The following is a 72089-nucleotide window of genomic DNA, read 5'->3' as shown; positions in this document are numbered from 1 at the left end:
AGTAAGTCATGACATGGTTAAAGTGATCTTGGTTCGGTACTTATCTCAGGAGAAGCTTATTCTCTGAAAGAAGGAATAGACACCTTCTTTTCTTGATAATAAATTCATATACAGACTGAAGTATATCACTACCTTGCCTGTTCACTGGTTGAAAAATGAAATTGTTATCTTTGCTAATGATTGTTCAAGTTTGGTTTTATTTAAAGGAAAGATTAAAGAGCTGTTTCATGAAACAAAAATGCTTGTAAATTGAAAACTTAGATTTTGATTGAATGAATGTGATTAAATACCTTAGAGAGAAACCTGTGGAAGATGGGTGATCATTGGCCAAATATTTTGAAATTTGCCTTTCTTCCATGTCAGAGTGAAAAAGTAGCAAAACCTGCCATTTCTTGTCATGGCTTTTGCCTCAGGTCAACTGAAAAGATTTTTGTTATGGCAAAATGAGCTTTGGCAAAACTGTCAAATATAGTTTTCAAAGGAGAAATGAAATGATTGCTTGAGAACAACAACAAACCCAAATCTGGTTCATATGAAACACCGAAGTAAAATGTTTGTGCCTGGGTGGTTTTGTTGTATGTGCTGCAGGACTTGTGAATGACATGACTTCCCCTCCTTTTCCCACCCCAACATCTGGATTTTTCAAGAGTTTGTGGGTACATGTCATGCATTCTAGTTTGTGAAGCTCCACAATTGCTAGCATCACACTTCCATAATGTAATAGGCACTGGTGAAGAATGGTTGGAGAATGTATTTCACAGGTTGGGCTTCTAGGTTTTTCTTTTGACAGGGTGAGGAATAAAAATATTATCTGGCTTGTAGAAGGCAGCAACCGCAGGAGGCTGTTCACAGGGTTATTCCAGTTCCTCTGAACAGCACAAGCAATGCAAAGCAATCAATGATGGAGCTAGAAGGGGAGTATCACTGGCTGATTTAAAATACGTAAATGACATCTAAGACTCTGAAGAAGGTAAAATTTAAGCAAAAAACTCTTCAAAGTCAGCAAAATAAACCATTGTATATTTTTATTCTTCTGCTGTCTTCTACACTCATTGTATTCCCCAGAAATGGAAAAACCTTGAAAAACTAATTCAATAACTCTCTTAGCATAACTTTCTGATCAGGTAAATAAATTGCTGTGAGAGCTAGAGAAGCACAACTGACAATAAATGAGCTAATGGTTCATTTAAGACTCCTCTAACCTACACAGAGATTTAATATCAAATCTTGAAGCATGGGTGAAAATATATACAGAAAGAATGAAGAGCAGTGAGTGTCAACACCTTCTACAATATTTTTCTTTGTATTGGTCACAGCTGTGCTCTTTACTTCACAATTTTGGAGTCAACCTCTATGAAAAACATGTCAATTTTGTTTGTTTGTTTCAAGACTACAAGGCTTTTATGCTGATGTTGTTACTGTGAAACACAACAATATGCCTAAAAGGGCAACTTCTCCATCAATGTGTACCTTTGTGTATTTACAAAAAAAGTGTGCCTTATAGAATAGCAAATACATTTTAAATTGCTTTTTGAAGAATTTTGGCTTGCTTTCAATTCCTTCTTGCACTTTTTCAGTGGAATTATTTATTAATCTCTGACAGTTGCATCTGTGGGACTACATAGGTGTCACTGAGAACAGCAGTTGAAGAAAATGAACAAAGCTGTCCCGTTGAGATAAAGCTTCACAAATCAATTAGGTCTTTGTTGCCAGCAGTGACAGAGAGGGAAAGCCCCACTTGAGTACTCTTGCTTGGCAGCTATGAAACCTGTTACCTATAAATGGTGTGATGATAATTGATGATTTGCACAGTGGTACTGCCTGAAGAATCAAATAGCAAGGGGCTTGGGGAGGAGAGGTGGTTGAAAGCTGTGGCTTTTCTCCCTGAGACCATTCCTGTCACAAATTGTTATTAACTGGTCCCTGCCAGTGTGTTTTTTATTTAGATTTAATATTAAGCGAAACACCTATGCACAAGCCCCAAGAGCCAATTTGGCAGTAATTAGATTTGCAATTGCTGCCCAGCAGTGTGAAGACAAACTTACCAATAGATAAACTCTGCCAGCCAGTGCCAGTGAAAACACTGATTTAGCCCAGCGATGAAAATAGAATTCCATAGAAGCCTTTCATTTCCAAAGCTGCCCAGGAACAGGCGTTCAGCCTTTTCAGGAGCCCTGGCCGGAGGCTGGTGTTGTTTCTGGGAAGTAACCTGCATGGGATTATTTCAGGTGAGGGGAGCGTGCCCCATATTTCTGGGGCTCTCCTGGAGAGCATCCTGCAGATGAGCCTTGGTCTTCTCACTCTCAAGATCTCTACTGAGTGTCGTTACAGCTGAGGCAGTAGGTAATTGGGAGAGAAATGGCCTAGTGGGTTGTATATCCCCTGGAAGCACTCCGAGTGCCACACAGAGGTAAAAAAGGGTCTTGTATTTTGTACTATGTTGTGTGCTTCTGGTGAGTTTCCTGGCTTTGTGATATGTGTAGTTGTCAGCTTTGCTGAAGCTAAGCAACTAATCGGTATTACGTGTTCTTATTGTTGCCATCTATCAATATATGAAAAGAGATACTGCTTTCTAGGCCTGTGAACTAATTATATTTTACAGGCAACACGTTCTTTTAAAATGAGTGGGGGGTGAGTTTCTTTACATAGACTCCAAAGAGAAGTTTCTGAAATCATAGAAATGTGAATATTTAAAATTTTCCTGCTATAAAGAAAAATAAAGATTATCAGCAGGAAAAAAATATCATTGGCATTCTTAAAAATAACAATATGAGGCAATTAATTCTAGCAAAAGGATAAATAAATAATTTCAAGTTAAATATAATGTAAATTTGGACAGTTATTTTTCTGTTAATTTCCGTGAGAATTCAATGGAATCCCTAGTTTACGTGCAGGTGGGCTATATAAGTTATACATGGGTTGTTTACATGAACTGGTGTAGGGATGTGTGGATTGTTTTAAAGTATGGAAAGCTTAAAAATATATAAGCCATTTTTTACAATGTAAGACATCTTGGAGATTTTTTTTTTTAAGGTAAAGCTCTTGTACTCTGGAAGTAAATGAGGGAGCAGAGGGTGTACAGTAACTGCATGTGCTCATCACTGAAGGCAAATATGAGGTCACTGAATTACCTCAGCCCTCAATAAAGGAAACAAAGATAATCTGGGTGACCTTGTAGCTGCTGAAGGCTGGGAGTGAGTACGCACAACACTTGTGCTCATTTAGAAACAATAGGAAGGAAAGAAATTTAAAGCGCAGGTTGCCAGGGAATCATATAAGCAATCTCCTGTATAGGGCACGCCTGCATCAGTGCTGGAAAAGATAGTAGCTCTGTGCATGACAAGGGGTGAAATTTGTAACTTGGTGTGCATAATAACAGTTTCTCCTAAACCAGGAAACTGTGGTTTGCCAAGAGAAAACGTTCACAGTCACATTTGTACATTGTGCTGCGGATCAGTCAGAGCATGAGACAAATCCTGCCTTATGCTGGGCTAAGGCCATTAACAGAGTGTTTCCAACCTAGTTTGGAAAAATAGAAAATGATACATTGAGGGACTAGTGCATGCTTGTGATGCCCGTGAGAAACTATCTGCAGGACAGCCATAAAGCAGTGCTGGCTAAATTTATAAATATTAAACCTTATGTTAGTGTAATTTCAATCAGAGTTGGCACATAACCTGCACTTTTTAAAACAAACACAGTATCACCTGATCATGCAGTAAGTAAGTGTTGAGTTTCATGACTGCTATTTTAACATGCATGTATTTAAAGCTGCCCTCTTGTTTTGGGGAAAAGCAGCGCTGGTTTCAGTGCAGCGGCTATGCCCATGTTTTACTTGCAAATCCCAATGGTTTCTGAGAAAATTTGAAATAGAAAATTGCTAAAAAGCACAGGTGCAAACTAAGACTGGAATTAATGATTTGAATCAAGCTCTTATGTTCAGCAATTTAAAATTATGATTATGCCTGGTAATTGGAGCTGCTTTCACTGCCTGCCTGCTCTTCACTTTGGTCACTGTGGTTCTGCATTAAGATTAATTATTGTGATGGCTTTCCTGTCATGGCTAGGAACGCTTCATTCCTCAGCTGTGAGTGGTACAAAAATCTGTTTACTGCCTTCCTCTGGCACGTTGGGGCTGATCTTAGCTGGAAGTGGGGCACAAGACTCCTGTGGGCCAGTCCTTTGAAGTGGCACAAAGGATCCTTTTTCTGGTTTTTGCCTGATGTTTTTGCTTCCGTGTATATGCTCATCTTTGAGGATCTTTGAGTTGAAGATGGAAACGAATTTGCCCTGCAGGGATCCCACAGGATTCCATCTTTCTCTGAAGCCTGGGGAGCAGCTCTCCCACTGGGGCTGTCAGGGCTTATGTCACTCAATCACTTTCCTGCCACTACGCCATCTCGGGAATAATTGTCTTGTTTCTGTCTGTGAAACAGATGCCTCCTGATAACTGCAGCACCTCAGACTGACTAAATTCTCCAGGCCTTGTAAAGGGGAGTCAGAGGGAAACTAAAGGGGAGTTGAGTCTTTTCCCTTTGACTTTGTGAGAGGATACAACTAGAATAGAAAAATGGAGCGGATGAAAAAAAAACTTTTTCCAAAGGCAGCCAGTGCACTTATGTGGAACACTCATGTTTCCCCAGGGACATTCTTCCATAGCCTGGAGCCCACCCATGCAGCCTCCCACCCCCTGTGATCTCTGTGGAGGAGGGTGGTGGTAGTGCCATGCCGTGTGAGAGCCATCCCCTGCCCTGGTGAGGTGGCTGAGCGCTATAAGCCAACTGACTTGGATAAATCCTGTGAAAGGAGCAGACCACACCTCATCTAGACCTGCTGACAACTTTCAGAAGTCAGTGTTGTGTCGCTCATACAATGGCACCCCCTGATGTAGTAGAAATGCCACTTACTAACGAGTGCGAGTTGTACAATGCTGCTGGCAATTAGCGGAGGAAAGCAATTGGAAATTAATGTTCCCATGAGTTTTTCTGAAGTTGCATTTGATGTTGGATCTAATTATTTTTAGCAGCTGTTAATTCTTTTCTATACCTTGATAATTCTGTACATTTCCTTTATGGTATGATGAATAACTGTATTTGAATTTTTAAAAGAACTAAAATCTTGAAATAGCATGCGGGCTGTATTGAACACCCATAAATAAGATGTAATCCTAAGCGTTAAAAATAATGGCCTCTAAAAGCAGAGCTAGCATTCCCTCTTAAAAGCTTTTCAATGAAATTAATTTCTTAATTAAACTTTCAATTTAAGGAATAAGTGATTTTTTGCCCCCTCTATTTGTTAATTTGATGAAACTTTTTTTAATTTTTGTGCAACAGAGATTAATGACTAAGAGTAACTCTTTGTTCCCATTTCCTTTTCTTTTGGTCTTTTTCTCCACATCCAAAGAAGAGAAACAAAACTGGTGAAGGGTCTAGAGCACAAGTCTTATGAGGAGCGGCTGAGGGAACTGGGGTTGTTTAGCCTGGAGAAAAAGAGGCTGAGGGGAGACCTTATCGCCTTCTACAACTACCTGAAAGGTGGTTGTAGTGAGGTGGGTACTGGTCTTTTCTGTCAGGTGGCTGGAGATAGGACGAGAGGAAATGGCGTCAAGTTGTGCCAGGGGAGGTGTAGATTGGATATTAGGAAAAATTTCTTTACTGAAAGGGTTGTCAGACATTGGAACAGGCTGCCCAGGGAAGTGATTGAGTCACCATTCCTGTAGGTTTTTAAAAGACGCGTAGACGTGGCACTTAGGGACATGGTTTAGTGGTGGACTTGGCAGTGTTAGGTTTACAGTTGGACTCGATGATCCTGAAGGTCTTTTCCAACCTAAATGATTCTATGATTTCATTTTCTTAGCTGCTCTTAGCCCTTTCATCTCTCTTTCCTCTTATTGTTCTCACTTTCCTTTCTTGGTCTCCATAGTGGTTTCCTATTGTAGCTACCATCTCTTTTTGTTCCCTGAAGACTTTTAAGCATTGAAAAGGTAGCTGGAAAAATACAGATGTATTTGAGTTATAATAATGGTGGAAAAACATTCACTTTCATTAGGTCTGTGTCTGATTAAGGCCTTCTAAATGTGTTTCAGGCTGCATACAGTACTGTTAACAAAAAAGACTGAGAAGAATCTATACAATAAACCCAAAAGAGATCTGCAAGATACCAGAGAGACTGGGAGGAGGGGATTAGGAGAAGCCATTAAGGTACCAATGCTGGTACATGATCAGTGGTTTAACAGGCTTGGACAATGTGGTGCTCTGCAGGGTGAAATAGGACTGGACAGCTGTGGGACTCTTACACCTGTACCAGAGATTGTTCCTTGAAGCCCGTTCAAGCTGGACATGGTTTATTTTTGCAACTGTGAAAATGTGCACTGTTTATGACCCTTATTTTTCACCTACCTTGGTTTGTGGTGCGTTTCTGTTATTTGCTCTATAATGATATTGCAGGTACCAACCCTGTGACAAGATCAGTCTGGTGCTTTTAATACTCTAGTAGACATGGCAGCATGCTCACCTAGATAAAGGCCATCTCTGAGATGGACATCAAGGGATATTGCAATGGATAGCATGTGTTTAAGTTGTAAATCTGAAGTTGTGTATCGACTGAGGAGAATAAAACTTTTAAAAAGAGATTACATCTTTTTTTCTTCGCCCAGAAGTCTAGGCAAATCAGCAAATTCAATGCTACAGTTTATAATATAATCCCTTGTTTCAAAACACATGAGGTCATTGTTGATACGCAACATAGTTTCTACACTGATACTGTGAACAGAGTATCTTCACTACTTAGTGGTACATGCTGTGTTCATAATCTGTAAGACTACTTTTATATATGCTTGGTACTTAATCTCTTTGTTTTACTTTCATGAAACATCATGTAGAAAAAGGCCAACTATGTCAATAATTAAACTTCATATGTGTTTAAAAGCTTTATTAATCTCCCATCCTACTTAATGAGCTTGGAAATTTTACATCTATTTCAAATTTATATTGCTTTCACCTACCAGGCATGGTCTGGACAGCTCAAAGCAACTATCCTTTTTCAGAGGCTAGGAGTAATGCAGCATTGCTATTGCTGAAGCATCTTCAGAGCTCTTATAGTTCCCAGAAATTCTGAGCATGAAAATGCCATTCAAAACTAAAATATCATTCAAGACCTTGAAACTAGTTGCAAAGCAATATCTGACTAGATAGGATCCTGTCTTTGAGGGAATCTTCCTCCAGGTTTGGGTTTTTTTTCCCCATAATTGCTGTCAAGAGACAAAGCAGGGATGTTTTTATAACCCGTGGCAAGTGTGGAAGCAGTGTCAACTGTGGTTTTTGGAAACTTTTATTTGGAAGTAAGGGTAAACGTGAATCCCTGCCTTACTAATTAGACAAGATGGACAAAAGTGGAAAGAAGAAATACATGCACAGGACTGAAGTGATTAGCAGGGAAGGGATGAATCTCAGGATTTTCGCATGTTTTAGAAATGTTCAAATCCATGTGACTTTTTTGCATTCATGTTATCCTGAGATAACAAAAATTTACAAAGTATTTCTTAATGTGCATATAAATAAAGTAGGCTGAGATCCAATGGGGCCTAACGTGTTAACGTGCTTTTTTTTACTTCTCTGAAGAAAACAAACAAACAAAACCAAACAAAACTAAGCATTATATTGAACTCATAGCATTAAGTAATGCTCATGACTGAACATTACATGAACTTTTAATGTTGTTTGTGATGTCCCTGGAAGCTGAAGCCAACAGACAGTATGCAAATGAAATGGGTCACTGCTGTGTGTTTCCTTTGGTGAAAATTGTATATCAGGTGTTTGTGTAACTTCAGACAGTTTTTATATTGCCTTTGTAGGTAACAGCAGTGGAGCGGTTAAAACCAATTCGATACACAACTTGCCAAATGTCACATCTAGTCCAAGCCTGACAAGCTAAACCATGTCTTGTCCCTAGTTTTATTGATGTGTATGTTCTTAAATACAGATGGAATTTTGACTGCAGCCATCTGAGGCCAAAGATTTTATATTTCCGAAGGTTTGTAAGGATGTATTTATACTGAAGCCAGATAAACAGAAGAAATCTTGATGTTTACCTTGATTTGACAAGTCATATTACATGAGCTATTACACTTGCTATATTCTGATGAAATTTGCATATGACAATTGTTTCCCACTCAGCTTCTGCTGACTGTGTCAAATATTAAAACAAAGTGTTTGGGATAGAGCTTTCCATAAGATGATGCAGTACAGTAAAGCTTCAACAGAATCTAATTTAAGCAAGAGACAGATTTTCTTCTTGTACTTATCCTGAGAAGTGCCTTACCCCAATCAACTGGACTGAAGGTGGAATGACCCTCTGCTTGGTAGAATTGAGTGTCCACTAGTGTCATGAGTAAATCAGAAGTGTCTGAATATAGTGTTTTTACTTAACAGTAGTTTTCTTTTAGTTTTGTATGAAAGGTACATGTCAACAGAACAAGTCTTCCCTCTTTCTTATTCCACAGGACAAGGATTTGTGATCCTAATAGCACAAAGGAAAATGGCAGGAAGTGACTCAGGAGAAGTTGCAGCAATGGAAAGGCATTGAAGTGAATGGTCAGCATCACCTCTCCAGGTGAAAGAGGCCGCACACAGCAGTTTTGCTGAAAGTTCTTTAAACAGGTGGAGAAGAAAATCTGTGATATTCTCTGAGTTTGTTAAATGGTGGAAGTTAGATGTCCTTGTGCTCAAGGCTGGGCTTTGAGAGGTCAGAAGTTAGCTTTTACTATGCAGTTAATTTCCATTGGTTTAGACTCCAAAGTGGAGTCTGAAGGACAAAGGACATTTGTGCTGAATATTTCTGTGGTGGCTTTAGCTGCCAGTATAAAATATTGCCAAAACCTTCCATATGGCTAATGCTTATAAACTCCTGTTCAATCACAGTCACTCCCAGTAGGTGTTTAAAGCTTCAGTTCCTGACAGTGCAGCTGGAATATCAAGCATTTGAGGATCTGCAGGCCTGTTCAGAAGTGTTTCTTTTGACGTGTTTCTGCAGGCAACATTATCTCCCTAATTCAGATTTATTCTCAGTGGAGGCCACACAGTTATCCTTATTCATTCTGAACTCATCAAATGACTTATAACTCATCTGCTACTCTCAGTTGCATGTAGGATGATGTCTTCAAAAGTGGACCTCAGCTCAGCCAGCTCCTAACTCTTAGGTGCCCCGCAATGCTGTGGGATTCACAGCCTGAAGTTAACATACCAGCTTATTTGCAATACATGAGGAAAGTTAGGTGCTTCTAAGTAGCATCTACAAAAGCCAATATGACACTTAATAAAAAATGTCAAAGAGAAGGTGAGGTCTGGGTATTGAAGGCTTTCTGAGCTGGAAAAGGGGTCCTCTCCAGGTAGTGTTACTGCCTGGACCCTGGTACTGCCGTGAAGTCTCTAAGCCAAGGAAGTCCTCTGTTGCACCAAACAGGGCAAAGCAAAAGTGTTGCTGCATTTCTGTCTAAGAACTGAAAGGGTAGAATGTTTTCACAGCTTATTGCGGTTCAACTTTTCTCAGTTCTTCCTGGAAGAAAATAATACCTGCCCTTTCAGACTGAGTAGCTTTTGACTACCATGATAATCTCCTAGTGTGCCTATCAGAGAGGCATCACTTCTTTTTATAGGCTGGTTTGAATTGTGAGTGATAGCACAAAATTATCACCAAAGCTGTTGCTGCCAGAGGGTTGTTTTGAGACAGACTTTTGTAGTAACGCTCAGTAATGAGAAATTTTGCAAAAAACCTAGGAGTATTTCCAACAATTTAAAATACTTCCTAACACTCTATTGATGATCTAACTTCAAATATGCAGAGATGGTTATAAATTTAAAGCAGGGTAGCCTTATTAACTTGTCTTTTATTTTAAGAAAAAGAGGTGCTAGGTTGTCATGGGAAGATATTCTTGTAACAGATCAGAAATGATTGTGCTTTCTTGTGACTGAAATTTTGAGAAATATCTAATGAAGAGTACCCTTAAAAGAGTCTATCTATCAGCAGCTACAAATCTTGGGCGGAAATAAAAGCAGTAGTCCTTCAACTCAGCAGTAAGGAGGATGGCATCTAGCTCAAAATAAATGGAGCTCAGTGTTAAAATGAAAGCATTTTTCAGGGAAAAGGAGTCTTTCCTGAAAGTGGTGAGCTCACTGAAGTAGGTGAGCATCACTGCAGGAGTTGGTAGTTACCCAGTTTGTTGCAATTCTGTGACAGCAAACAGTATTTACTCTGCTGTCCTTTATCCCATGTTCACTGACTTAGAGTATTAATATACGAGCAGTGCCCTCTTCATGTACAGGATTGGAAATAAATGCTGTCGAAAGCATGGATGGTCACATTTCTGTCTGGGAACAGTTCTCACTAACAGGTGCCCCAGAGGGCAGGAGCCTGACCTCAGCAGCCTTTCTGTAACATCGCAACCACTGGGTGAGTTAGATCACCATGATGTCACCGACAGCTTTTAAGATGGCTTTATAATCTGTCACTGTGCAGATTTAAAGAAGGAAATTAATCAGAAAGGGCATTACTTGTAGCCATTCTAGAGCAATGCTTCTGAGAAGTGAATGTGACTTTATAAAAAGCCTAGTGACATTTCAGGTTTAGGAAAAACTCTGCTTGCCAATGCAAGTATTAGTGCGTTGTTAGAGAGGGTTGGTATTTCTCTGAGGGATAAATATGAAAGATAAATGACTTAAGTCCAGCTAGATAGGCCTGATGCGGTGCAGATATACTCAGGGATGCCTTTTTCTGTCACATACATCTGCTGGAGTAAAGTAAAGGAACTGCTCTTGAAATGGAATAAATTCATGGAAGAGGAAACCAGAAGTCCTCACAAGGAACCACATAGTTTGTAGCTGGGTTTTTTTTTTTTGGCAATGTATTAAATTTTAAACTTCTTTATAGCTATTTGTTTGGTTATAGATAAGTAGATGGTACAGTACAGCTTAATGGAGACACTGGTATAATTTTCTACCTTTTTTTTTTTTTGTATGTGTTTTTACCAATTTGTTTTCATCTGTGTTGGCTTTTTTCCCCTGTTTATATGAAATGAATTTTTTTGAGATGCAGAACAGGCTGTTACTTGTTCATTAATTTGATAAGGCTGAAAGCTTTCTGAATCTTTGGGGTCTCTCTTTTCAGGTATTTCAAGTTTGCACATTCTTTTCACAGCTAACATTTGTGTGGCTGCACTGAAACTACCTGTGTAGGCTGTGGGTGAGGTGTGCCTCTCTGGGGACATGGGGACCTTGTCTATTCCTCTCCAACTTGGTGTTGGGATCCAGCAGTCCTTGCCAATAAACCAGTCTGATACTTTGAAGACTTCTCAAAATGTGAGACAAGAGTATCTCTGACCGATTGCTGTGACGCTCTCTGCGTATGGGTCTGCCTCTTGTGCCTTAGCTAGTGATGGATTCAATCATCAGACAGAAATTCCCGGCAAAAGTCCTCTGTTTCCAGAACAGAAGAACATAAACCGAGGTGAATTAAGAAATATCTATCTCTGAGACTTTCTCTTCCCCCTTCCAGTCACAGGCATTTCCCAGAGCAAGCTGCCTCTGTGCTTCTAAGTGCTTTTAGTCTGCTAAAAACTCGTGAGGAGAAACAGCCCAAAGTATTCTGTGTCAAAGCAAAGGTAACGACGACACAACCCTTCCACCTAGCGCACACTAATGATTTCTGAAAAATGCAGTAATATTGCCAGAACACTAATGAACCTTATAGTGCTAACACAGTATGTAGATCCAACAATTTACTGAGATGAAATCTTTCAAACTTTTCTTATAACTCACACTTCAATAGTTTCATTGCAAAAGTATTAAACTATCTTGACAGCTACTACTTTCTCATATGTCATAAATTTACCTGTTTTGGTATAAACACTTAATTTGGGGAAAATAGATTATAAAGTTATTGTGGATATCAAATTAAATTGGGAGGGACAGAGTAAATTTATGTTAGATGAGGTATAGATAACTTATGTGATTATTGTATCCTTACGTGAGTTATGGATAAAAAATTGTCTTGTTGGAAAATAAGCAAAGATGCAGCCTGCAAAAAAGAGGCATTTCTGTGTAGAGCAGATAGCAGGCTAATTTTACATGAAGAAGTAAAATATGTGATATGTCAGATTCATGATGGATTATTCATACTGGGGAAGAAAATAAAAAATTATTATGTGTTGTCAAATCCTCAAAAGTCAGGGAACACTAGGTCTTCACATTATCTCTGTTTTCTTTTGAGAGTATAATTGCAATTTTTGTTTCCCCTTTAGTGAAGAGAGAACAAAAATTACCAGTTTATTTAAAGAATCAGAAAGCTCTTGCTGGAGCAGCCTGCTCTGAGAAAATTCCATGCTTTATTTCAGGAGCTGTTCTTTTACAGCAGATGTTTTGCCTCTGACCAGTGGTACAGAGCAGCACAGACTGGTGGTACAAAGTTTCAGTCCTAGGGCCTCGCTCCTCTCCATCATATAAATAGTTCTGTGGGCCTTCCCCTTTTTTAAGCTTCGCTAGAATTCCCCCCTGAGAAAAACTGTTTCATAGAGTGCAATTTCCCTGATGCATAATTCCTAAAAGTAGCAAATTCTCATTTTAAATGTATTCTGGATTTTTTTTTAAGTATTGCCATGTGATGACCTGAGACTTACTTTTAATGACATTCTTATTCTGTAAAAGGTGTTCCTGTATTACTCTTCAGCTTTCTTCCTCCTACTGTTTTAGCTGTTAGAGCCATGAAAAAAAAATCTCTTTTTTAAAAAGTAAGGTAGCCTTTCTAAACTTCCTTTGCTCTTGTAATAGATTTAGGTATTTTTGCCTAATAGTTCAAAAATTATTTGATTCAGTAAACTAGGAGAAAATTGGAAACTTTGACTACAGTTATGCAAACATAATGCTGTGTTGTTCCTGCTCCTGCCATGATACACTGTGCTGACAAGTGAAAATGTGAGGAGTTAATGCTTCCAGAATGCATGACAATGGTAATTCACGGTACTGTGCTCTTTCCCTTCTCTGTTCTCAGTCTTCATCTCTTCTGGTGGTGATAATTCCTCTCACTTTCTCAAAAGCATTGAAGATACCTTATCTCCCATGTTCTTCTATCTCTGACAAAGTATGTTTATATTAATTTTCATATGTGGCCTTCTGCAGCAGAGGTTTCCTACACTTGGGTTCCAGTACAAGAGGACACTGCTCTCGGAGGTGAATGCAGCAGAGTTATTAAGCAGCCTAAAAGCAAGGACTGCACCTGGCTGGGCTCTGAGGTTAATGATTTAAGTGTAGCCAGTCATTTCCTCTTTTATGTTTTCTGTTGCCAAACCCTGAGCAGGCTCAAGTACTGCCTCTGTGCCAAATGCTCCTGAGAAACATTTCAGATAAATTAGCATATCAATCCTACAACATACACCAGCAGGCTTAGCACTGATCATCCCCATGAGACTTGCAAGCTGGTGGCCGGTGTGGTGAAGAACATGTGCCCCCCCAGCAGCTCAGGAAGCTGGGAAGCGATCCTGTCACAGGAAAAGCTGAATTTCAGCTTGTGTAAATTGGCACAACTCTGGCTGCTTTGGCCATTGGTCTTGCATAGATATCAGCCAATTCTGGCAAGAGGTGTTCAAGGTGACCCATTTCTGAGGAGCATCTCTAGCAATGTAAACTGCTATTGTATTTAGTCTTGCAATTGTTTTTAGTAATTCATGCACATTTTCTGGATATGAAAGGCTGCATACATGCTGTGAGTATGTTGGGGATTTATCTGGAAGCTGTAGGTTCCCTGCTTATCACCCTGAATGAAGTGAAGGTGTCATACCTACGTAAATGGAATCTATGCACAGATCCGATTATTGTATTTTTAGAGTTGTAAATATCCAGGTAACCTAAGTAAGGCAGTAACTAACACTAGGTATTTAGTTGATAAATTTAACTGCTTGTTGTTTTTTTTTTAATCTCTTACCCAGAAGCTGTACATTGTTTTCAGAGAAGATTTGTATTTACTTTAAGAAGTATACCATTGCTTAAATGTAACCAAAAAAGTTGGACAGTTTTCCTACCGCAATATTCCAGTAGCCACATATCTGCTGAAACAGTGTACTGGGCTGTGAACTCTTCTAATGAGCAAAGACTAAAACTTTATTAAACTAATTAACAGTCTCACTAGCAATAGCAACATTTAATATGCCATGATATTACTGAATTACTCCACACAGAATCAACTTCTGTTTTCAAGAATCTGTTATATTTTGACCATCTGATCACTGTACCATGGTCAACCATGGTTTTTGTTTTTATGGCATTTCTTTTGATGTCTAATAAATTTGTTCAATGCAACATGGATATTTTAATTCTTACTTGAAGGCATGAATGAAAATGCAACTGGGGGCAAAATGTTTTCAGGGGTATCCTTTAAGTTACCTCTTTGTAAAAACGTGTCAAAGCAGGATAGAGGTGCTGAAATTAAAAGTTGATATTCTTTGTGCCTACAGTCAGATTTATCTGTTTTGAATTCAATACGAATATGAAGCACAAAAAAATATTGTTGATTGCAACTTTTTTTCCAAGTTAAGTTCAAATATGCTCTGGAGGCATAATGCCCTTAAAATTTCTAAGGATGGGCATTATATATCTATACCTATAACTAGTTTTAAGGGGAACAAGTTTGGATAATATACATCTGAAAAAATGTGAGGGCACTGTGGAAAAGAAATATTCCAGTGAAGGACAGAATAATAATATTAAGCAGTTCTAGCAGCTGGTTGCTATTAGGGTCATATAAGCAAGTGCTGCACATCTGTTAAACAGAACAAGAAACCTATTTTCTGGGGAAATAATTTCAACTAAAAGCATACCCAAGAATGCCTGCAAAAATCACTATTAATGATTTATTTTTGTTAGCCGTTTTCAAAAGTTTGAAAAGTTAGACAAGGAAGGGATATTGCCTCAAGGATTTGATTACTACTGGGACTTTCAGGATCAGTGAGGTCCCCTCAGCCTGTGACCCCTGTAAGGCATGCCAAACACTTGCTGCTTTCAGTAAGTGGCTGCTGGTGGTAAAGCAGGAGTGATTATGTCTTGAGACAAACGTTATGTAGGTGTCTGCTCTCTAATGTATTCTGAGCTGCCTGTTCTTAGTAAAAATAATAATTTGAAGTTTGGAAGGAAAGTTATTATGGGAATAAAAAGACTTCATGCTTAGACCCCAAGTTTTCCCAGTTCCTGACAGAAATGGCAACTGCACATACACAAATTTTGAGGTTAGAAGCACATTGAGTTTGCTCTGCATCTATTGACAAATGCACAGAAGCTCTTGCCCTTTTTTCTCATCTCACAGAGCTGACTGAACCATTGGTGATTGTAATTGCAAGACTCCTTGAATTCCTGTTGAATTTATTGCTAGCCACAGATGATCAAATAGCCTGATCCTTCCCATAACTTCTGCTCTGTAAGAATCCTCATTGTTTGGACCTGGCAGCGATCATCCATGCATTTGTCACCTCCAGTTGCATTACTGGATCCCGATAGGAAAATGGTGCCTGTTGTCCACTGGTACCAAACAAAATTGCCTGACTCTTTCAACACTCCGTCTTCCAAGAATATACTGCTGCTAGATTCACAGCCCTGCATTATGTCCTGGTCAGCTTCCAATGCCAGTTTAAGATCTTGGTCCTAACCTTTAATAAAAGTATTAGCTTGAGGCCAAGCTAACTGGAATAAAACCAAATTTAAGCTACGAATGTTCTCAATGTCTGTGTGCCTTGAAAGGCGCAGGCTACAAACCCTGTAAGTGAAGGATGTGAGGGTATAATTTCACAAGGTAATGGCATCAGCCAAGAAGGCAGATACCTGTCTAGTAATTTAAATCTCTGTGCTTTGGCTTACCGTCTAGCAGGTGAAGGGTTATTTCTGAAGCGCATGATTTCAGTGCAAGGTTTTATACTGTGAATCCACAAGCCATTGCACTGGTTCAAGTGGGAGGATGGTAAACTGTGCAAGCAGGGCATGGGAGCCAAAATCAAGAACTTCTTATGCCAGGTTTGCCACCAAAGTAATTGCTTCCTGAATTACATCCTGAAAGTTGAAAAAAAAGTTCTCTTGAATTGCCTGTCAACAAATGTTGCCAATTGTTCTGACACATAAAATGGGGTTGTTTTTAAGCTTGAGTGCCTGCCAAGTCTTCTTGTTTCTCCAAAACCCCCAATTACAGGATGGTAACTTAGGCAGAGTTTTGAGAAGCATTGGAAACTTGTGCATAAATTTGCTACTGCTGTTGTTTTTACCCCAAAAGGTGCCTGAATGTTCATGGGTTGGCTTGAAAGATAAGCCAAAGTTGCAATTGTTACATGGCACTTGGAAGTAGGGTGCGTTCCTGAAGCACACATATGAGTTATATCTTATAGTTTCACTGTGAATTCCATTCAAAACTGGATGTTCTTTGTAAGTGTTATTTTTTTCATTTAATAAATTCACCATGAAGCTATGGAACAGATTGGATGACATTTCCTAGGCTGGTTGGAAAACATTGTTAAAATGGATCAGTCCTATCACTATGTGTTACCTACAGCCCTATGTAAAAACTTGAAGTGAGAATGAAATCAGTCTGGTATTAAAAATTAGTAATGAACTGTAATAACAAGGTAGCATATACTGAAATTTTCCAAATCTCAGTCTTGGGAAGAATATTCACTGTTAGATAGCTGTAGTTGTTCAAACTATTTACTGGAAATATACTAGCCGTAAGTACAGATTGTGTACTGTGGGCAATTATTCAATATCATAATTGTTATTTCTGGAATAACAAACAAGATGACTGAAATAACTTTGCTAATTTTGGAAAAAGTTGCTATGACAGCTACTTGAATCAAACTGTATTCTTCAAGCTGCAGTTTTTGGCACATAGAAATCTGTGAAAAGTCCCAGTTACCTAGTCTAGCTTGACCAAATAAAATCACAGTTTGGCACATAGTTATGTGGGTTTGCTAAAAGCAAGCTAGAGAATTATTTTCCAAGGGCAGGCCTGGTGTATAAGGTTAACAAGAGAAAAAATAAAGCTGATTTGGTCCTCCTACCATTTATTTTCAAGGTTTTTTTGAACAACAGTCACAGGTAAATGTCATTTGAGTCAAAGTTACTAAATATGCATTTTTTCAGTATAATGAAAATTGTATTGCCACAAAACTCAGTTTTATCAGTAAATGATGGCATTTGTGTTTACCACATGGTTTTATGATAGACTTTGAAGATATTTACTGTAGTCCCAACATAAGTAGTTTAATAAGGGCCAACAGATGAATGGTAGCAAGTAATTTCCCTTACCTAGCTGTACAACATGGACCTGTTTTCAAAGGTGAATTATCTTGTTTCACAACAGAGAGAAGAACCCGATGGCCCTTGCTGCAACTTTGAATTCAGGCTCAGCCAAAAGAAGCATTCATTGAAAATGTTTTAAATATAAAGTGTCGCAATTTTTTTGAAGCATATAGTAAATTCAACATGTGGAAAAGGTATGTGTGGAATGGATCTATCAAAAAAAAAAAATCTTAAGGGATGTGGTATAAAGTAATTCCCACATGCCAGCTAACTAGAGCAGGTTTTTGATACTAGTGTGCTCAGCCTGTGACAACATCAAGGAGTCAATTTCAGAGGTATTTGCTTTGTCTATCATCACAATATTACCGTTTTAATTACTTTGTAGTGTTTCTTAGGAACTCACTCAAGTTTCGGGTATCCTTTCCTCTGGTGGCACTGCCAGTACTAACTGCCCATGCATTACACCAGCATTCACACAGGGCAGCCCATGTGACAAGGAAGGCTCGGCTTGCACTCTGTGGACTACCTATGAGAGGTCTGGAAAAGGGCAATGAAAAAATAATTGCTCTTCAGCTACTTGTGTACATCAGATTGCCAAAGGACTACAGTTGTTCTGGAAAATGTTTAGGGCTTTCTTATTCCCAGAGGCTTGCAAGCTGCACAGTGGTCAGAAGAAAGCAGCCTTTTTGTGATTTAAGTGACAGGAAAAAAAGGACAAAAAGGGATACCCAGCCAACCTACCCCTTGCTGTCTGACGTGCTATTTATTTATGTTTTATACCTCAGCTAAATGAGTCATGGCTTTAAATACAAAAAGAACAGAACTGACAAATGACAGATGTGAGGTTCTCTCCAGAGTTATCTTTCCTGCAAATAGCCAACAAAACAATGTCTGAGAGAGAAGCTGATAGCTCTTTCCAAACTTCCTAAGAACACTTGAGAAGGTGAGTAGCTAGTTTAAACTGGGAAACTAAAGTGGACCAGGGGCAGGTGAAACAGGGACCACTTTCTCCTGGAATATTTCTTAGGTATCCGGTTGCCCTGAGTGTTTCAGCTTTCAGCTTGTGTCTATAACAATGTTTCCAGTAAACCATATTAAAATGGAAAAGAGTTCCAGTCAAGGGCTCTGGGAGATCTTCAGAGATGGCAAGAAAAAAATATGTTAGCCGAAACTTTTCTGCAGTGCTGTTCTGTAGCAGTACACATGATAAGGAAGGGTAATCTCTAGAGTTACCAGAGTTTTGTAAAGCTGAGAAAAGATGGATATGCCCTTCTCAGATGAAATCTCAAAATCTGACTGATTGTTCTTTGAAGGTCTCTAATGTTATCAAATATTAAATGCTGAGTGTCTGATTGTCATGGTATGTATTTTGCCTCTGAATTACAAAAAACATAATAAAGTCTTCTGGAAAATACATATTTTTTTAGTTTTTTTTCATGGAAATGGTAAGAAAAGGTCCTCAATGATACTTGCCAAAGGCAAAAAGATAACAATAAATAATGAGGACTGATATAAACCAGTGTGATTTAAAGCAGCGGGCAAGCAATCATGTTTTAATAACTGAATTTACTTTCCTTTTGCATTCACACTTAACTGTTTTGCAAAGAAAGGCTGACCTGCACTGAGTGATAACTATTATGGTAAGCTGATTTGCAGTGAATTTTAGTTTTTAGAATCAATTCAATATAGTTCATTTTGACAGCTATCAAAAAACTCCATTACCAGTTCTTCAGTCAGTGACTTTCCTCATTCAGTGGTTTTCCTTCTTTACAATGTTGGTGCTAAATATGCAATTCTAAAAATTCTAAGTTATGTTTAAAAAATGTAATAATTTCAAGTGTAATTTTAGGTAGAAAATGTATTAAGGAAAAACTGTTTAAGTTGCAGGTTTTTTTTTTTCCAAAAGCAATGATTTACATTCTTCCTGATAAGCAGAAACCAATGCAGTTTAAAAAATCATTTTCTTTTTCAGTTGTGCACTGAAATAGCTTGGCTGTCATTAACTTGAGGATATCGAAGACAGAGTAATTAGAAAATGACATTTTCATCCTGAATGCAGGCAAAGTTCAGCTGTATGATATAAAATCAGTGATAATTGAAAATGGTACTTCCATGTCCAGTAACCACTTCCTGCTTCCTCTCTCCTCTATCCTATGGTTCTCCATCCCTCCCTGTCCCACAACACAAGGTGAGGCAGGTTTCTGCCATCTGTGAACATAACTCATAAATGGGTCCTCTGGCAGAGAGTCCTCTGCCTAGGCCTTAGACTGTGCAGCAGACAGCAAGTCAGCTGGAGCCTGCACTATAGAAAAGATTACTGCAGGTACCCTGCTTTTCCTTTGATCTCCCTCAGGCCTCAGTTTGTCTGCTTAATATATCTTACTGATCTGTTTTTCGCTAGCAGATCAGAAGCCATTTTCACAGCAATGGCACCACCACAGACATTGTCCATCATACAGCTGTTTCCCTGTTTGGTGTGCCAGGGTCTCAGACTGAAGCAGCAGCTCATGTCAAGTAGGCTGGGCAGTGACATGGAAGGGACACCTCCCAGTTGAACATAGTTGTGTCTTAAGGCTTTTTTTTTGCATTTAGTGACACTCATAGGAAGTGGAAAACTTTTTATAATTCCTGGTTTGGGTTGATTTTTACTTTTCTGTGGCTAAAAGTCATGGGAGAGCAATTTCCAAAGCTTGTCAAGTCCTGTCAGCCTGGAACCTGGAGTTAGCAATGAATGAAAACCTGAATGAGCAGGATTTGGCAGCTTGCCAGAGTTGTGAATGACAAGGCATGATGTTTACTAATGATCATCTCTATTTTCTGATTTGGGCCAAGTTACTGATTTTTTTTGTTGAGGCATTTAATATTTCAAGACTATGGACTTAATGATAACCTAGAAAACTAACTGCTATTTGTCTTCTCAGAATTGTGGTTTTAATATTTTATGCTATTTTCAGTTTGAAAATAGAAAATATAACCAGGCAAATCCTTCAGCGAAAGGGCAAGCTATATAAATAATGTAACTGCAGTCGGGTGTTGCAGTGGTCACAAATACAGGCAAATAAGCAACATACCTGTTGATTCAGGTGATAGAGTAAATCTGAAGATATAGGAGCACAGGACTGGAAGCAAATGGGACTTAATGATCTTGATATTGCAGTGTGTCTGCAATATTGTATCTGCTACATCATGCAATCCCGTACAGAAACTAATCTGTCTCTACTTTTGAAAGCTTTGCATCCTCTGCTCTTGTTAGCAAGTTGTTCAGTAACCTCACTCTGAGAAGTTTTATAAGAAGTAAAGGATGGCCATAGTGCATGAGATTGAAAATCCATCCAGTTTATTAGGTGTATCTGAGAGCAGTTTAGGCAAGCATGTTAACGTGGGACAAGTATACACTGGTACTCCCTCAGCTGAGTTTTCCACTGCAGCAATAAACACATCAGGTAGTATTTATGCATTGTCAAATTTTTCTTTCCTTATTGCTCTGGTCACTTTTGGAACCCATGTAACTATGTTAACGTGGAGGAAGATCTCTTTGCTTTTTTCAACCTGTTAACTGCTAGTTTCACTTTGTGCTGTGTTTTTCACTTTGTTTAGTGTTTGCTTCATTTGGTTTTTTTAAGAAACAACCATGGTCACTTCACCAGCTTCTGTCACTCAGCATTCTTCTTATAGACTTCTATTCTCTCTTCCCTTTAATCATACCTTTGCAAGCTGAAGAGTTTTGGACATGAGAAAACTCGGTACCATTAGCCGTCCTTCTCTGCGCCCTTTCCACTTTGGCTCAATGGCTTTTAAACTGAGAGGAATCAGTGCATCCTGTGTTCAACGTATTGGCATAGCATAGGCTGATGCAGTGGCAAGATTTTGTAAAAATGTTGACTTTTCCTGATTCTTAAACTAAAATTATTCCTGACGTCTGTTTTTGGCCCAGCTGAGTTTCCCAGCTTAAACAGCTTTTCTTGTTCTCCACTGTTTATGTTCTTTAGGCATTTGAAAAGAGCAATCAAATTCTCTCTGCAGTTATTTCAAGCCCTTTCTGAGATGAGGTTACACTGAGTTGCTGCTGGGCTACAGAAGACTGTTCCCATGAGTTGTCCTATGCAAAACATCCTCTTGTTTCTAAACAGTGGGGCTGGAGGGCTGCCCAGTGCATCTGCACAGCATGGTTGCTTGGAGACACCAAAGTTGCCAGCACAAAGCTCCTTTGGAAAGGCTCTACTAGTGCTTGCTTTGCTATCAGCTTGTCAGAGACACACAGACCTGTCACTGCACTGCACAGGCTGACATAAGGAACGTGTGGGCTTGCCTGTCCTCTGCCAAACCCTCCTATCTGGGGGATGTGGTATTTGGGTGTGGGACTAGGAGCTTTCCCCAAGGCTCATCTGCTATGACCTAGCAGCTCACAAAAGGCAGAGCAGCACTTCTCCCTACCCAGGAGGTGGCAAGCAGTCCTCTTTCCCTGGCTGTTTCCTCCCCTTCTCTCCACCTTGTCTAGACCTTCTTCCCAGCATGATCCAGCCTGGCCTGGTACCCTCTGCACAGCTGTACAGGGCAAGATACTTCACTGTGTGGTGGGAGAAAGAGGAGCTGTTCAGATGCGAACTCTCTTTCCCTGTGGCCCCATGTCAGCGTGCACATGTCATCTAGCGGCACACACTTTATCTTAGGCAAGAGCTGATGGGAAGAAAAGAAAACCTACACAACAGATTTCCCATGGCAGGGGGGTTGCAGTCTAGTGGACAAAACACTGGCCTAATGCCTGAGTCCTATGCCTGGTTTTGTTTATGGATTAACCTTTAGCAAATCATCTCTCTCTGTACCTCAGCTTCCCCCTCAATAACATTTTACTGCTCTCTGTTGTCAAGCATTTGAATGTCAATTGATGACAGAGTCTGTGGGCTGTGCCATATTGCATTCCAGAGGCATCACGAGCACTTGCATGGGGGACATGCATGCTATTAACTGCTGTTGTTATTCTGTCCTTTCTAACATAAAGAAGGGTTCCTTATTAAAACCAATCTTTGTTCACTGATGTTACATCTGGGACTGCAGCCAGTAGTTTGTTCTGGATATGGGAGAAACGGGAAACCTCAAACTTTAGGAAAACTTTTCTAGGGATTTACTGAGAAGTTAAACACTTGCCTCATCTGTGGCCCCAATACCTTCAGAACCGGGGGGAAGATTTCAAGGGAGCTCTGCAACGCTCATCTCCTGGCATCATCCTACAGGATCCTCTCAGGCAGCTTTGAGCAGACTCGGGCTGAAAACCAGCTCTGCTGGGGAAGCAGCAGAGCTGTGTTCAAGCTAAATAGCAAGAGGTCATACTAGCTTAGGCTTGGTGCTACATTAACATGATTATCTGTCTTTTGTGTGGTAGCTGGCTTGCTTACAGCTGGCTCCCAGGATGCACAGAAGTTGCTTGTGTCTCCCCACAATGGGCAGACAGTTTGACTAAGCTGTTGTCGCGTCCCAAAGTTGGAGCGACTCAGGTTCGTGGTTTTCCTTTGTCAGAATTAAGGTGAAACGACACCAGGGGAGTTCAAACAACAATCAAGATTTATTCAACCTAGCTAACCTTGCCCAAGTACACGTGAACTTATCAATATGAACCTTGCAACATGTCATTAAGCCGCTGTTTGAGAAAAGAGGGGAGGTGTAGAAAAAGAAATGGAAAAAAGAACATGAAACTGTGTCAGGAGAAGAGCCCTCCCATTGAATCATGAGGTTCAGAGCAGACCCCCTTGCTTTCTGGACTCCTTCTCAAAGAGGAGCTCAGGGGCGGCTAGATCCACTCCTAGTCTCAGACTTGGTCAATGGTTTATGTTTAAAAGGATGAGGTGTAGGGACTGTGGAAAAGAGAGAAGGAAAAGAAGGAGAGAGAGAATGAGAGAAAGAAAGAAAGAAAGAGAGAAGAGAAGGGTTTCACCAGTCCTGGGTCCAGCGTTGGTCCAGCCAGCGTAGAGATCCAGTTCCGGAGGGCGCGCACTGAGGACTCGTTCTCTCTTCTTTTATAGTGTGTTAGTTGATGATCTCAACATGCGCAGTTCCCACACCTGGGGTTCACTGGAATCGGTCAGTGAGCTTTGGGGGGGGAGTTCATTGTGGAGTTGCCTCTCTTCTCCTGCTGGCATGATCGCTTAAGATAGAAGCACAGTCCCAACTTCCGTGGGGCCTTCCTCCTCCAGGAAGGCATAAATTGTGTTCCTTCTCCTGGTCACTTAAGATAAGGAATTTGGGCTTTGGAGAAGTGCGTTCCCACTCTCTGTGGGGCCCTCTCCTCTGGCCACATTGTCCTGTTCACAAAACTCCAGCATTTTTACAGAGGCCGTTTTCTCCAGCAAAGCTCTTTAACGGATGTTTGAGACATTGAATTTGTCAGACCGTCACAGCTGTTCAAATTCAGTTTGAGTGGGATGATGATCTTCAGGCTTGATAACAAAATGTTAGGCATTCTTTAGGCTGGATGTGACTTGGAATCTGAATTTGCCATCCCTCAGCTGGAGACCCCTGTGAGTGGTACCCCCAAGCCCCTGTGCTGCTCTCCCTGGCCTTGCCTGTGGTGCCTGACTTCACCTCTGCTCAGCAGCACACTTTGCTGCATCCTTGTGGCCATGGCTCCTGTGGTGCCTTGAGCTTGTGGCACCACCATGCTCCTAGGGACTTGCTAACTGCTACCTGATGGCAATGGATGGGATTGCTACCAGCACTGTGAAATATGGGGCAGTTGGGCTCTTGTCCCTGTATGGACCTGGTGTGTCAAAGATAGAAACGGTGTTGCCAGCCAGTGTCCTTTCTCTTTTTTCCCCTCCACCCTCTCCTGAAGTTGGGAAGAGTGTCTGAAATCCCCCAGTGGGACTAAGATATATGTTGGGGTAATGCAAGTCAGACTACTCCATGTGCCTTCTGTCCATGTTCCAAGACATTGCTGGGTAAATTAGTCCAATCTGAAAGTCATAAAGCTGGATTTGTGTACATCGACCTTAAGTAGCACCCAAAAGAAAATTAGAATTTCTTTTCAGCCACAAGAAAGGACGTGGTTCCCTACCTATAGTCTAGTGTATTTATCTTGATTAAAATGGATTGATGACTGGTCAAACAGGCTCTCATTTGTGTTGCAGGCTCATAAATACTGATTAGAGATTTAATTTCCTTGACTGTGTGTATGAAAATGCAGGAACATTTAGAGAGAAAAATTAACGTAATGCATTTTCCTGGGGTCCGGGTCGTGTGCGTGCAGAACTATCTGTTTCTCTTTCTTCTCTTCTCTGTCCTGGGGAATATGCAGGATCAAACACAAGCTTATCCAAGGCTGTTAAACAAATACAGCTTTTCTAGAAAACTCTTTGCATTACCAGGGAGAGATGGATGAGGTGCTCAATACACAAGTGATTTAACTTTTGAGGATTTGGGAAACCTCCTACTTGTGTTCAGGCATGAGACTTTCTGATTTACTGGATTTTTTGGCAAAATGTCTTTGCCTGTTTCAACTAAATACTTCATTTACCAAACAAAGGACTGGAATCGTGCATGGACCGATGGTCAAAATACTCCTTGAAAAAATGCAAAGTTCTCTGCCATTGATTCCTTAACAGGCTGAATATTTTCTAAGCTTTTTCTTTTTCATATAAAATGATCTAAATAATATAAAAAGTTCATGGTGGGCAATGTACAATATAATGACAGCTGTGAAATATTAAATGGTAAAGATTTGATTCATACCTCTATTTTTCTTGTCTCCATTACATTCAGGAGAAAACTGTTTAGATTTATTTCATGGTGTTTACTTTGTAAACCACTCACACTCGTACAAAACAAAGACCACAGTGGCCCTGAATACATTTCTGTAATGTGAAAAATTAACTGTGCCCAAAATGCTTATTGATACTGACACTGTTTAAAAATCAGATTGTTCCATTGCACTTCAGTTAATTTAAGATTCCCAGGATTACTTACACAATTCAATCTTTAATGCCCAGATTTGTTCCAGAAAACTCCTGCTTTTTTTTTAAATGAACTTGCTTTTTCCCACTTTCTTGGCCTTTTTTATCCTTGGATTACACTGAGGAAGTTGCTTTTGCGTCTCAAGGCTCTTGAGGCCAGGTTTGTCAAGTGTTGTAGAAGTGTATGTTGTACCAGCATACAAAGATTCAAGTCTCCTCAGGCTCTCAAAAGAGGTGAAAGCAATGGCAACTGAACACCTAGCAGCTTCTGCAAATCTCACTTCTCTTATGGATAGTTTAGGTACTTATAAAAGCTTCCTATAGCATAACACCACCTGAGTACATAAAATTGTCCAAAAATCTGGTCTTTGGTGATTGCATCTACCTATGATAGCTTTTTGTTGTTTCAGCATTAGGCTGAAATTCTGTAACTGGCAGTGAAAATCCTACATGTACATATGATCTTCTAGTTGGTTATGGCATTTGGTTATTTAATAATTTAATAATATTTTAAATTCTTTTGGAACTGGATCCACTTTTAACCTATTATTCAAAAGCAAGGTATACCCTAGTGCTGAGGTGGTGCTTGAAGGGGGAAATTAACTCATTTTTTGCCCACACGGACTGTGAGAGTGAGACTATCTCTTCCCACTTCTGTTCTTTCTCCTCAATCGCGTTCTTGCCACTGCTTTTGCCAGCCCACTGACCACCTTGTTAGTCTGATGTGATTCTGTGACAAGTTGTACCTACTCCTCTTCCACACCTGCTGCCTAAAGGAGGTGATAACTGGTAGTCCTCCCTTTTTAATGTCTGGACAGCCTTTTTTTTCTGCCCCCTTGATTCATAACCCTTAGGATGTTAACAAAACCTTGTTTGGAGATCAACCCATATTCTATAGATTAATGTGTAGGCTTGCAGAATGCATTCAGACAAATTTTGGTTCCTATTTCATTGTCTAGCAATGACATGTATGTGCTGACATTATGTGCTGTGACACTGGATTCATGGAGATACATTAACTGAAAGTAAATTAGCCAACCTGTCACAGAAGTGATCGTCATTATCTTTAGCCAGGTAGAAAACAACTCCCAAGCCCTTATAAGCACAAAATTCAATTGCTTCTGTGTACTGTTGATCCTGGCACTTTCAATATGCATTCAGTTAAATGCCCTAAACCAATTTATTCATAAGGATTATACCCTGGAATCTGCCTGTACCTTTTAATCTTTGTTTTTGCAGATATATGTCCTTCTGTAAATTTTATTTTTGGGGATAGCAGGTGGTAACACGAATAAAAGCAGCAGAAGTGTGCTAGCATGAGCCTTTTGCTGCTTAGCACGTTGTGCTACCCTTTCTAGCTGGAGTTATGCAAAACAATAAAAAGGAAGAATAATGATTTAATATTCTAATTGAAAGAAAGAAATGACTCATTCAGAGCAAGCTGATCTAATTTAGAATAATACAGGTTATGTGAAATTAATCACACCTAACTAAATCATGGTGCAATAGCATCTAAGCAGGGTCACCAGTCACAACAATATTAAAGAACGCTTAAAAGATACACAGGTTATAACCAAAGAGCCTGATTATCATTCACACAAGCCCCACGTTGCGTGTGCCTGGCCATATTAAGGGGCCTGTGATTTACCCCTACTTGAATACTGTGCGGATTGTTTAAAGTAGAGTGGTGTACAGGGGATTTAATAAACTGATTTTTTTTCTCCTTTCTGAAATATTGCGATCATCTTTAAAGTAGAAAACTGCTGCCAATCAGACTGAACATCTAGGGGATAGAATGTGTTTTTATTCTGGAGTTGAGAGGGATGGATCCAGCTGCTATTCAAATCATAGTAAAGTAGCAATCACCCAGATCAAAAAGGGTAGGATTAGCCATTTGCTGAGATTTTTATAAGTGGTGGTGTACACTGCCTTTCACTGAGACTAGTACTTGTTAAGTGATCAGATGGGTTTTGAAAATTTAGTCCATGGCTTTCATAGAAGTGTGATTGTTTTAATTACCTTCTCAAGAGAAAGTGCAGATTAATCACAGTAGGGTGACTTTTATATGAAAAAAAAGCTTGAGAGTCTAATTCTAATTTCACCAAAAAGAATAAAAAATATTTTATCTCCAGGTGGGCAGCCTTTATCTCTATCTGTGGATTTGCCCTGAAAGTTCTTTTGTGGAAGATAACTACGGGGCCAAGCAATACTACCAAATTTTGTTAATACTTTTATGTTGATCTCCCCTGGTTATTTCTGTTGCGGTCTCTTTGCAAGATTTCTTATTCTATTCATCAGCTTTTTTCCAGCTGACAGCAACACTGTCTTGCATTTGAAGTGGTTATTTTTTCCTTTGTATATCCTTTGTAACTTGTAAAAGGATTTTTAAAGGGTTGCAAATATTGATCTTACATAGAAAAATTCAACAAATAGAAATGAATATGGCATCTTCTGTTTAACTGTTACTGTTGGCATTTGGTCCAACAGGAGTTAGGATTTTTAAGTCTTTTTGCAAGACGAGGGTAAAAAGGGAGTCATTAAATTGCTTTGCTCCAGACTATGGAATATCAAGCCTTTAAAGCTTCTAAAATGTCAGAGCATATATTAACTATTTTTTCCAGTATCTTTTCAGAAAGCAAAAGCCTTTCTACAAGATGTAGCAGCTACAAAGCATGAAATCCACTATCCTAAAGCAAAATATGGATCATTGCAATGACCTATGACAAGTGAACTGTGCTGAACTCCTAGGAGTAACAAAATTATTGCCTAGCCACGGATGGGCATGGGTGGCATGTTTCCTACAGTCCACTGTCAGTGTGGCATGGCATTTGGTAACTATTGGCATGGCATTTGGTAACTATTCCCAGCATCAGAGTACAAAAGGCAGAATAATCTGCCAGTTATTGAACCCTGCTGCAGATCTCAAGCTCTTTTGGTGAGCTGGGTGCATGTGCTGCAGCATGGCTTCCTAGAAGACAGCAGCTGTTGGCTTGAGCTTTTAAGTGAGAAGTAATGGAAATGTTATCTTGCATCTGAGGTGCCTTATCATCCATTGAGTCCTCTCATATCCAGAATGGGACAGACTCTCTTCCCTCTCTGGAAATTATTGACTTATGGGGAGTAGAGTCTTGTTCCACTCTCTTCAGATGAAATAATGGAAACATTTCTGTTTGCAGTTGGCTGTTGCCAAATTATTCCCCTGGAAAGGGCACATTCATTGGAGGGGCTACTTACGGATGGCAATTTCCAGTATTTGTTTTCTGGCAGCCGGTATGAGGTGATTTCTGTAGGCTGAGCTCTATGAACTGTGTTTAGTATTGATTCCATCAGCTCTGCTGATACTTAATAGGAGCAGGGTGAAGCGCTGAGGGAGAGAAAATACATGTGTTAATATTTTTTCTTTGCCCATTGCTGGTGGTAGGGTTTCTGCTGCAGAGGACTGATGTATTACATGGAAGAGAGGGTAGATTTTGAGTCTTAAGGCAGCACTCTTACTGGAGCTGACAGAGGACAGGTCTTCAGTTTTCAGCCTGTGCCTCTTCTGAAACGTCCAGTGCCTGCAGTTCATGATTGCTGCAGTAGCAAGACAAATAACCAAAGTGGGTAAGGCAGGCTAGAGGGCCACCTTGACCTTTTTAAAATTATGCCCCTGAGCTCCCCTTTGATAACCTGAGGTGACCCAACAAGAAAGATAATTGATCTGTATTTTTCAATTTCAGAGTCTGGTGCTTGACCACATGTATCTGGAGCAGCCCAAGTAAGATTTCCTCTCAAGCTGGTGTAAGTGTATTTTTGAGGACTCAGACCTGTGGAAGACTTTTGATGGACTTGAATTTCTTGCACAGCTCAAACAGCAGGGAGGCAGGATTGGCATAAAAATGCAAGTATTTGAACTTGAAACGAGGTGGCTGAGACCTCTCTTTAATGCAGTTGGAGTTAATTTGGAGCAGCCTAGAAATTCCACAGAGTATTCCTATGGGTCTAATAGACTTTCATTAGTGGTGGGGTTACTCTTGGCTAGATCACAAGCTGACTTGTTTTCCACCAATTGCCTGTATGATCAATAGGTCATTAGCCCACACTAATTTGTCTATTAACAGGGTTTTAGAACTTATTATTTTGGGACTGAGTTTGCTTCTTAAAGACAGGGCCAGACCATGGATCATCAACCTCATATGCTACTTGTAATTATTCACAAAGCACTCAGGCAACTTGAGCTTCTGTGCATCATATTGGCAGCTGCCTGTTAAGGAAAATTAGTGTATGTGCCTGACCAGTGACGCACTGTTGTGAGGCTGTGGAGGTTGTGTTTGGGACTATAACTTCGGGCATGGTTTAGAGTTTTCATGAACTTTTTCTCCTTCATGTCTATTATCAGACTGTGTTTATTACCTTTTCTTTTATAGCTTTTACTAATTATCTGGTGACACCTGATACAAATGCAAAGCACAAGAAAATGGACTTAGTTTTCAATAAGCTTTTCAAAAGATGATTAGTGAATCAGTAAGTTTTCACTTGGCAAGAAGGTAGGATCCTAGTATCTTGCTTACAGGAGTTTAATGAGCTCATTTCACTTTTTAAAGTACATTTTCTAACATAAATTTCTCTTTCAGAAATCATTTAGGGTCATTTACATAACTGAATACTTGACATATAAACTGCAGCATTATATTCTTTAGGAAAGACCTTTCCCTGAGATGTATTCGATACTTGAAAATGAGTGACTGAAATTTTGTCCGATAGTCATTATAGGTCAAACAGCTTAAATCTCTATTTGACAACATCAAATTAATGGTTATAAATAGAAACAATTAAAATTATTGAGAGCACTACAGTATGATAATCCTCATATAAAAGTATTTTAATAATATTCAATACACCAAACCATGACTGTAACTTAAATTTTAAAAGTTAATGACAGTTCTAATAAGTGCTTTCTTCCAAAATGGTACAGCTTCCCTTGTCAATCTCTGTAACACCATATTCTGCATTTCCCTGGAGAGGCTTAGATCCAAAGATTCCCTCAGTTTTTACTTGGCATCTAGGACTGATTCTGTTTTTTTGTGATAAATGGCTCTTTACTTGAGACGGAAAAAAGAGAAGATACTGTAGTACAGACATTTAATACAATGTTTTGCAAGTGACAAGGCTGAATACTAGTAACAATAGAAAGAAAGAGAGAAAATTAGAATTGGACTATCAGGAAATGAAGGTACTTTTATATTTTGTTTCTTGAATAAAAGTGTGAAAATTACCCTGTCTGCTCTTAGGTGGAGAATTCATTCCTGTGCAAGCTGAATAGAAGGCTAACAGTTAAAAGTTGTGCAAGGTAATAGGTCTTTTCTAAGTAGATGAGACTTTGTGTGACAGTCAAAAAAGTCTTAAAAAATAGTACAAAAATTATGACTTAAAGTGAAAGAACAAGCAAGAGGTATTCAGGATTTCTGATATATTTAGGGCTGACCAGACAGCTAGCTGAAACATTTTAGATGAAAGAAAATATTTACTATTGGAATCCTTTCACCATAATTGTAAATGAGGTTTACATGAGGTTTAGAACTGATTTTTGGATACAAGTCATATGGAAATCATTGAAAGAAATGAAAAGGACATGAGGGCTACAAGGACCGAGGATATTTGCATCATGGTGCTGTCCCCATTGTTTCCTGACGTTCATTACAACTGATCTAAGGACAACAGAAACAGCTTTGTGGCTGGCCATGGTGAAAACTGTTGAGGAATTTGTGACTATTTCTAATGAATGGGACCGGGGCAGGGTTTAGACTTGATATTGAATGAGAAGATGAGGAAATTTAATTTCACATTGGGGGAAACTGCAGCAGTTGATGACTGGTGACAAAAAGTAGCTGGTTTTCTCTGTATGTGAATAAAAGAGAATACCAGTTGGAATTGTCACAGGGAAGAGAAAAGATTTAGAGAAATGAGGATGGATGAACTGCTGCTCAGCACACGCACGTGGAAGGAACTTAAAAACCTAATCAATATACGGCTTAGCATTTTGGCATGTATATGAATGATACTTGCACATTTGTACATAATCACTACTTAATTTTTTAGATTAAAACCACTCTTCAAATAAAAACCAGTAAGTTAAATAATATATCTATTTTTTTAAGTTGTGGAGCTGTTGACTGTCTTCTTTTTTTGCTTCATTTGCATGACAAGAGAGAATAGGGGAGGAAAGGAAGGAGAGTAGAAGAAAACAAATACCTTTAAATTCTTTCCTTTGAGCATTCTGCTTGCTACAGCTTATTTTTGATTCCACAAGTTCCTCACTAAACATTTCTGGATGACAAATGGCAGGAGAAGTCAAAGTGTCTAAAAGAGTAAGTCCTAGTCCAGCACAGACTTTGTCAGAAAAGCCTTCATTTTTGGTAGGAAGAAAACCCAGGAAGGAACCTGAGGGAAGATTGTCAGAAAGCGGGGTAAAAAGTAAATGGAGGTGTCACATGCATCGGGACCTATTAGAAATGTCTTCTTTTGAGAGAAGGGATCAATTTCGCAAGGTGATTTTAAAAGGTTCTCGCTCAATGAATCGATTTCTGTGCCAGCTGTACAATATGAGGGGCCGGGATACAGGGCAGACGATAGAAACTGCAAATCAAATAATGTCAAAACAACCTTAGCAACAAAGTCTTGGTTTGGGTGAATAAGAACCCACACTGGGGTTGGTTGCTACTTTTTCCATAAGACATAAAGTTAGTCTCCATGTTAATTCTTTAAGATGCATAGGTGTTACAGTTGCATGGTTCCATGGTGAATTGTTGGTGTATCTGCAGTCCTTGGCAGGGTACGCAGGGGAGTTATGCCAAGTGTGCAGCAGCTGCCTGACCGAGCACCCTGCATTCTGGAGACACAGGTTGTGTAGCACGCCACTGTGACAGGCAGTGCTGGATCTGTGGTTCCTTTTCAAAGACAGGACTAGTGAGGTTGGGTTTCCCGAGCTTAAACAAAGACACTCATGCATGTAGCAGTTCTCATTTGATCGCTGTATCAAATATGACTAGTAAGCTCTATGGGGCTGTAAGGTTTGTCTCGCACACACACCTGTGTATGCACTGTACATTAACATCACTGACAGATGGGGCTGGGTTATAAAACTAAGTGGGGATCACTAAATCTAGAGGTGTGCATGAACCCAACCATGGAGACAAAAGACTCCACAAGAATAAAGATTTTCAGCCAGCAGTGTTTATCAGCAGAGTCACACAGTATGAGACAAAACATTTTGGAGTTAGCCCACACACTAGGTTAACGTAATTTATTTTCTGTTCAACCATTCCAACATAATTTACAACTGTGTGCAACTCTATTTTAGATATTGATGCTTTTCTTAATAAATATTGTTTTGTGGAAGCTGCCTGTCATCACAAGCGATGGAAAGTAAAGCATGAAGGAGGAAGATGAGACAATAGCCAGAGATAGGCATACACTGATAAGACCAACCTTGAGCTGTATCCTCTGTTACCGACTAAGATTCTAGTCCAATTAGTGTCGAGTTTTCCCTTATCTAAGAGAATTTATGGTTTGTCTAAATGTATAAAAGCATGTAAGCCTAAAGATGAGGATTTAGCCTCAGTGCTCTCCCCAAACATATGTTCTCAATAAACAGCAAATGCTCTAACTAAATTTATGTTTCAAAGGCTGCTTTGACAATTTTAATAGCTACTTTATTTTTGACTTAACCTAAAATTACCGAATGATGCTGGTAAGCTGTTCTGTTACTTTGAAGAATGATCCTAAAATCTGTGGTACTAATATGGCTTAGAGGTGAGTGGATCCCCAACATATCTACCAAAGGATCCAAGGCTAATAAGGTTTACTAGTCATTAGTTGCAGTGGCTGTTTAAAAGTTGGTAACATGGATCTGAAAGGAATTCTCTCTGCTAAAGGCTTTCGAAATGTTAATGGAGTGAAAGAGGAGGAGGAAAGGGATTCTTTTTGTTAGTAGTTTTGTCATCTATTTCTTTTGTCTGAACTAGACAATGTGAATAGAGATTTGGAAGGAAAAGTTTGTTTTAAAATTCCTGTTTTAGGATTACACAATAAGTATGTGCTTTCTCAATGTTCAAAATGTGTGCCATTCACAGTTTTTACAAACTTGCCACTCAGTTTACAAAATTTATGCAAAATGATGTATGCACATTGTTGTTGGCTTTTTTTCACAGCAGTCATACATGGATCTTATTGCTTGCTATTAAAAGGGAAACAGACTGGAATTATAGCTTATTTTAGCTTTGTAAGAGAAAAGGTTACCACCTGTGCACAAACTGACTGGCAGTATTTTTCAGTCTGCAGAAAATTCACTGTCCTTTTTGAATGAGAATAAAGTGTCATACTGATGAATCATCTAGGCAAAAAAAAAAAGCATATGGTGGCATGAAGAAATGAGTGTTTTTGACAGAGTGCAATCTGGTACAAGTCATATTTCACCACTTTTTATGCTTATCAGTCTGTAGGTTTGTGACAAAAGAATATATAATTTCTTTGAAGTCAAAGTGAAATTACTGGCAAACCCAAGACTTGATCAGTGTTCAAGTTGCAAGGTTGTTTCACTGGGATTCTAGATATAGAAGTAAAAGTTTTCTAGCCATTTAATTAGTAGGAAGCTTAATTTTTTCAGTTAAGAAAAATGCACTGTTTCTGTATAGTCAATTATTTGTTAGAATATTTTGGTTTTTTCACATCCTGCTTTATATTTGTAAACATATCAGTTTCACAAATAATAATCAGAGGAACAGAAAAGTGCCTTGTAATTTATTATCTATAAAGGTGTGTACAGGTGAATAATAGCCTTTATTTTATAGCACACTACAGCTTCTCAAATTTAGAACAGAGATTAATTTGTTAAGTATTACAAAGATTATGTAAAGGCATGACCTAATGTCCCATTGACGTAAATATCAAAACTCTATAGACTTCAATGGAAACAGAAGTAGATTTGGAGGTAGATGATAAAAGATATGGAAACATCATTAAAAACTGAAAAAAAAGTCATGCAGTAGGATACAAGATATGTATATATCTATATTTTGGCAAGTGAGGCAGGAGTGAAGTTGCTCAAATCTACAAATTAAGAAAGTCAATTAAGGGAAAAGAAATCTGTTTGTTTCAAAAGGCTGCTTTATACCTCTTCTGTTAAGAACCAAGGCAGGACTGCCTTCTTACACATGCATACGCTCTCTTTCCAGTTCTAGAGAAAACACGTTTACACGACGGGTCATTTTACCGAAGAGCTGAATGACAGTAGGGAGAGCCAGAGCAGCCCCATATTGCTTTGCTTTGTGGACTGCAGGAAGCAGCAGGAGCCGGCAACGGCCACAGGGTGCAGGATAAGGCAGAACACTAGTTGCCTGCCCTGAAAAGTAAGAAACACTTTTCCCTACCTACCAATCATTTGTAGCCCAGGGAAGCAGAGAAGTAATCTCAGTAGGTTTTAGATGAGGTCACCTTTTGTAACTCAACCCTTTTTACTCCAAATATAATTTTATTCAAGGAGCTGGGTAATATGATTACTAGTGATTTCCCGTATCACTTGTATGATGTCCACGCTGTTATTGCTTCAGCCAAGAGGATCGATGATGCTCATAGAGAATGAAAGTGTCTGTAAATCCTACATTTATCTTCTCCATGTGGGTAAATATTCAAGACAAATGTTACCTGTAAAATTATCTGTATCGTGCCCTTCTTTGCATGCAAAAACCAGCTAAATCTGCAGCAGATGTAATGGCACACTTCCATAGCCTACAGCTTCAAGATTTGTTTATATTATGTAGATTAACCATTCAGACGTTTTTAATTTTTAATGCTGTTTGATTACTTGTAATGAGCAATCATAGTAATAAAATAAGGATAGATGCAAAACAAATGTCCATATTAACCATAAACCCTGATTATTTGCAGTATTTAGGTGAGAGCTTATTCCCATTTTTTAAGTTCTTGATAACCTTGGATGCTTTTGCAATGAACAACACAACACTGCAGACCACGGTGACAAAGACTGGCCTTCTCCACATTTGGCCCTTCTTTATTTAGAATAGAAATGACATCTGCTGAAATGCATTTGGTTTGTTTGTTAACAGAAGAGCTGCTAAATGAGGTTTCTGTTACTAACCCAACAGGCGGGGAGAAGAGACAAAAGGAAAAAGAGGTATAGGAAAGGGTGTCTGAACAGAGTACATGAAGGTGGCTTTAGGCTACACTTGGTGTAGTTAGTGTATGGTCCAAGGGAAGGTGCTGGGAAAATTGAACCCAAAAGAAGTCTGTCTGCACTATGGAGCATAAACCTAGCAGGATCATTATAGGACTAAAAGAGTGAGCTTTTCTAGCCAACTAGGCAGGCCTAAGAGAAGGTGAAAGGCGCTGTCTGAATGTTGGGAACTAAGTTGGTCTGATGAGCGTTTGCCTTCCAGAACAAGGCTTGGAAAGCCCGTCAGAGAGACAGCCTGATTACATTGGTCTCAAGAGGAAAACACAGGGCAATACTGCACAAAGGAAGGGTGATGAAAGGGCCCTTTCACTATAGAATAAGGAGAATCTTAATTCTTTGCCATAGAACTATATATTAAAAGAGGTTTGTCAGCATTTGGAGGGGTGACTTGTGCAGATTGGAATACATACATAACAGCACAGGCACTGGAACCTCTCTCCATTGATTTTCACTTAACGCAAGTGTTTTCTTTCAGAGATGACACAAAATATCTTTGCTCTTGTTGAGAACCTTCATTTTGCTGAGAACAACTTGGTGGTGAACTCCTCCCTCTCCAGTTTTCCTTGGCAAGCCAGCAATGTAATACCTAATAAATAGACAACTTTTGCTAGACTTTTCTTCATTCTGTTTCATACTTCCCTGGTACAGGTAAAGACGTACCCAGGGCACGGAGCACCTTTTCTGTACAATTTTGCAGCATTCTCCTAAGTGATGTTGTTTCCTTATGAAACATCTATTACTGTGGGGAGGGGGAGTTGTTGCCAGAACAGTTTTCCATATTGTTATTGCCTTCTCTGGATCCTTTTCAATAATACATTATGTGACTGATTAAAAACAAGTTGTTGCTATTAAATGTACTATCATACAGTACAAAGGGGGTATACCTGTGCTAGTGAGAAAGCTGTACTGTGGAATTTAAAACAGGTTGGATGAGAAATCAATGCATATTTTCAACTTGACCTCTCCATTAGACCTTAACTCCCATTATTATCCACATTTAAATTGCAGTGGCATTTTCTCGACGACTAGCTGTTGCAGCCAGTTAGCTAAGCGCACCTTAGTAGCCTACGTAACCTTACCTAAGTAGCCTAGCCAGCTAGGTTGAGCGGGATGGGATTCTGTCAAGCCTCCTCCAGCAAGAGTGGTTGTACTGCTGGTGAACGTCTGCCAGGGAAAGGAATCTTCAGGAGCCTCCTGGGATCTTGGTGAGCTCAATGGCCAAAACTTTGGAAAATCGCTTTTCCGTTTGAGCTTTGGCTCATCATCACGCGAGGGCCTGCAGCGGCATTGGCGCAGAGGGGGCTGCAAGGGTAGATAAAATGCCCCCGCTGCCTCGTTTGGGCTGGGCACGGACCAGCGGCAGCGTCACACGCTGCGGGTGGCACGAGTCTCCCCTCACGCAGAAGTGCACGGACGTGCTACACCATCTCTTTTATTTCCCTCTCCGCCTGATCCGAACGTGAGGAGAGGTTGAGCTCGGTAGTTTCAGCTCCCACCTTGGGCATTTCGAGCCTCCGCTGGGCAGACGCCCGCCGCGAATGACGGGTTCCGGAGGGGTTGGCGGGGCAGGGCTGTGAGGGGCGCCGCGCGCTGCCTTAGGCGCGGAGCAGCACGCGCCCTTGGGAGACCCCCCCTCGCGGGCCAGAAAGCCGTTTAACGGCCGTCACGCTCCACAGTGGCGGGGTCGGGGCGGGCCCGCGCTGCGCGCTGATTGGCTGCCGTCCGTCCCCCCCCCCCCCGGGGGGCCCGCTGGCCACAGCAGCCGGCGGAGGTTGTGGGCGGCGGCAGCTTGACCAGTTCTGTGAGGTGACGGTGCTGTCGCCCCGTGCCCAGCTTACGGCTCTGCGAGTCCCCGCCTCCGCTTCTCCGCGCCGGGTCCGGTCCGGCTGCTTCGCCCCGCGCCCCGGCAGAGCGGTGGAGGGGCGGCGGTCCGGCGATGGCGGGGCGCGGGCGGCGGCGCTGAGGGGGCTGAGGAGGGAGGGAGGGAGGGAGGGAGTGAGGAGGAGGAGGAGGAGGAGGAGGGCGCCATGCGGTCCCTAAACATCACCCCGGAGCAGTTCGCGCAGCTCCTGCGGGACAACAACGTGACGCGGGAGCAGTTCATCGCCCTCTACGGGCTACAGCCGCTGGTCTACATCCCAGAGCTGCCGGGGCGCACCAAGGTGGCCTTCGTCCTCATCTGCGTGCTCATCTTCGCCCTGGCGCTCTTCGGCAACTGCCTGGTGCTCTACGTGGTGACCCGCAGCAAAGCCATGAGGACCGTCACCAACATCTTCATCTGCTCCCTGGCCCTCAGCGACCTCCTCATCGCCTTCTTCTGCGTCCCCTTCACCATGCTGCAGAACATCTCCTCCAACTGGCTCGGCGGTGGGTGCCGGGGCTGGGGCGGGCGGTCCCGGGCCGTTACGGGCTCGGCGGCTGCTGGAGGGAGGGGCGGGGAGCGGACGATGAGGCGCAGCGGCGGGGCGGTGCTTGTGGCCAGCCCCGCCGCTGAGACTCCCGCCGTCTGTGAGGGACCCTGAGGGGTGTGGGGTGTCCCCCGAGGCGAGCCCCGGGCAGCCTCGCCCGTTGGGGCCGGTCTTGGGCTGAGGAGGAGGAGGGGCGCGGCCGCCCGGTTGTGAGGGAACTGCTGTCCTCCCCGAGGGCAGCGTTATTGCCGCGGACCCCCGCCGAGCTCTTCGCGCTGGCACAGGGCTTCAACTCCTCGGTGGAAACTTGCAACGTCTGCTGTCCCCGGAGCCGCTGGTCGCGTTCGGGCGTTCGCAGTCCCTTATCGCAGGACTGGGGCGCTGTCTCCAGGTGTGTAGTTCAGTAACCTCAGCCTGCCGTCAGCTGCTTTTCCGCAGAGTTCAGTAATGGCTACACCACTCCCTCAGGTTGTGTTAAACCCAGTGTGCTTTCATGCTTACATACGTTAAAAGTTGCAGTATGTGTGTGAGAAACTATACGTTGTCTGGTGCTGATGAGGTAGTCTTGCTGTACGTTCTCTTTTTTTTGCCTCATAAATAATGGAATTTGTCTGGCAAGTGAAATATCAGTCTTTATTCAGCTTAAGTTCCTCTGACAGCAGTCGACTTGGAGTCAGACCTCCTTAACCTTTTGTGAGGAAAAAGAATGTGTCCTTGGAGAAATAGGGAAGTGAAAGAACATGCAGAATTTATCTTGAAATTATGCATTATTTTCAAGATACGCTGATATGAAGGACCTTGGGCAAGGCCTCCCTGATGCCTAGAAATAATAATTATTTTTTTCTTTTTTGTGCACCCCAGTTCCGAAGTGGTAAAGTAACAAAAAGACAAAGGTGAAGTAACACTGCAAATGGTATTTATCTTCCTTTTCTTGGTCTTAAAAGAGTGTTTGACCATTGTAAGTGGAAAAATAAAAGGGATGGTTTTGCAGCAAGTAGCAGACAACATCTTATACAACTACAAATTGAAATATTTGTCAGAATGTTTTAATATGAACAGAAAAGATGTTCATAAAGTGACACAGTTATGTTTCGATTTCCAAGGCTTCCTGTCCTTCCATTGTTGGGAGGCAGTGAAGGTTACCTTCAAAGCATGGAGATTTAATTCCAGTACATCCCATGGGCTAGAATGCAGGATGGGAATTGACAGGTCAGAGGAAGCTTGAAAAGCACACAGATACCTAACCCAGTGAGAAATGGGCTTTATTTTTGTCTGAAAAACAGGAACTTTCTGGGAGAAGTGATGAATACAAAACACCAGGGGCTACTGACAGTAAGGGCAACTGTTTTATTTTCTTACGAGCTGTCTTTGGGGGGGGTGGGGCAGGGTGAATAACAACTGTTTTAAGACAGTACAGATGTTGAACCCCCAAACTAACAAGGACATGTAAATAAAAATAATGGAATAAATTGATAGCTATACTGCTGTGCCTTCCTTGTGGGTGCTGTAGTTCCAGTTCTCCTTCCGCTAAGACGAGTACAGCAGAAAGTTACTGGTGGCATCAAGAGATCTCACATAAAGGGGGGAGGACTGAATTGGGTAGCTTTCCCTATAGATAAGAGGTGTGATTCTCCTTACTCCTAAGGAAGACCCTGGTCTGTCAGCTTAACCACACATCTGACCAGAATCAACTAAAACTTAGGTGGGATGAAGCCTCCACCAGAGGTGAATTACAGCAGATATAGCACAGGCATGTGCAACAGTATGGGGAAAGTATGTATGTTTATACTTACTTTCTGTTACCGAGGACACTTGACAAAAATCTAGAAGTAGCGAGTGCAAAAGGTATAGCATAGTTGCAACAAATATCTTCAGATATTCAGTAGTTGGATACTTTAAAGTATACTGTTCTGTGGGTTTTACTGTACTTTTTGTCTACCCTCTTTGCTGTGCTAGAGCATCTTCAGTACAAGTAGATCCATAGGTCCTGTTGACTTTGATAGCTGCCTTTATGGTCCTGGTAAGATAATTAGCTTTAACTAACACAGTATTGGGAGGGTGTTACTCTTCACTGTTGGGAGTGGGGGGTGCGAAGTAAAATTCAGGAAAACAAATGAGATATAAACTGGCGGTATCCTAAGGGTATCTGATTCCTGAGGCTTACACTGTGAAGCATGAATGGTGATTGCAGTTATAATGCAAATCAGAGCCTGCCAGTCTGGGAGGAGTCTTTTCCTTGCTAGCTTTACTGGTTTAATTTTTCTTTTGCCTTTCATTTTGTAGTCTGAAAAAGCTTGTTCTTATCCACCTTAATGCAACATCTCCAAGTAGTGCAAGCTCTAACTCTGTTAAGAAAAAGGTGATTTGACTATGTAGTATATCCCTGCTGGAAAAAAGTGGTGCATCCTGTGACACTTCATGCTAGAAATATCTTTGGGTTTCTGAGCATTTAGTCACTTTATATCTTGATTTATTTGTACTTGCATCACTAAAACAAGCATCTGTACTAGGTGATGTGAACTGAGATCTGTATGTTTTGTACTTGTCTTTGATTTGGAACTGGTTCTTTATTTCCATGCTTGTATATGTGTGTTTGTTTCTTTCTCTTCTTTTCCCCTTCAGAAACCCACAGAATGTGAAGGTGAGGGGAAAACTGCAAACACTGTAGGCTGTAGAGGCAGAACATACAAACATAAGAACAGCTGCAGTTTCAGGGTAGCTGTTATCTTTTAAGACATTATGGGATGCTATCAGAGAGGACTAACTACCATTTTGGCCCTTCTAAAGTGAAGGGTGAAACACTTTCACCCCAAAGGGTTCCAGGTGTGCATAGTTTACAATAAGACTCCAAGGAGAATGTTGATAGCTGGTGATGTAAAGTAATTCAAATTGTGGATGGTAAAGTGGCTCCTCTAATTGATAGTGTTTGTCAGAATTCTTTAGAAATGGAAGATTTCTCAGCTTCACTGCATTACGCTTACCAGAACTTCTGACAGAGATGGGAAGAACTAAAGCACTGGCATGACTTTTTCCACAGTATATTAATTAATATGTCTTAACTTCACCTACAATTTACCAACTGCAGTTTCAAGAAACTGAATGTGTGCCTCACTCTGCCTGGTGGTTATGCAACTTTAAGACCTGCTAGCTCTACGTAGGCAGCAACTGGGAGCAGCACCATATTGACCAAAAATGGGTGAATCGGTCTCACTTTTGATTCTGTGATCTCTTAAGAATCTGTATAGCTGTGTGAGACTCTGATAGTGACAGTATACAATTTAATTTCTGAATTTATACTTTGCAACTAAAATGGCTGTAATTTCTAGGGGAACTTTTAATAAAAATCCTGCAAGCTAATCTCTCTGTAATGTGGAAGGCACTCTGGAAGAAAATGAAAATTGTAGCTGTGGCATAAGTGATCACTGGGATCATATTTATTGGTAAGAGGAAGATAAAATGGGAACTTGAGTAAGGGGTAAATTGATGCATACAGCAAAGGTAGTCTTGGTGCAAACTGAAGCAGCTGAGGATTTGCTTCATATGATCATTGGTAGGAGGCAGCAGCAGTGGTCTCGTCATATTGATGGCAGCACTGTTAAAGATAAATTTGGGCTTTTGTCTCTGGGCCAAATATTACAAGAGTTGCTTTATTTTCTGACACTGCTTAGTCAATAACAGCGTTATCTTTACAGAACTGCCTGGAGTGAGAATTACTTGTAATGTTGTGTAATATAATAGCCCTGGCAAAAGATAAGGTCAAAACATGAGGTTATGGTAGACCTAGCACTATGCTACAACTTTCTCCTGAATTTCTCATCAGTTAGAATATGTATTCTCAAGACAGGTGTCAGAGGGTGGCTTTTCCTGTGACTTAGAGAGTAGTGAGTCGTCTGAGGCACTGCTGAACACACAGCAGCATTTGCAGCATTTGACATGGCCTTGCATATCTTGTTTGGCTTCCAGCTGCCACTCGAGAGAGAGGTGGGTCTTCTGTACATTGCTGTCATAGCTGGTGCTCCTTGACATGGCAGTTTCTTCTTTTCTAAAGGCTTGGTTAAAAACCAAGTGGCATCTTCTACCCAGTTGAGTATTTAGGGTGCTTTCTGTTCTTTACCAAACATCTTGTGTCAAGCAGTGTGTTACCTTACTTGTACCTTTCCTGTATGAGAATGCATAAACATTCCTCTCTGAGGAACTAAAACTAAATCTTAGTAATGGAAATCACTGGGCCTTTTGTGTCTGATATTCTTGGACACCTCTAAGTTCTTCAGAGGGACAGAAACTTCTTCACTCTGACTCTCTTCTGGAATGTTCTTTGACACTGAAGAGTTTCCAAATACTCTCAAACTGCTGACATGCTGTTAGGGTTAATACTAGACAGTAAAGCTGGATGTGAGAGATCCAGTTATTTGAATCTCCTGTTTTTAAGCTTTTTTTTTAACTTTCCAATTTAAGTTGTCTAGACTTGCTGTAAATCAGGTCAGGGACAAAACAGCACTCTTCATTTGCCTCCTGCAGTGTGAGAGGTTATGTCTTGGGATTGATCCGCTGCTGTTAAGAGCGGGGTGATTTTGTAGTTTTATCTGTATTGGTGAAATCTTGCATTATCCTTCATTCTCCATGCCCTGCTATTTTGTATTTTGGGTTATTTGCTTATGAGTAGGTGCAGGAGTAAAATTCTGTATGAAGATGGTTTGAGAACGGGTTATGCAGTGAATGCCTCAGTAAAGGAAATAATAGACATAGTGTTTCAGTGAGGTGGTTATTATGTCCATTTTCTTGGTAGAAATACCTGGCATTCTCTCCCTTGCATCGAGTGAATCGGGAATGTGCTTGCTATGTCCTCTTTTGCTCCCTGCTAGTGAGTCTCTCTCTTGAGAAGAGATCTGGACCTTTAACCTGTATCCTGGCCAAAAAACCTCACCTGTACTACTTGTTGTTTGTACCACAATTGCAGACAGTAATTTACTGCAGTAAGTTTTGTGTTCTAGTAGCAGTGTTTTGGTGCTGCACAGCTATCCTACATCTTTGCATGTTTGTATTTGGATTTACTCACCAATTGCTATGTTTTGAAATAAGCTACTGATCCACATTTGCCTGAAGACTGTGGTGCCTGTTTTGATGGCTTTGTAAACCCACTGGCAGAGAAGATGCATGTGAGCCTTGAAAGGAAGGAGGGTGGATGGTGTGGAATATCTTGGTCAGCTAGCCCAAGGTGTGTGGTCCACACGTTCAAATTGCAGGATAGAGGGAATGATGTGGACTCTGTCGGTAAATAAACTATAGGCTATTTGAGGTGCATGGTCTAATTGCATGGGCTCATGATGTACCATTTTATCTCAGCTGCTGTAGCTGACCTTAAACGGACTTAAACTGCCACAGGTCTACTATCAGGTGCTACACTCATGCCTTTTTCTGGGCAGACGTATATATAATGTTCTTTATCCTCTATAGGTAACAGGTGAGAGACTTATGTATCATGGATGGTAAACTACTAAGGATGCAAAATGCATGTATACCCAAGAATCGATATAAAACAATGCATCGCCCAGGTATGAAAGACCCTTAAGTATATCATCTGTATGATGATGACTGTCTTGTTTTCTGCCCTGAAGTTAGAAAATAAAAGAAAACTTACCTTGCTTTCATCAAGTGAGCTGGAGAGAACTTATTTACAAGCTGTGATAGAGATTTTAGTGCAAGGACTTGGTCAACAACATTTTAACAGAGGAAGGAGCAATTTAACTTTTATCAGAGAATGGTTTCAGGATTTTGCCTTTGTTACTCTAATAAAAGAAAAAACTGATCTTTTAAATGCATGATGAAATGGCTAAGTCATAGTTACAAGTGCAACATCTGATAATGAAGGCATGAAGAATTGTTTAAAGGAATACTATTTATCTTTGCAGCCTTCTGAATGTGTTATCATTGGGGAAAACTAATCATTGCTTGAATAATCTGTGCAGTTTTTAGCAGTGCATAAGGAATACTTTTGGGAACCTCTTAGCTTCTTGAAAAAGAGAAGCAATTAGTTATTTTCATTCCCAATATTCCTCTGCAAATGATTTTCTTTCCCAATTGGAAATGGTCAGTAATAAATGCTGCAGTGCTGTCTTCACTGACAATCTATTGGAAGTGTTTGCTGAAAGCCTTACCTTGTAGAAAGTTAAACATTTTGATACATATTTAAGATATTGGGTAAAGTATTAATATTGTTATTTAAAATATTCAAAAAAGTCGCACATTTCTGTACTGGGGGGATATAAGTGGAAATTGAGCAGGCAAAAAAGGAGATTTTTTTCTTGGAAAGACTTGCTGAAAAAGTATTATTTTTAAACAGCCTTTAAAAAGTGTTTGAAAAATATTAATCAGATTCTTTCTGATTCAGATGTATGAGGCATATTAGGTGCATAATTCATAGCTTGCCAAAGATCTGAAGCAAAATTCTGTTCTGAGAGATTCAGCGTAGCCACAGCCAAAAAAACCAAAAAGTGAGCCAGAATCTGAGAAATAGTTTTCCCAGTGCCTAGTTTTAGCACAAGAAGGCTTCAGTGCTGGGATCATCTCAGGGTGCTTAAGTGTGTTTATCTCTGCATTTGGAGGAATTACATAGGTGTTATGTATTTTGTGCAGTATAGTATAAAAATGTCCCAGGTGTCTCAAAGACCTGGAATAAGTCTAGCTGTGTGTTTTGCATTGGGAAGCAGAAGGTAGCACCCTTTTCCCCCAAGCTCCATCTGTCTAGGGTTTGGCTTGTTTAATGTTTGTTAATGACTTCAGGTAGCTGGTGTCCACACAAATTTTGGAGTCAGGTTCAAGAATTTAAACTTCAGTTAAAGTGAGGATCTAGCCAGCCTTTTCGTATGAATCAAACTAAATGTTATTTTCAAGAGGTAAGTCAGTGATTGCATTAATCCTGGATTTTTATCATTATGTCCTGATTCTGATTTAGCGGCAAGGGGAATGCCTTTTGTTCTAGCAGTGGCTGGTTAACTCAAGGATGGGATGCACATAAACAGACAATAGAAAGAGGAATTTCTGTTTTGAAGTCACTCTCGCTTTTTAATCCTGTGTATTATATTTACCAGGTGATCTATCATTGTGAAGTCTAAGAAATCTAATTTGGGTCAATTAACAGTAATACATAGGGAAGCAGAGTAGTCCATGTAGACTAACTTGTCTTTTGAGAGTGGGTGACTAGGACCAGGAGCACAAGGATGTGTCAGGTGGGCTGTAGCTGCCAAATCCTGAGCTGTATATTCTGCTTGCTTTTTTCCCCTGCTTTTCCCCCTGCTTTTCTTGCATTTCTCTTCATTGAAAGAAGCAGCAAATAATAATTTTGGTTTGTTTTCTATGATTTAAAGGCTGTGGGATTTAAGGTAAAGAATTGGTAATAACAGAACAAGATGGTCAGCTTGGGAAAAAAGTGAATGATCGAGCTTCTCTTGAATTCTTTCACTTGACACTGAAGGTGACTTTAGTAATTAATTACTTAAATCAGCAGCTAAGAAACATTGGTTTATATAAATTTTAATGTTTGGAATCTGCACTTCATAGCTATTTTTCTAGAAGGGGTTGCATTTTGATGGTTAATGATTAAAATGTGATGTGTCTGTTTAATTAAATATAGTTCTTTTACAAGGTAGGAGACTGCTTTTTGGTAAGTAAGAGGATATTTTAAATGTATGCGTGTATTAAATGCTTTCCCTTAGGGAAACTTAATCACTGTTTTCTAATGTAATTTATTATATGGTTGTCATTAACTAACTGTCGTGAGGTTGTTGGATGGAAGTTGCAGTGTAACTGAAGTGTAGGAGGACAGCATTGTTTTCAGCACTTACCTGTAGGCAGTGAATGTACTGTTCTAATCGATGTACAAGTTGGATTTATTTGAGGCAAGTAAATCGCATCCTTTCTTACCTCATTTTTCTTCATAGGTTTGAAGAAGAGTGCATACTTCCCTGCTTCTTAATTCTGTTTTTCAACTTTGAAAGACAAATATCTTTAACTGGTTTCTTCCATATCAAAGGCTACTTGCCTCTTCTAATCTGATTATTACAATTTGGGGTGTTGTTTTCTTGACAGCAGCTGTAGGTTTATGTTGATGATTGGTCTGTGTGGAGAACTTTTAGCATTGTTTCTAAAAATTTGTCTTAAACCTTCTTTTCTTTCTCGGTTATTTCTTTTTCAGCATTATTATTCCAGAGCCAGGAAACACTTTATGTTCCCTTCCTTCCACCATTAAAACGAAGTTACTTCTTTCTTTGGCGCATGCTTCCTTTATCCAAGTGCTGATTTGTTTAATGACTCCGAAAACACTATAAGGAGTGAGATTTAAATAATCTTGACTGAAACTCACTGAAGTGGGCTTTTGTTCTTTACTTTTGTATGTTACTCTTTCACTAGTTGTCCTCTTTAGATAGGATCTGAAATTATGTTTTGAAGAATATGTTGTTTAAAAAGAAATAAATAATAAAATAAAGCCATTCAAGTGCCTTTATCATGAAGATAAAAAGAAAATCCAGTCTTACTTTCAGATTGGTTGGGAGATACAAAACTTCACTGTATTCTTAATCCAATGTTGATTTATTACAGGTGAGTGTATCATGACAAGGACATAGTACCTGATACAAATAACTAAAATATCTAGCAGTCATGTTAATGAATGGAAAGAAGACTTGAATAATACTGGCTGTTAAACCATATTATCTCCAAACCATGTTCTAAACAGCTACATTTTTATCAGTTTGATTAGAAATAAGGTGTAAACTAGTACCTTCCTTTAAATCTTCTGTTACTCTGTGATAAGTCTGACCACAAACATGAAAACTAGCTTGACATGTTTTTAATATATCACAGTGTTTCACACAGCTGTTTTTTGCCTGTCTCAGTCTTATTTTAATTTCACGGTCTAAACTATGATGTAGTAGCATAATTTGGGTTTTTCACCCCAAATTTAATATGTCTTCCTTATAGTAAAAATTGGCTTTTTTTCTCAATTTTTCCAGAAGGGACTTTCAACTAAAAGGCATTTGAGAATGGGGTTGCATCAGTTTCTTCTTGCTGCGGGTGAAGCTTGTTTTACACAAATGGGTTAAATACTAAGTGAAATGTGCATGCATTATTGGATCAGGGACTAGACCTCAGTACCTGTTTCCCTAATAGTGACTATGCAAGTTTGCAGGTATTGTGGATTTTTTTCTGGCTGTGAAAATCCATAAGTATTCTTGTGAGATGGTCCATTTCAGGGGGAGGTCCTGAAGGTGGGACCCTAGTGGTAAGACTTTCTCCTTGAGGTTGGAGAGCCAGGATTCGAGGCCCCCTTTTCCACACTCCCCTTGTTCAGTGATTACAGCATTCAGTCTATTTGAGGGAAGGAAGAAGAGGTGCAGCACCTGTGTTTTGGGAAGGCTCAGATCCAGTAAAACCTACCTCAGCTGTTAAATCGAGTCTCACAGGCAAGGCTGTGTTTAGGGTCCAGAATACTGTGTCCAGTTTTGGACACACAGTACAAGAAAGATATTGATAAACTGGTATGAGTTCAGCAGAGGGCTGCCCTGTATGGGTGGAAAAGCTGAGGGACTGGAGCTTGTTCAGCCTGGAGAAGCAACAGTTTTGGGGCAACCTAACAGCATTTTGCAGTGCGTACAAGGAGGTTATCGAGAAGATGGACCCAGGCTTTTCAGAGCAGCACATGGCAGAAGGATGAGAGGCAAAAGGCTTCAACTGAAACAGGAAGGTCAGACAGGATATAAGGAAAATCTTTTTCCATGTGAGGACAGTCAAGCAGAGAAAGAGGCTGACCCAGGGAAGGCTCTGCTGTCTTCAGCCTTGGAGATTTTCAGTACCTGAATCCTCTGGGCTGCATCTGGCTTGGTCTGGCTTGATTGCTGATCCTGCTGTGAGCCATGATGTCAGATGAGAGACCACCTGAGTTCGTTTCCAACCAGCGTTATTCCATGGTTCTCTAATTCTCTTCTATGCTTGTCAAGACTGACTGAGACAACTCTGCGAGGCCGTGCTGGGAACCTGTAGCCAGAGGTGTCTGAAGGAATAGGGCAACAGCATCAACACTTTGGACATTAGGCAGGTAAATCCCAAAGAATAAAATGGTGATTGGACTTCCATAAAGGACTTCTGAAGTCCTTTCAGTAATCTAATTCCAACTGAATGACAACAAGCTTTCTGTTAGGAAAGAATGTGATTTAGGGCTTGTGGACTTGGAGACAGTGTTTTGAAAAGATCTACTGAAGAGTTAATTTCCATATAGATATTCTGTTTCAGAATATCCCTGGTATAACCAGTGTGATCACTCTGAGCTTTTTAGTATTCTCGAATAATAGTTCCAGGTTGTCTTTTTCCTTTCTCTATACCACCCCAGCCCAACTGCCACCATTCTGAAATAGTTACCTTATTTAACAATAAATGATTCTCATTTTCCATGTGTACAAATTATTTATTTATAAACAAAATAATGAAAGTTTTGAAAACCTAAGAAAAGGCTTTATGTGGAAAATATTCCCTATTCTGTACAAGTACAATGACCCCTGGTATCTCAGGACTGAATCCCATTCAAACACATTAAGGATGGTGGAGCTGGATCTCTAATCTGTTGGCATCAGATTTCCATTGAAGTTGGTGACTTCTTTTGGCCATGACATTCTAAACACTGTCTCTCTTTCTTTTTTTCTGCCCAAACACACCTGTTTCAAACACTCAAGCAAACGAGAGTTGATTTCCTTGCTAAACAGTCATTTAACGTTGGTGAAGTGTTGCATTTGAAACACTAGAGTGTCTCATGATTTCAGAAGACAGGAAGCATTTGTATAGTGAGTGACAATCCAGGGCAAGCAAAAGAGCCCTAATGCAATATGGTAATGTTAATACAAGTTGATAGTCAGAGCCCCTGGACTTGGTGGCATGAGGAGCTTCAGGGAGGTTGAAATACTGTTCTGTTTTTACTGTTGATAAATTGAGGCTTTTTGAGTAGCTTTTAGCTACTGTCCTTTTGAAAATTTCATGTTATTTCTTAGTTAGAAAAATGCATGTGGCTTTTTTTCTTTGGTCACCAAGTCCACCAAGGATCCAAAATGTGTACCATGTGCCTCAGAGCAGGTATTTCTGTTTGCAGCAACCGTATCTAATGAAAAACATATTTTTGTTTTTTGTTTTCCATCAAACTTTGCTTTTCTGTTCATGTTATTTGTATCAGGAGTCACTTCTAACTTACCCAGTGAATAAAAAACTTGAAACCAATAGTGGAAACTCTCCTTTTGATTCAAAGGAGTAGGATTTGGGTTTGGCTGAAGATTGTTTTCGCTCTGCTTTACTCATGGCAGTAAGCTGATTTTCAGAAGTGGACAGAGATTGTGTGCCATAGTGTCTTTGGTTGTATTCACCATTTGTCATGTGCAAAGAAGGTATGATCTGAGCTTGCTTTTTTTATATCACTACAGAAGTTTCAACACACTGGCTGAAGGACTATAAATTTGACTGGGTCTTGTGCTTGTATGTGTAGCACATACTGTACTGAGTGTAGTGAGAAAGTGATGAGATGCTGAATTAATAAGATATTGGCCGTGTTTCATAAGGGTTTTACTTTGTGCTTACTGAAGCCAAGGAAGAAGTGGGGGGAATTTTATTGTATAAATTGCAGTTGATACAAGATGTCAAGATGCCTTGTCTTGCTTTTCTGACACCCTGGAAAATACGTACTAGGTGAGAAACAGACTTGCAGCCCAGTGCATCTTCTTCCATGCAGTTCCTACTGACCATGCTAAGGTTTCATTCAAGTAGCTTGAAATTGGGCTGCATGGTATATTTTTATTCTGTTTTAAGCCAGATCTGTGTGCACATTCACGGTGTTGCTGGTGTTGAAGATGTACTTGGAAGGTACTTGACTTCCAACCTTTGCCCCTTACCCTCTCCTTCCCTTTTTGAAGCCACAGAAGTAGTGATTTTTTGGGCAGCTAGAATTTATAAGACCAGTAGCAAACGAGTTCCTTCTTGTAAGCTACAGTGGCTTTTGGCCTGGCCTAGCAGACAGAAGCTTCCCTTTTCATTGTTCCCTTCGTGGAGGGCAGGATTAACTTTCCTGTTTGTTTTCTTTCTGTTTTCTATGCTTTTGTTGCTTAAGGTGTCTGTAGCATCTTAAAGCTTGACTTAAAATTGGATCAAATATTCCTTTGGCTATTTTGAGTTTATGGATTATATCTGGGTAAGGTATAATTCATAATCAAGTAAGGGAAATAACCGCAGCTGTTGCTGAAATGAGTAGCTGATACTGAACTAAGAATGTGAGGTAACTATGAGAATGCAGACATACAAAATTATCTCAGGGTCAGAAAATGAGTAAATAAGAAGTAGGTTGGGAAAGGTGTTAACATAAGATTTTTGAGAGAATAATTTACACCAGTTTCTAAGATGGTTGGGATTTGAGGATGAGTAATGGAAAATGACTAATGTGTTAAGAACTGAATATGTACTTTTGGGAAGCTATAGCAGTAATGAAATCTGAACATCTGTGGTAGCTGTGCATAAATAATGGGAACTTATACAACTGTGAAAATGCAGGCAGAAAATTGCATTTAATTTGGACAGTGTCATTAACATAATGTGTTAATCAGGAAAGAGGGAGACTTGGAGAATGGAAAGGTGATGAGGTTGATATTCTCCTCTTATGTTATGCCTCTTAGAGGACTCCTATATATATATATGTATCACTTGGCAGAATGATGCATTAAGTGACAAAGTGTACAAATAGAGTGGCATTTAAATGAGCCAAAGGAATGTATTTGCAACAGCAGAAAAGGTGAACACTAACAGGTAACACTAAGACCTTCCTAAAACCAGAGAGTAATCTGCCAAGATAAGAAGATAATAAATATCCCTCTAACTTGGCATATTTGAAAACAGATGGTGGAAGACTTGGTCAAAAGTGAAATAGGAATAAGTGTCAGACTGATACAGAGCAAGTGAATATATCCTTAGAAATCTTGGTTTTGCAGATGTAGTGTGTATGACAGAAGAATGACTGTTGAAAGCTGCATTTGATGAATAGCTTGAATAGGTGACTTAACAGTTTAGCTATTGAAATAAATCTAAGAATATTAGTCTGTTCTTTTTGCACAATAGCCCTTTAGTAATAAAGTCTATTATTGGTAGCTCTTTCATGAACTGCAGCAGTTGCATACCTTACTTTCTGACTATTGCAGGTGCCTTCGCTTGCAAGATGGTACCGTTTGTTCAATCCACTGCTATTGTAACTGAGATTCTTACAATGACCTGCATTGCTGTGGAAAGACATCAAGGAATTGTGCATCCACTAAAAATGAAGTGGCAGTACACCAATAAAAGAGCTTTCACGATGCTTGGTAAGATTTTAGGCATCTCGAGTAATAGTGCGTATCGAGAAGTAATCTTCAGTGTAGATGGCGTGTCAGAACAGAAGGTACTGATATGACCAATGATTCAGAGGTGGAATTAATAAGTCTGGTAACATTTATAGAATAGCTCAAGGATAGTGCCCATATGTATAGTAATTACTAGCCAAAACCCTGACAATAAACTTAGAATCTGAAGTCAAAGATTTACTTAACCAAGACTCTGATAAACCTTTGGCAGGCCTTTTTTTTTTTTTTTTTTTTTTTTTTTTTAGGAAAGTTTCAAAATATACAAGCACTGGTAAAGCAATGTCTCAGCTGTAAATGGTCCTTCCATTGTAACACAAAGAGAACATAGATAATGCTGGTCATGCAAATTAAGTTGCCTTTACGCTTGAATAAATGAGGGTAGTTTGAGAGAAAGAAAACTGATAACAAAAGAGCATGCTGTTATTGATGTGAATGTTGACTGATATATGCCTCATATAGAAAACTTTGTTCTTTATTTAAATTGTCTACTTTGCCTGACTTTTTAAAGATGAAGCTGTTAAACTGTTCATACCAAAACTTACTCTGCTTGTTGTACAAATTATTAAAAAATGTATTTGTTTACAGGCATAGTCTGGTTGCTGGCACTTATTGTTGGGTCACCTATGTGGCACGTGCAACGGCTTGAGGTATGTTAGGTTAAATGGGAATTTACATTTTAAACTCAGTCCTTGCTGGATCTTTTTGTACCTTTAGCAATGAATTGAATAAACTTGTAAGAAATGAGAGCGGGATAAGAGAAGTGGAGCTTTTGTTCTGTGTGCCAGCATGAGAAAGGCTAAGGATTAGGACTTGCATGCACTGGAAGAAGGACTACCAACAGGGACTAGTCATGTCTACCCTCCCCAGTTATGTCAAAGAGCAGCAATTAATCTCACTTCCACAGTAGTTTCCTTTTGGTTTATAGGTACACTGGCACACAGCAGTGTAGGGCTTAGATGACTGTTTCAGGATGATATAGTGTTCCCCGAAATTTGGAAGAACTGTGCCTAGTTTAAAATGTAATTAGCTGCCCATTATAGCTTAAGGAGTTACTGTACACTTTTGGAGGAAATAAAAAAAAAAAAAAGGCTTGTCAGAATCTGCCACTTGTGAGTCTGAATGTTAACAGTCTTTTGTTTGTTTGTTTTGTTTAAGTGACTAATATGCAAGGTTTCTATATGCCCATCTTTACTTAGCCAAGGTCTCCTTTGAAAAAACTTGTTAAAAAAAAAAATTCTGAGGAGGAGTGCAGATCAGAGCATCTCCTGATCTCTCTCTGTCAACTTGGATCAACTCAACACTTGACGTGGAAAAGTGCTTGGAAGAATTTTGTCACTTTGAAAAGTCTCTCTGTTGAATTTTGGTTGTTGTATTAAGAGCAAGGAATATTTGAATGTGCTTGTTTTTTACGCATGGGGTAAACACTGTAGTGACTCATCTCCTTTACACTCGTTACAGGTTAAATATGACTTTTTATATGAAAAAGTGTATGTTTGTTGCTTGGAAGAATGGGCCAGTCCAATTTATCAGAAGATATATACGACCTTTATTCTTGTTATACTCTTCCTTCTTCCACTGATGTTGATGCTTTTTTTGTACACTAAAATTGGCTATGAACTGTGGATTAAGAAACGAGTGGGAGATGCTTCAGTTCTTCAAACCATTCATGGGAGTGAAATGTCTAAAATATCAAGGTTTGTAAAGTAAAATACAGTTGGAACTTTGACTTCTAGAATACTTTTTTTTGCACTGGTTTTCAAGAACTGTCAGGGGGAAAAAAAAAGCTATCTTGTCTTTCCTTATCCATTGGGAAGTCTACAAGCATAGACCAGATTTTTAAAGCTAGCTAGTTATTTAACACTTAGATACCCAATTTAAGGCAACTTAAACAGATTTTTTTTTTCTTCAAGTTATAGTATAGCCATACCTTGGAAGTCAAGCCCTTTCAATAAATCTCATATTATACGTTGTGAAATACTTGTTTTTAAAAGATGTAGGCCATGGGTTAGAAGGTGACTTGGGGAAAATGCTGCTACATTGTTTCCATTTGTTCTATGGAAAGTTCTTTATATAATTCTGAGACTGTGAACACTGCTTTATGGTCCTATTAGAATTAAATTGGCAAATGGGCAAATGGGAAAAAATCAGAATTCATTTAAGTACTACTTTGGTACAGTTTAACTTGATGTAGCTTCCAAAGAATTTTGAGGGTTCTCAGATGTGTTTGTGTGAGCCTATCCAGATGGTAATGCTCTATCTGAAAAGCTACGAAAATAATTATCAACTTTACTATTTAGCACTAAATACGGGCTACCCCTAATATTGCTTCATGATTTTTCCTTTCATTTGGCAAATTGATCTGTTGCCTGATGTGCTACAAACCTCTTAACAGTTCTGCTCATTGAGGAGAGCATCACCTTAAGTATCAACTGTAAGGAGAATACCAACAAGAAGCTTAAAAGATAAATGATTCCTTAGATATTTGTCTAACAGTATGCCTAAGGAGGCAGACCCCTGTAAGTCAAAACTGAAAGAGGGTGCAATCTCACAGGAGTTAAGGTGACATGTCGTCTTCAGGCTACTCTTCAGTTTATTTTCACACTGGGGAGAAGATCCTGTAACTGCTTCCAGTGAATTGCTGCTGCTTTAGCTCAAATGAGAGATCCATCTTGGGATCTCTAAATGTAGTTATATGAATTACATATATCAATTTGAGGATGACAATAAATTCATGTATACCTTGAGTTTGTGAGATATTACAGTGGAGGCAGTGAGTGTGTTTCTTGCTATTATTCTAGCACTTCATCTGCTGGCAAAGGTTGAATGTTACAGGTGTAGTTTCACCTAATCACTGTTAAATCCTCTGTGCAATCAGATGCTGCAGGTACAGTCAGTGCAGCCAGATGGAGGAAGGGACTCTTGGTTTTTGAGCTATTAATGGAATTTCATGTGGTTTTTTTCCCCTCCCGTCTCTTACTATTGGAATTGCATTTGCTAGAATAGAGTGAAAATGGCTTGCAAGATATGCTAATGTCATTGCTTGCTGCAACTGCAAAGTGCATTGCTTTCCCAAAAGAGAGAAATAAAAGGTGTTAATTGATGTGCTGGATTTATATGATGCTGCATTTCTTGTTCCAAAGGGTATTGTGTACTTCTGAGCATTCTTCCAGGGTTTTATTTGCATCAGCAACCATCAGAACACATTTACAGATCTAACTTGAAGAGACACATCTAACTACCAGTCAATTCTTAGTGATTCAGTATGGAATGTCTTGATGCAATTTCAGGAAGAAGAAGCGAGCAATTGTAATGATGGTCACAGTGGTGTTTCTCTTTGCAGTCTGTTGGGCCCCTTTCCATGTGATTCATATGATGATAGAATACAGTGAGTATCTGCCATGTGTCATACAACAAAGCCTTTCTAAGGTTTTTTATTTGGTTGGTTTTATTTGTTTTTTTGATAATGGAACTACAGGTTGTGAAAAGCTAGTGCTGCTGTAGCATTCAGCTATAGAATACCTTCTGCTAGCAAAGCTTAATGTTGTGCCTATAAATCCTGGATTACTGTCTTGTAATAGACATACATAGCTAACAACAGATGAATTACTCTGAAGTCTACAAGGGACAGACAGATCTGCAGCGCTCATAGAAAATGAGTACATTTCAAAAAACCTATTATCATAGAATTATTTAGGTTGGAAAGGACCTTTAATGTAGTGTTTGGGAGATACCTTATAGCTGAGAGAAACTTGTGTGTCAGCCACCTCTCTTCTTCCCTGCTGTGTGAATTAAAAAAAAAAAACCCACCAAAAAAACCCCAAACAAAAAACCCCCAACTTTGTGTCTTGCTGTAAGCCCTACTGAACTTTGTTGCAGGGTGGGCGGGAGGGAACCCAAACTCTTTACAGGCTCCTTTAGAATGTAGGCTCTTTAGAAAGGAGATTCTTTGCTTCTGGATTTGTACAGGACATAATCCAGTCCTGAAAAGGATGTTTGCTAGGCCTTACAAGACTCAAGAAAAAGCAAGACTTGACTATTAGGATGGTGAGCATATCTCTGTGGATTCTTTGTCTTTCCATGTCTGTCATGCTCATTTGCTGAAAGGTCAAAAGTACCTGGCTGGAAGGTAAAAGTTATTTCCAAGTATAAAAACTCTTGAACAAGTAACTTTTTAATTCAAATTTAATTTTACTTTAATGTGTGAAGATTTCTATTTGCATCCACTTAAGTTGTCTTACTGCTTTGAGTTAAACTGTTAGGAAATATTTATCCCTTCACTTGCCCTGGTTTTCACAAGGTAGGCATATTGGAAATATAAATAGTGGTAATGCCCAGTGAATCCAGTGGAACTTTCAATGGTCTCAACTGGATACTGGCTTGGAAATGCCCTCAATGCTTGTTATCTTTGCTTTTTGCTATTTGCCCTATTCTCTGGGGTCTTGCACTGTTCATCTCCCATCTCCTACATGGGTACTGGGATAGCACGTGGGACTGTGCAGCAGGCTATGTATAGGAACAGGAAGAATTTTTCAGTAGTTGTTGTACTCTACTTGCCAGAGGCAGCAGCTGTTTCTTTGTCTTCTGTCACAAATGAGGTTGTAGCAGATAAATCAGTAGTCCTGCTGCCAGTCAGCTGACCCAAATGATGTTTATGCCTGGGCAGAATCAGAAGTGCAGAAGCTGTAACTATTAAAATTGTCTGGGTTGTCCCATGTTAAGGTTGCCCATAACGCTCCATGAACTGTTTGCTCTCTTTTAATTGCTAATTTCAGGTGCTGCAAGGCCTTTATTTTACTTGTCATATAAACCTTTGTAGTATTTATCCAGAGTCTGATCGCTGAGTATTTGAATTCAAGGAATTCAGAGTCCTCTGTGATATCAATGATCAAAAAGTGAGAGATGTGACCAAGACAATGCATTTTTACCTCCATGGGCTGATCTGTGTCAGCACAGAGAAAAAAGGCATGTGTGGTCAGTGACAAGACAGGGATTGGTGTTAAAGTACTTACACATTTGATACGGACATGAAACTCAGAGCCAGAACAAGTTGAATAAACAAGGCCAGTACTTAGCAGGCTGGAAGCTCTCTGTTGCTTGGCCATTGGGCAGGTTTTTTGGCTCATAAATTGCCTCTTTCGAATGACTCTGTCCTTATTTACATATACACAAGGCAGGTCTATGTGGTAGATCTTGATCTTTCCTTGCTGATCGAACCGAACCCTATTGCTAATGCTAAGAACCTCCAGCAAGGTCTTTTGTTGATTTTTAAACAAAAACTTCTAATGCCAGACTGGATATAATTAGGCATAAGTAGTAGGCATTTATGCCATTCCATGCTTACAGCATATTTCCTTTTTCCTTTCCAGGTAATTTTGAAAAGGAGTATGATGATGTGACAGTCAAAATGATCTTTGCAATCGTCCAGATTATAGGATTCTTCAATTCTATTTGCAACCCTATTGTGTATGCTTTCATGAATGAAAACTTCAAGAAAAATTTTCTGTCTGCCATCTGCTTCTGCATTGTCAAAGAAAATGCATCACCAGCCAGGCAACTTGGGAATTCAGGGATTACTATGAGGCGGCAAAAGGCAAGTGTTTCTCAAAGAGATCCCATTGACTCGGACGAAGCCAGGAGGGACGCATTCAGCGATGGCAACATTGAGGTCAAGTTCTGTGATCAGCCAGCTTCAAAAAGGAATTTGAAAAGGCACCTTGCCTTATTCAGCTCTGAGCTTACTGTGCATTCTGCATTAGGAAATGGACAGTAGCATCACAAGGGGTTTGAGAATGGAAAAAGCATTCTCTTTATATGATAATTTTCAATAAGCTGTTTAAAATACTTTTCTACTTTGCATGCTGAAATGAGGGGAAAAGTATTTTGTGGATTATTATAATGTTGGGATAATGGTTGAGAAAATGTAATATATTTTATAAGGATGAGGAGTAAAACTTTGGAAAACAATATTACTGTATGATTTCCAGAAAAAAAAAAAATTCTTCCTAAGCTAATTTAGGGCTTGTTCGCCCTCTGCTTTAGGTAAACCAAACAACTATTGCTTGCTTTGTTTATTCTGTGTTTGGATGCTGGCATGCTGCTCAACCATACAGAGCTGAATGCCAGAAGATGGGAACTATGGAGAGAGTGCACACTTTTTTTTGGACAACTTGGAAAAACTGACATGGGTCTAACATTATAAGATCTGCTCTTTGCAGCTCTGAGGACAGAGGAGCTTCAGGTCTGAGTTCAGGAAAAATGTGGACTGAGATGCAGTTATATTTTGGAAAAAAAAAAATGTGAAAGAGCCAGAATTTGACTCTGAAAAGATTAGGATTTAAACGTTGCATGCATGGTCAGATTTTGTTAACAGGAAGCATATTAGAAATTAACAATGCATGCATGCATAATTAATGTGCTGTTTCTACAGGTTAATTCTTGGGTACAAATTTAAAGGTCAAGCGTACTGCCCTGTAAACTGCATTGTTCTGCTGAAAAATGCAGAAGTTGAAGTACTGTACAAGTGTGCAGGTGCTGGAGGTGTGATCTATAGAGTAAACACTGAGTTTAACTTAACAGTCATGCTTGCATATGTGACTTACAGGTTGAAAGTGTGGTGTTGCCATTTTCTGGAAGGATATAAGGGCCAGATCCAGAGCCTGTTGGGACTCTACAGAAGCCTGTCAACTGAATATCACGGTCTTTTGACCAGACACTTCTCTGAAGACATGCACAAATTTTTCTGTCTCTTCATCATCTTCAAAGTGGATTAATTACTGTCTAAGAACAGGGTCAGTGTTCTGTTATTTTTAGGCTTCACAGTAAATTGTGGGGTTGAAATCCATATAAATTCTAAACATTTTTTGCTCTCAGTGGGTCAAACTGAAAAATTGTAAAAGGATGCTTACAAGTGTGGGGCTGGGGAAAAACTGTGACCTAGAATGGTACACTGTGATCTGATCCCATAAATGAGGCTTTGAAATACATAATTTGCAACTGCAGCTGAGGTTAGGTTGGATCCTTTAATAGCCTGTGAAATGTCAGTGCTCTCTTCTGTCATCCCTTGCCTCACCTAACGGACCTTGGTGCTCCCTTGGCAGTGAATTTTAAGATTTTCGTACTTTGCTACTTTACACTTCATTGTAAATGAAAACTTAGTCTAAATTATCCTTGTATAAATTGGAAGTAATCTGATCCTTCTCTAATGATCAGAAATTCCCATTGGATAAGGGATTCTGATGCTGGTTTGGGATGTACTCTTTATTTACATATATATTATTTATATTGTATATGATATACTCCCATGCAATGACAGGGGAAGATTCCTGACTGGTCCTGACAGCCAGGAATTAAGAGCAGTCCTATTTACATAAGCATATGTATTAGATAAAGTAACAATTTTGGAGAGCTATATCTGGGTAAAACAACATGACTGAGGTCAGGTTTTGCTTTAGACAGTCATGCAGACATGGCCCTGTGCATTATCTTTGAATAATGCTGTAAGCAACAGCAACAATTTTTGCCTGCAATTACAACTGTGATTTCCTTTGAAGGCCATTTCTGTCATAGCTTGTCTTTCATCCTTCTAGACAGGGGTCTTCTACTAAAAGTTTTCTGCCCTGGAGAATAGGGGCTAATGGTGGTTTATTATCATAGTTTTCCTCAGTTGGTGTAAACTTTATCTGGCTGATGATGAGAACTATGTGTTTTTACAGATTCTATAACTTAAAAACAATTTATTTTAAGCTTCTTATTTATTTGCACTGCTAATTTCAATGACAGATTTTAACACATATTTAACAAGAACTTTGAAGTATTTTGTTTTTGTTTCATCTTATCTGTTTCTTCTATTGTCTCATAAAATGTTATGTCGATGAGTAACTTTCAGTATTGTATTTTTTCATTAAAATTCCTCTTTGGCATTGCTGGTGCTGTTTGCACTGGGAGCATCTGCTGTAAAATTCATTCTTTGAGTTTCTTTGTTTAAAGATTCATATAAGCTTATATGTGCTTTTTTAGTGATTAAATTCCAGTCCTTTTACAGGTGCCAGCTGTTACTGTAATCCTGAGAGATGCGATTTAAAGGACTTTACAGAATAAGGTGAGAGAGGGAAAAAAAAACCTTCCAGTCTCTTGGTAGGAGAGAAGTGGTAAATATTTCAGCACAGGTATATGTGGCTACAGTTAGATTAAATATAAACTAAACTAGTAAAGACAGTTCTCTTACTGTCCTTAATAGTAGCTATATTATTTGTGCATTTTTGACACAATAGTTTTCTTGGAGCCAGATAATCTTGTAAGAAGTCCTAGCTGCAGGGAATAGAAAAACTTTTATTGACTTAAGGAGAACCAAGGTTTTGCCCATGTTTGGTTTTTGCTTTTTAATCTGTCAGAGCTTCAGCTTTGATTTAACTAACAAAATAAATTGTTCTATTGAATCGGGTCAGTTGTCAGTCCAGGCTAGTAGCCTGTCTCTTGCAGTGGCTCATATCATGTGTTTCTGAGTGCGTGGCTGTAACTGAGTACTTCAAACCAGTGAAAGCTAGCGCTGCTGTGGAAAGAACAGGGCTGCTGTCCTCCGAGCTTGCCTGCTTATTCCTATCTTATATTAACAGAATTGCATGGTGAATCTGATCAGAAAAATTTCTGGCTAATGATTTTACTGGAGAACAGAAAAGAGAACCACGCTCATTTCTCTAAACTGAGAATATTTATCAAAACTGTTGTGTTCTTTGAGGAAAAATGCTTCCTCAAAAAAGTTTCTTTCTAATATCTTAGTTACAAATCACTTATAATTTCTTTGACTTTGATTAAATTAAAGAGAAACTTATTTTATTCTCAGCTGTAAGGGGCTAAGCCTTAAAGTTACGATGAGGTGATGCCAGGAACTGGCATGTGGATGAAGATAGGAGCCTGAAAGGTCGTGTCCAACTGAACAGACACTCTGGAAATTTGAATGGACCAGGAAAAAGTGTCAGATGTGTGGTCTTGCTCAACTGAAATCAGAGAGTATAAACAAGGAAAACAGTGAGTAGAAGGGAGGGAACACTCTCAGTAACTTTCCATAACAGTGCATCTGCTACAGAATTCCCATTCTTTGGGAGGAAGAAAAAAAAAAAAAAAAAAAAAAATTAAGTGAGATTTCTTCCTGGCAGAATTCTTTTGTTGTTTTGTGGGGGGATTAGTTTCAGAGGACATCAGATAGATTCATTTGTGGGTATGGTTTTAAGCTTTAGAAATAGGTGCTGGGCTGTAATACTTCGTGATGAATAGACAGGGAGCTATGCTTTTACTGAAGATGCTGTTATGAGCTAACACAATGCTATGCGGGCATTAAATAATCTGAAGATGATGAACAACTAAACAGAGAACTTGCACTTCCCCTGTAGTGTTGACAATGTTTTCAGAAGACATTTATGGTATTGAGTGAGGGGGGCATTTAGGTGCAGACCAGGATATGTCCATTTGAAGTTTCATAGTTTCATTCTGTTTTAAAGTAGGCTTTGATTGTTCCCTAAACAAGGATAACAAATACTAGCAGAGAAGATGGTGTGTCTCAATCTGGCAGTGTGTGCTTAGAACATCCTCAGCCAAATTCTCAATAAAACCAAGTTCCAAAGGTGATCAGTTAGCTGTTTAAGACCTTGGGTTATGGTTAGCATTTTGAGGAGTACTGCCTAGTCTTTGGAAAATGGGTTTATGCAAAAAATGTTTGTAGATCAACTGTAAATCTGCAAGTTGCTGGTTCTCCGTGAAGAAGAAAAAACTTGTCTTTTGCTGAAGCTGGTTTGCTCCAGTAGAATACCCACAAGAAATGGTCTGGAGGGAGGGAGTGGTAGTGGTGGTAAGGATTTAGAAAGGGGCATGCCCTAAACGTGAGGGAGATGTTGGAGAGAAAGGTAGACAAATGCTTGAAGGCCAATGACATGAGCAAAGCAGAGATGGGCAGTTGAAAAGCACATGTAAGTAAGTGTAAACCCTTGTCCAGGGTTCACCTAAGTTCATGCTTGTTTATGAAGCACAGATGCAAGTCCTGTGCTTAGCTTTTGCTGAAAAAGTTGTTGAGCTGAGAGTATGTGTTGTAAAGCCATGTAATAAAACAATTACAATTGTTTTGTTTTTCTAAGATAGTAATGGCAACTCACAGAGATGAGAAAAGTTCAAATTGAGGCATGAGGCGAAAGATTAGTTTTGGAGAGTTAGAAGATAGCAATTAAAAAATATTGACTATCAGCCTTTTCCAAGGAGTAATGGGAGGCAGCCTTGCTCCATGTCTCTCTCTCATGATTGCAAAGCCAGAAGAGATGTGTGATGTGCCTACATCAAGGGGGTAAGTATCTAAATTCTCAGCTTGGCAATGTGTTAGTCCTATCTATATGCTGATTACATGATTAGCTAATATGTAATAGTTGTATATGCTGCTTGCAGAGTCTTTGAGTATGGTAGAAGCTGTTAAAACAAGTCATCCAGTAGAAGGAGACATCTGAGAGATGAGAGAAATATGCAAAGAGCGTTGAAGGTAAGGACTAGATTATTATTGCCCAGGAAAAAAAAAAAGTAGATGAAAGGATTTAGTAGAGCTGGTGGCTTAGAGAGATGGGATAGGAAGATAATCATGGCAAGCTATATTTTTATGTAGATTAGGGATGATCTGAGTGTTACAAAAGTTGGGAAAGTTTAGAAACTAGAGAGGAATTTTGGGAATGGGACAGCATGTAAATGCACAGGGCAAAAGGCTGGGAAGAGTGAAAGCTGCTCTTCTGGTGCTCCTCTGAGTGGAAGCAGTGGAATGGAGCAGGAGCTCCACCAGGGTGAGGAGGAGACAGAGCATTGGGACCACAGTCCAATTGCATCAAACTTACCTGGTGAGAACAGGAGGAGGTCTTCTTGAAACAGCAGAAAGAGGAGGATTAGAATAATTTCTCTCTGCATCCTGGTTTAGCAGATTACATCTCATGTTTGTTTTAAGGTTTTCAAAGCTACAGGTTTTCAAAGCAGGTTGTCCTTTATGTTGTAGATGAATTCTGACTAACAGCAGCATTCTAAAGCTTGTATCTTTCTGAGAAATGGGGATTTAATACAGAAACACAACACGGGGTTAGATTGTATGTATTTCTTCAGAAACATTCATATAATGATTTCTTTTATTTCTGTCTATACTGAAAGTCCTGCTTTGGCACATCAAAACTGTATTCCAGGAGTCCTGCTGGAAATTCAAGCCATCTATAGCTTCCTCTGTTGAAGCTCCAGTGAAATTGATGGATTATAAAGTTATTTTAAAAATTTCTGGTGACTTGAAATGAGAAAGAATCCATGCTATTTACTTAGTAATTTATTGCAAGTGGTTCTAGTTCCTCAAAACTCTCAAGATGTGAAGTCCTGCTCAAATGTTATGGAGATTTTATCTGATCCTGTAATAGATTCTGATTTCAATTACTAACTCTGATGCTGCTATTAGGATGTGATACTGTCTTTACCAGCTTCTGATTACTTCTGCTTGCATGGGTATTGTTTCCTGTTCTGGGATTTCTGGGTTTTGCTCGGTCTTGCCAACAGTGGAAGTTTTTGTCTTACTGACTTGTCTGTAGGCAGCTGCAATGATTAGAACTGCCTCATCCAGATTTCATTTTATAGAGGCATGAAGATGTCAGTTTTAAAAAATGATGCTTAAATACTTGATGCTTGAATTAAAAAAAAAAAAAAATCACACTGGAGTAAATTCGTGTTTAAGGCACTCCTTGACCTGATGCAACTGTAGGTGAAGCTTGGTGTGTTTCCTTGGATTGAGCAGAACTAATGGTGGAATAGGTGCTTGCCTTGGATTCAGCAAAACACTGTAACCCTGTAATAGGAACATCTGGAGGAATAAATTAAGTGTAGTAGTCTGCTCTCCTCGAGAGTCACATACTGTTTTACTATGAGAGCTTAACCCCCCCAAACTTTTCAGCCGCATCAGTACAACAAAACACAGTCAATCGAAAGCAGTAAAACCCGGTTCCTTTCATTCCTAGAAATACAGACTTAACAGTCGGCAAGTCAAGCTGAGATACCATCTGTTTTGCTGCAAAAGTGCTGTCCTACAAGCCAGGATTGTTTTTGAGAAGGCTTAAGGATATTTGCACGTAACATATACATTCATAAAAGGCTTCTAGAAATTTAGTAGAGATACAAACAAACTTCTAGAAATTTGTCTGTGCCCTGTAGGGTGCTTAAAGCTCAAACCAAGACCTGAAAGATGTCTGCTGCCTGAAAAATGTTACTTAAATGTTGTTGACAGATCAGCCGTCTGTGGAATACAAAGCTTTCTACAAAAAGGTCTTATTTCCTTACATTTTCCTTTTTTTTTTTTTTTCTCAAAACAGAAACTTCTGCTGATTTCTCATTCTTTGGAAAAATAATCTTAAAACCTTTGCCGCAAACATCATCCATTTATATCACTTGCTGGTGAAAAAGGGGGAAACCTCAACTTGAAATGTTCCTACAAAAAAAAAAAAAGGTATTTCAAGCCATATCAAAAGAAACAACTTCAGAGCTTCAGTAATGTATACAAGTATTTGTGTGTTTTTTGAAGCAGACCTGTGTAGCTGGACAGCAGAAGCACTCTGTGTGTGTGTTGGGGATGAGGGTGAGGCTTGGAGATACTCAGCAGAACTTTTAATTCTTAGTTTTTCTCTAGTCTGCTCTCATTTGCAAAGGTGCCCAGATTCAGATGAGAATGTAAAAACTCCAGGTGCCAGTATAAGTCCTTTCCCTCCTTCAAAAAGAAGAAATCATTCATCTGCCTCTGTGTTTTTTCAGTCCTCATGTACTCATTGTTATATAATTGCTGATCTATAGAGTTACCACTTTCAGGCTTAAGTTCCATGTCAGCACAGTGTCAGTCCATCCGTTTCTTCTATTGCTAACAGAAGATACCTTGTCTCACAGAGCATAGCCAGATTTTTTTACAGATGTCCTTTTATTAAGCACCTGGATAGAAACATGTAATTAGGACCAACTGCTGAAGACTAAGTCTTCCTTGATTTCAAAAGTCTTGTTCACATTCAGAAAGCCTTAACTTATTTCGTATACACACTGACCACAACCTTTCCCTTCTCATCCAAAATAAATCCCTGCAGCTACATATCACACTGGCCTATAACCTTTCTGGTCCCATTGCACAATGACCTTACCATGTTTTCTTTTGATTTTTTTTGTGTTTGTTTGGTGTAATCCAAGTTAGCCTCCTATAAATTTACTTTGATACCTAGTTCTGTTCATGATTTTTCTTTCTTTTACATCTATAAATCTAGCTGTTTGTACTATCACTGTTCAAGCAGTTCTTGTGGGTGTGATGTATTTTTCCCAGTTGTTACTAGCTAATTATTGTATGACTTTGAAAGTGGCATATCTTGGAATTTTTTACTGTTGTGAATTTATGTATATTTTTCTTTGTATGATGGTGACGGTGAACACTAAATACAAAGTTAGAATGAAGCAATCGTATTTAAAATACTGTATCACCATTTTCTGATACAATCTTATATGGTGCCTCTAAGAGGTTTGCTTGGGAATATATGTAAGCAGTGTAGCTCATTGGGTTCAGTTGCTGTTTGTGGAATATGGTCAGTTTATGAAAGGGACTCTATCCTAAAATGACATAATATTTTGCTTACATTGAAAGACTTCTTTAGATCAGCACTCCTTTCTTAAAGGAAAATCTCTTTTTTTAAGTTGTTGAAATCACTTTATAGCTTTCTAGTTTTTGTTTAATCTTTCCAATGGCAGTGCTCATTTTTTCTGAATTAATCACACCAGGGTTTCTTGGGAGTCTTCCTCATCAGGTAAGTTTACTGTTCCCTTGCTGATGGTCCTTGTCTCCTCTATCTGTAATCTTTTCCAAACATGCATGATTAAATTGCATGCAACATTTCATCTGAGGCTTTAGCAGTGCCTCATAGAATAAACATTAGTTTTTCCTGACAGCTATATCTTTGTTTGCTCAGTTTGCCAGAATACAAACGCCTTTGGATGCTTAACTTTCTCCTTGTACAGAATTCACAATGTGTGAGTATAAATGTGTACTTTCATGCCTGGTCTTCAGATCTGAGATGATTTTGCCTATATCTTAAACTTACAGCTTTAATCACATTCAATTTCTTATTTAGACCATCTCTCCCCCCTGCCCCTGAGCAAAGCCTTAATTAAATAGTTTAAAATTGAAGGCAAGGTGTCAACAATTCTCTTGTTATGTCTTGGAAATATGTAAGAAGGATTTCAGGCTTTTTCAGTGCACTTGTAGCTAACTTGTAAATCCATTTCATTTTCCATCTGAAATAGGTGTCCTTGCTACTTGTATTTATACCACCTTCATAAATATTCTAATGTATGTACATAAAACTGTTACAGGATCGGACATAGTCTTCCGGTAGTATCACAGGTGCATTGTCTTATTTAAACTTTCTGCTTCAACAGGTTGTTCAAGCAAAAATTCTACAACATTGAACTGTATTTTCCACTGCTGAAGAATGAATTCTTAACTGAATAAATAAAGTAGAAGTGCATTGACTTACACATCTGTCCCACTGGAGGGGGAAAAGAGTTTGAATGGCTTTTTTTTTTTTTTTTTTTTAATGTAGTGCAAGCCAGTCTTTGCAGGCAGATATTTGCTGATGAAGTTAGAATAGTAATAACTTGTGAATAGTATTCACTCTTCACAAATAGTGAATAGTTAACAATACAACTGTTTTAGGAAAGATAAATCTGTTTGTAAAAGAAAAAGGTCAATAGATTTTTTTTTTTAACATAACTTTACTTCTTAATTACCTTTTTAGGGTGTATTCATTTGGGATTCTTCCTGATGGACTCCCTTAAGCTGTGAGTCCATCTGGCAAAGTTGGTCATGGTCATACTGCAGTGAAGCTCTTTATATTATGAATATTGAAGGTATTTTTTACTTTGCCCATACCTCCAGGAGCTTAACTGATTTAAATCCTTGTTGCAGTGATTATTGTAAATAAGAAGTGTTTGCTTCAGAGGCCAAGTTTGAGAGTGAGAAAGGGGCCTGAAGGTTTCTTAAATTTTTACAAAAAATTTACAAACTTATGCCTCCGCTTACTAATACCCAGAAAACTAAGCCCCTGCTGGTGGACAAAGTCAGGACTAAAATTCCTGTTGGTTTCAGAGCAAGAAGTAGAGTTTACGAGTAACAGAAACTCCAGGATAAACCAAACCTGAACGACTACTGTTTGCAGCACAGTCTGAAGTAAAGCATTCAACAGAGGTGTGATGAAAAGCTAGCAGTATGAATACTGGAAATGTTATTGGTCAGGTTGGAGCTTACATGCTTTCTGCTGTGGAGCAGATTTGATTTCAAGGTAGGTGGGGGAAGGGGTATAACTATAGTAAGATAAGTGTCCTAATGAATATATACTGAGTTGGCATCTAGATGGAGGCAGTCTCTTTGCATGGAAATGTGTACCCATAATGAAATGTCTGAGTAGATAACATAGAATTGGGTAATAAATTATAAAACAAAACAAGAACAATAATAAACTACTGCTGTACTGTGAAAGATCTGCTCTACAAATCAGCTCTAACAAGCTTATGAATTGCCTAATCTTCATTTTAGATGTCCTTCTCTAGTGTCCAGATTCTGCTGTGAAGGGTGAGAAAGCTGCTAACTGGACTGTGTTGGATTCACTCAGTGAAGAGGCTGAATTATAGTTCTCAATTTGTATGAGGTCTACTTTCTGTACTCTGCTTTTTGATATTCCAGTGACATCTCTGGGAACCTTGTGCTTTCGTAGAGTCACTGAACTCTGCAATTATCGATTCCTTAAGGTCACGCTTTCCTAACAATCAGCTTCATTTAGTGGGAAGTTGAGGTTTTACTTCTGCTTTTGGCCTTGATCCTTTCCTTTTTCTCGCCTCATCAGTTTGTTTTACTTTTTCACTTCGTCTCTGTCCTTTTTTTTTTTTCTATTGCTTTCCCTGAAGCAATTCCCTGAGTTCCCTGTGACCCCCTGTTACATCTTTTATACAGATTAGAATAACCAGGCAATGACTTTTGATGATGAAGTGAAGCAGTGCTGTGTTTTAGAATTTGTATTCCATTAAGGCTGACTATCAGATGTATGAACTGCATTTGCAGTCCTTGTTTCATGCTGTCTGCACCCTTGGGAAGACTTTGCTCATCATACTGGTTACATTTGGCTTGCATATGGTAAGAAAACTTGCAGTTAGACACCTGCACTTACCTAACAAAAAGTTTGCATGTATTAGGGGAGCTGGAGATCCACTAAGAGGAGTGCATGCAGCTGCCAGGCAGACACTTGGCATCAGGCCTGGGTGCAGCTGTAACGACAGTGAAGGTAGTGAGATGGGGCAGCATGGAAAGATGTTCAGCGATGCATGATGTGGGCCGAGCCAGGCAGCACTGGTAGAGTTGTTAAGGCCTCTGTAGTAAAATAGATCAGCTCCATTTGACATCATTGGCATAAACAAGAGACGTTTTCTGCCTTTCCATCTGGCCTATTGAGTACATGAAGAAAATGTAACTTGTATCAGCTCAAGCTTCCAGGTGCTTATTAATGCTCTCTTCCTGGTAGCTTGTGTGTAGTGTATATATTATTTCTGAATTTGACTTTATATGTTTCTATTGACATATTTCTATTTATATATTCTATTTCTTTGAATTTACATATTTCTAATTCCTAGGAAGTAAGGCTTCTCAGTGATGTGCCAGCTGCACTGGGAGAGTTGATTTTTCTTGCTTCAAATAAGAAGTGTAGATGTCCTTGATTGTACAGATGACAGCTAAGCTATGGCTTATAAAAAGGCCCAGTAACTTTCTTCTGAGAGTCTGTAAAATACGCTCTGTGTGGTGTTGTGTGTGTGTGACAACAGAAATGTAATGTTCTTCTGCTCCTTGCCTCTGACATATGGTTTCCATAGACACACCTGTTAAGCACCCGACTTAGCTATTACCGGGTTTGGTCCATAGCTGAAGAGTCTTAAAGACCATGCGATCTGAGAACAAATAGCTAGAAAATACATAGCATCTCCATGGGTAAAGTATAAAAATATATCCTACTAAATATCATAATAAAGGTGCATCCTCAGTCAGACTTGAATTGTGAAGAGCAGATTTGTGGCAAAAACGTGTGAAAAAATCTCTTTGCCTATTGCAACTCCGTATGGTTGTGTTGTGTCCTCGGTCAGGCTGTAGATGGCACCATTGCTGCACACAAAAAGCCGTCTTGGGTTTGCTCTTCCAGTCACTTTACTCCCAAGAGAATTGTTATCCTACAGGCTTTTGAAAGCGTGTATTTGATGATGGGATTTGGTAGGGGTTTGATAGAGCTTCCCTCTTCCTAGAATTAGTATTGGGAAGAAACAGGGAGAGAGGTGTTGGATTTTTTTTTTCTTTCCTTTGTACAATGGTGCTTTGAAATGCATTGGTTACACAGCTCTCTTTCTGTGATAGTGCTAATAAAGACTGGGTCTGTTATTTTGGTTCCAAATGAGAGCTGCATGTGACAAGGAATTTCTTAAAGGATTTCCTTATTTTCATCTTCAGGGTTTCTGTGATATTTTCTGTGATACTGCTAACAAGGCTACTATAGCCATGATGTATTTTGGAGGATACTGAAGTTGAAAGCCTACACTTTTCCGATTTTGCCAGCTTAAACATCTAAATCCACTCTTGGAACTTTAAAATTATGTTTTTCCTTGTGGAAAGAGGATGTCACTGGCAGGAAAGGGAATGGGTGTGCTTCAGTGTGAGGGAGGGTGCAGTATGAGGTCCTTTGGGCTTAGCCATAGCCTGAAACAGTGAGAGGACAAAAACCTGAGCTAAGGAATTAGAGCGGATGAGTGACCAAGGATCAACAGTATAAACAATCCAATAGAAATTGGTTTTATTGGGGTTTTTTGAGTCTTACCTGAGATGCTTTAAATTTTCCCTTCTGAGACAAGCATCTGAAAGTCATCCCCTCTGCTTTGGAAAACTTCTGTTTTCTAAAACAAACAAATACCACAGTTAGGTCAGTTGTCTTGTTTTTGAAATTGAGCACTTGAAACATAAATTAGTGAATGGATCTACAAAAAAATAGAGATCTCTGAAATCCTTCAGACAACTAATTTCCAGATTCCCTGGAGTATAAGGCCCATAAAAGGCCCATAGCTGTAGACATCCTGCTTCCTATATCTGGTGATATAGTGGGGGGAAGCCAAAGGGGAAATGGAAGGGGGGGGGGGGGAAATAAAGAGTTATATAGTAGGAATCAGGAGAAATCTTAGTTCTGAAATGGTGAACTTACAAATGTAAAGGGTCTCAAAGTGATCTGTTTTTATTACAGTCTCCACAGGTATTCATTAAAACATGTTAAGCACAAAAAAAGCCTCTAAAATCTCAAAGAGAGTGGGGGAACATTGCTATTAAAGTTAAAAAAGCAAAAAATACCCTTGGGTAGGAAACAAATTCAGCAGCTGGTCAAGAGCAGCTGTAAAATACAAGTCTTGGCATAGTGGTACAAGTCAAGTTAAAGATCCACAAATACTAGGGCAAATGAACAAATTATTATTTGAGCCTGTTAAGAGTGTAAATGGAGGATAAGAATTCAGGCTATCCAAGGTAACACAAACCATGAGAAAAAGTGGGAAGTCTTTGTCATAATTTGCACCATGCTCGTGAAATGATAAAGTTCTTCAAAGAGTTGACATATGGTTATATAGTTTGAAGTGGAATAAAACCACATTACTGATGAGGGGGGGAGGAGCACAGAAGGACATAGCTACAAAAGTGGCTTGTTTCATTTGTTTGCAAAGTAACCTGAAGAGGCAAAGGAACTTGCTGAGTTTACAGTAAGCATCTATTTTGAATGGAAATAGTTGATAATCACATGAAAAACAAGGTAAACACTGGGTTGTAGTTTTTGGTTGGTGTTTTGGTGGCGGTTTTTTGGGGGTTTTTGTGTGTTTTTTTTTTTTTCTTTTAAGGAACATATTAAGGAAATGTTACTTTTCTTAGCATGTGGTATTTTTCTCTCCAAAGTAAACTTGCACAGTTTTGAGATTAAAGAGAAAAATATCAAGAAAGCCATTAATTCATTCATCAGCTAGAAAGAGGATCCAAACCACAGCCAACAGTAAAGGAAGCTTTAGTCCTACTAGTTTGCCTTGGTACAAATTTGGGTTGGATGTTCTTGGAAAGCAATGATATTTCATTTTGTCACAGGTGCTTGTTCCAGTCAATGGTTATGGGCAATGCCATTTTGCTTCCACTGCTTTTGCAGTAGCCATCTTATTACTTCCTGTTTTTTAATATATTTTAGAGATCACAAATGCTCCTGGAGATTTTGTTCCTAGAAGCTGTGCTGCAGTTGTTGGTATCTGGTTCGTTTATGTCTGACAGATGACCCTGAGCTATCGAGAAACTACCTCTGCATAAGACACATGAAGCCTTATGCTAAATTGCCTTATTTTTACTCATCCATGCAGAATAACTTAGTTGCTTATTCTAGGAAATGTAAAATGACTGCCTCTTAGGGATTGTATTTGGACATGTTATAGGCTGTTACTACTGGTATTTATAACATGGTTATAATGTACAAATCAATCAGATAAAACACACTAACTCCACCTGAGACCATAGTCACATTTTGTATTAACTGCATACTGGGTAAATAGACCCAATATGATATATGTGCTATACTTTTTATTAAATAGTCTCTGTATTATGCTAATGTGTGTGTGTATATATATCTTATATATCCTAAACTTCTTGTTCCATAAACCCAATATTTGCCCCATAAGAAAGATGGCACACAAAGCCCTTTTATTTCCCATGTATAAGCTAGTTACAGCTATATTCCCAATTTAAGTGGAGACATTTTAAATTTGATTTTTTTTAATCTATTTTAGCTAGCAGCAGAAGTCCTTCCTATGTAAAATTTCTAGTGGCATTTAAAATTATTTGATTTTAAAGGCTATGCATAAATATAGATTTTTTGTTTTTTTTTTTTCCTCCCCTTCCCTTCACCTTTGATCATGTGCATGTGACTTGGTGTTAGCCAGCACAGCTGTTTCTCGGAGTGGAACTGCCCATAGAGAGCAAGCAGCCTCCCTGCAGGAGTGCTCAGAAGTCTTTTCTCAGCTGCTCTGAACTCTTTGCTCCTATGTGGAAAGTCTCTTCAGTCTCAAAAATAGTCATGGGAAGCACTGGGAGCGTCCTCTTTCTAGCTTTCCTCCCAGTCTTTTATTCAGTTGTTGTCCTAAGCATAAAGGCACCATCCAGTTCTATCATATGGTTCTAAGCCTTCTGTGGGTGGCCAGCAGCTAAGCACCCACACAGCCGCTTGATCACTTCCCTCAGTCTTTATTGCTGAGCATGTTTTTGGGAAGCTTTGTTAAGTTTTGCTACCCAGAAACATCTAGTTAGACATGTCATGAGGACCTTACCTTCTGCTGTTTTTTCAAGCTCTTCCTTGCACAAAATACTTGCTGAACCATTGTCTTAAAGCTGTATGAGTGCCTTTAAAGGGCAAAATTGGCTGTTCAGATATGACCTTTTAGAGATGTTTTCCTGGCACAATCTTTTATTTCAGGATCTGTAAGGAGAGAATACAACACTTTAGTAGACTTAAGCCTGAAGCATGAATCCACAGCCCTAATTCTGTGCAACTTAGTGCGGTTTTGTGATGACAAAATGGCCAAAGCCCCTATGTGGTTTCATTCTTGTTTAAGAGTTTCTTTGTCCAGGCTGGATTGTGTAGTGAGGACAAGGTTCATTAGCAGTT

The 72089-nt window shown here is 39.5% G+C and overlaps 1 protein-coding gene across 2 annotated transcripts; it reads left to right on the top strand.

Annotated features, from left to right (window-relative positions):
* The first annotated feature begins 37500 nt into the window (after positions 1-37500).
* Positions 37501-59270, top strand: QRFPR (pyroglutamylated RFamide peptide receptor). Of its 2 annotated transcripts, none has more exons than XM_052814508.1 (6): positions 37501-37859; positions 51115-51273; positions 51898-51959; positions 52771-53006; positions 54600-54697; positions 56679-59270. In XM_052814508.1, exons 1-6 carry the CDS (start codon positions 37520-37522, stop codon positions 57080-57082), a joined length of 1299 nt encoding a protein of 432 aa, XP_052670468.1. In that variant the 5' UTR covers positions 37501-37519; the 3' UTR covers positions 57083-59270. The 2 variants fall into 2 exon arrangements, with proteins under 2 accessions (XP_052670468.1, XP_052670475.1); XM_052814515.1 differs by having other exon boundaries at positions 54653-54697; positions 56679-56899.
* Positions 59271-72089: the final 12819 nt, after the last annotated feature.

Source organism: Harpia harpyja, chromosome 2 (assembly GCF_026419915.1).
Source record: "Harpia harpyja isolate bHarHar1 chromosome 2, bHarHar1 primary haplotype, whole genome shotgun sequence".
NCBI classification, from domain to species: Eukaryota; Metazoa; Chordata; class Aves; order Accipitriformes; family Accipitridae; genus Harpia; species Harpia harpyja.
Note: the sequence above shows the minus strand (reverse complement) of the source record. Positions and strands in the feature narration are given on the sequence as shown.

Excerpts from the sequence above, each read along its gene's own strand:
- QRFPR (XM_052814508.1), top strand. The coding sequence starts at position 37,520 with ATGCGGTCCCTAAACATCACCCCGGAGCAGTTCGCGCAGCTCCTGCGG. Across the intron at positions 51,960-52,770 it reads GGCACGTGCAACGGCTTGAG|GTTAAATATGACTTTTTATA; the intron begins GTATGTTAGGTT and ends CACTCGTTACAG. Across the intron at positions 54,698-56,678 it reads TCATATGATGATAGAATACA|GTAATTTTGAAAAGGAGTAT; the intron begins GTGAGTATCTGC and ends TTTCCTTTCCAG.